The 72,089-nt window shown below is 37.5% G+C and overlaps 1 long non-coding RNA gene across 1 annotated transcript; it reads right to left on the bottom strand.

Moving 5' to 3' along the window:
• Positions 1 to 22,152: 22,152 nt before the first annotated feature.
• LOC150063170 (uncharacterized) lies at positions 22,153 to 51,616 on the bottom strand. Its single transcript, XR_016535407.1, has 3 exons — positions 51,510 to 51,616; positions 23,699 to 23,842; positions 22,153 to 22,425 (listed from the first exon to the last, which is right to left on the bottom strand). It is a non-coding gene; the product is annotated as an uncharacterized LOC150063170 (long non-coding RNA).
• Positions 51,617 to 72,089: the final 20,473 nt, after the last annotated feature.

The raw sequence follows: 72,089 nt of genomic DNA on the forward strand, positions 1-72,089 counted from the left end.
ACATATATCTATACATATATACATATGTGTATATGTGCATATGTGATTTTTTTTCCAGTCCTAGGACTTGAACTCTGGTCCTGAGCACTGTCCCTGAGTTTTTTCTGCTCAGGTGAGGGCTCAACCATTGAGTCACAGAGACACACCTGCATTTATTTATTTATTTTTTAATGGAGTTTCCTGCCCAGGCTAGCTTTGAAGCACAATCCTCCCATCTCAGCCTCCTAAGTAGCAAGGATTACAGCATGAGCCACCACTGCCACCAGGGTGCAAAAATAATTTTAAAATATATTTTTCCAGTCTATGAATTTTCTTTTTCTTTTACTAACAATATCTCCAGCACCATTTTGTTTTGGTTTTTGGTGAGCTAGGATTTGATATCAGGACCTCATACCTGACGGGCAGATGTCCCACGAGTTGATCTATCCCTTAGCCCTTTGTTTTAGCTACTTTTTGAGATAAGATCTTGCCTTATGCATAGGCCAGCCTGGACTTTGGGCCTTCAATTTGTGCTTCACAGAATAACTGGAATGATATGAATGTTCCACCCACCACACCCAGCCATTAATTGAGATGGACTCTCATAAATTTTTGCCCGGACTAGCCTTTACTTGCTCAGTTAGCTAGAGTTACAGACTGAGCTATTGCATGTAGCAAATACCATGTTTTCTAAATTAAAAACAAAACTTTCTAAACTGATGTAGTTATATGTTAGTTGACTCATAATAATTGTATAACTTTACATTGTACAATATGATTTTTATATATTTATACATTGTTTAATAATAAAAAAATAAATTTGCAAATCCATCATCTCAGGCATTTGTTGTTTATTTGAAACATTCACAGTTCTTTCAAGCTATTTTGAAATAGATATTATCAACATTAGTCACCCTTACCATATAACAGAACACCATAGTGTATCCTTTTGCTCTCTCTTTGTACTCACTACCCAACTGGCCCCCATTGCCATCTGATTCCTTGACTCTGGTCATCCAAATTCTATTATTTTCTTTTTCTGCAAGATCAGCATCTTAGATTCTACATGTAAGTGAGATCATATAGTATTTCTCTCCCTATAGCTTGCTTATTACATCAACTGGCACGTCCTCCAGATTCATCTGTGTTGTCAGAAATGGCTGAATGTGGAAAAATAATGTTATGTCCTTTGCAAAGAAATGGATTCTACCTGTAGAAATGCTAAGTGAAGTGAGTCAGACCCAGAGAGAGAAAGGATTCATGTGTATTCACATCTGTGGATGCAAGATCTAAATCACTGTGTCATAGGCATAAACACACGAACATATCAACTAAGGTATAGCTGGTACTCACAAATTTGCAGAGAAGAGAATTTTTATGTTCTTCTGGCCATTGTTTTTGTGAAGATTATTGATGCAACTCACTTGTCACGGAGTGAGCACTGTGGTGGGTTGGTGGGAGACTGCACCACCTCCTGTCTTCTGGGCATTCTCCTGAAGACAAGCAGAGGCCAAGATATGGACTCACCGCCAAACTGAGAATGGGCTCTTGGAGTACTTGGCAAGTAAGAGCACCAACCCATACCTATGACAAAATGAGAATTAGCAGAACCATTCGTTACTGTCTAACAAAAGCAATTTGTGATGAGGAATTCTCCAGGATATTTCTAAACATGGAAAAGAAATTTGGGGTCATATAGCAAGCACAACATGCTCTTTTTAAAAAGAAAAAGCCAAAAGTATCTCAAGAATGACAAAAAAGGTGATAGTTTGCGGGCCTGGAGTTTGGCCTAGTGGTAGACTGCTTGCCTAGCATTCATGAGGACCCAGGTTCGATTCCTTGGTACCACATACATAGAAATAAAAAAGCCGGAAGTGGTGCTGAGGCTCAAGTGGTAGAGCTCTAGCCTTGAGAAAGTCCAAGGACAGTGCTCAGACCCTGAGCTCAAGCCCAGGACTGGCAAAACAAACAAACAAACAAACAAAAAGGTGATAGTTTGCTTAATTTGCAAGCTCACAAGTAGACTTGTCACATTTCTCATGGGTGAGGGCAAAAGACATAAGAGTCTTGGGTGAGGAAAAAAGACTATTATTACTTGTAGCACAGCAAGCCATATGGGCTTTATCCTTGTGCCACTTTTTCTTATCCTATAATTCATGTGGGGTAATGAGGTTGGACTCAAGTGTGTATTATTTATGGTATAGGCTTATACATGGTATGATATAGACCTAAGTAAACCTATCTTCTTTTTTCTCAAACATGAGCTTATATTGATATAAATATATTTATCCTATTTAATTGCAAAGAAATCCATTTCCCAGCTCCAGAGAAAAATATCGCCATTATCCCCTCTTAACCATTGATTGATTAAAAGGATCCATACAGAATGAAAAGACTAGCAATAGACCATAATGGGACAAAGTGAGAGTGCTTACTACTGATTTTTAGTTTAACAGCCAACTAATATTGTCAAGATTATAATCCATAGGGCATGCACAAACCAAGTATCTCTTGTACAAACTTGTATGAAATGCAACAAGGTATTTCTTATACAGGCGAGAATATAGCTTTTGATGACATAGCAAAAGGGTTTGTGATAGGCACCCAGGCAGGCAACATTTTAGGCTCAGAGGAGATTCTCCACCAAGCTAAGGGAAGGCTAAAGTGGGATACAAATACATCTAAAACACTTAGCCAAATCCTAAACCAGTTTTGCACTAGGTTTGAACCCAGTTCCTTGCAAGGCAGGAACATTTTCTACTTCAATCATATCCCTATTCCTATCCCTTTTTTACTTGTTATTTTTTTTAGATAGGGCTTTATGTTTATTCTCAAAACTATCATCTTACTATATCATTCCAACCAGTAGTCTTCTGAACAGACAGGACCATATAGGTGTAGCATAAAGTTGTGTTGATTCATTGCAATGGAATATTGCTAACTTTTTGTTCAAGCTGGTATCAAACCACAATCCTCCTGGTCTCTTGTCTCCTGAGTGGCTGGATTGTAAGTGTGAACCATCAAGTCTGGCCAATACATACATAGCGAATAAAGAGATTTTAGAACAAAATGCAATTGTGCTTGAAGCCAGTTTTCCCCCATATATATATATATATATATATATTACTTCTTTTCTGTCCTAGAGACACTTTTATTAACAACTATTCAATATATTAAAAATATATTTATGATGAACTATCACAAAGGAACTCATCATGAAATCACAGTCTAATCAAAAGACTTAGATATATGCTCACATCCAGATGCCACATTCCACTTGCTGTGGTCAGTGTTCCTGTGCTCAAATCCAAATGTGAATCCTGTCCTATGTCTTGGTGTCATAGATGAGACTTATCTTTCTTTAAAATTTATTCAGTGGTATTGTACTATATGCACTTTTATATCTGGCTTCTTTATCTCACTTACATTTGCAAATTTATAGTATTATAAATACTAGAGGGATATAGTATTATATCCAACCATAATGCCTAATAGTGTTTCATTAAATACGACTACCATTAAAAAAGTGTGACATCACTGCCAGCAATAGGCACCAGTGGTTCATGTCTGTAATACTAGGTACTCTGGAGACTGAGCTATGAGGATGATGGTTCAAAGCCAGCCTAGGCAGGCTGTGGCTCTAGTAGTAGAGTGTATGGAACAAAAAAAAAGCTTAGGGAACAATGCCCAAACCCTATGTTTATGCCTTAGTACAAGCACATGGAAAAAATATATTATCACACCATATGTTGATACCCCTAGGAAAGGATCAAAATCCAGCATCATTTCTGCTAAATGCATGTTACTTCTGCATCATCAGAAAGTCAAGAGTTCATAGGTATTCAGCCTAACCCAAGCCACATTTGCAAACTATCACTTATCCTCGTTATACTTCAGTGCCTCAGCAAATGTACAACTTGGTGCTTCCTTTACGAAAAGCATCTCATCCCAGTCTTCCAGAGTGTACAGGCAGCATGATCTGTGATGCTATGCACAACTGCAGACATGACCAGTTCCCATTGAGAGCCTGATACGATGCCCTACTTCCATCTCGCCAGCTCGTGATCAGTGGTCAAATCCCATGCTGGAAGGCTTACTGTCATTCCTTATGATATGAACTCAGTTTCTTTGGCTTTTCTCCAAAGCAGAGTGAGCCACGAAAACTTGTGCTTTATTTGCAACGTGTTCCCGAAAGCAGAAATCAGGCATAAGGAGGGATAAGGAAGGAATGAGGAAAGTCAATGGAGAGAAGGAGGTGGATTGATACCTGCTCTAGATTCCAGGTGCACAGCCCCATAGACATGCCAATGTATTTTAACATGAATTTCTTGGACCAGAAAGGAGAAACAGAATACATGTCCCTGTCAACTAGTGTTCAGTGGACCCCCAGGCACCAGTAGCGGGGTGAAGTGAAAAGTTGGATGTTCTGAGCACCCATAACAGAACCAGAGAAGCCCCCGCCAGAAGTGAGGTGACACAGGCATGGTCCAAAGTTAGAATATCAGCTGAGGGCACACAAAGTGGAAATGCAGGTGGAACTGATAAGTCTCCATGTAACAAAAGCACGAAGGTGGATCGGCAAGTTTTTCAATACTATAAGGAAGAACCGCATATTAAAGAGAAAAGGTGGGATCTAATTTACATGTCTTTGCAAGATGTCATGGGGCACTAAAGGTATTAGAAATTACCTGAATTTGCAGTGGATACTGAAAGGAATTCCCAATTGAGCTTCACTCTTTGACTTGTAATTCCCTGCGAGGAAAGTGTTTCTCTGGATCTTTCCTCTCAGCAAGTCTTACAATCTCTGCCCCAAGGCTATGAGTATTACCAGCTTCCAAGGTCCTCCCTATGAAACTAGCAGACAGTTTTGAAATAAATACATCTAAACACCAGGATCATCTGATTGACCCAATTTCTCCTTAGAAAAGTTCCTGGCTTAAAGCTGGTTGAATGATTGGCTTTCTGGTACTATCAAGCAGAGGTTTCTTTACTTAAACTACTTGACCATTTTCCTTCATCAGAGCTATGTTTTTTATTAGCTAGATTAGTTCTGTGGATAGACATGACATGATGACATTTTATCTAATGTTCCCTGCTCAAAGTCACCTCCTCTCTTATCCCAATGCTCTCCTCATTATTTATCTGTACACTTCATTTTTTCTATTTTCCTATATGCATTTAAAGTGCTTCAACCATGCTTTCTTTCACTTCTATCCCCCATCCTCATCCCACAGATATATATATATATATACATATATATTCTGTATCTGTGTTCTTTTATATGTATATTCTTCCACAGATACCTGCTCTTCAAGAAATTCTAGTTTACTTTCTTGTTATGCTTTTTGCTTTTAGTATAAATTAATTATAGCATAAGGTTTCACCATGACAGTTTGCACATACAAAAAGCAATCTTTGAAAACCTAAGACATGAGCTAAAATATGAATTATAAGGGCTACCACACTTTTGAAAGACACTTACTTCCTAACTATGGAAAAAATTCCAACTGAATGTATCATGTAAGGGTTTGGGGTATGGCTCGAGTGGTAATGTGCCTGCCTAGCAAGCTAGAGGCCCCAAGTTTAACACTAAGTATTGAAAATAAAAAAGATGTCAGAGATATAAAATATGAAAGAAATAGATACCAAATGCAGATAGTGACTATTGGGCAGCTCCTAATATAGACACTGTTCTGAAAGAATTTCAACATTATAAACAAGAGTTCTCTCATGTTTTTGTCCCCATTTCCCCTCCCCCACCATCTCCCAATCATCTTGTTCCCACCTTCCCTTCCCTATTTCTTTTTTTTTTAATTTTTCTTTTTAAATTTACTTTATTATCATTTTAGAGGTATAGAGGGGTTATATTTATATTAGTCTTGTAATAAATACATTTCCTTTGAACAGTGATGTCTGTTCCCTCAATCTCTCCTAGTATCTCCCTCCCGTCTTGATCTATGCGTTGTATAGTTCACTTGCATCAATGTTCAATGAGTTTCACTGCTACACTTTTTTTCATGTTCTGTACCCTTCCCTCACCCTCCTGAATATATACATGGTAATATGCTATACATAAAGAAAGCAGAATCATCAGACAACAAAACAAAACAAACCCTAAAATGTAAAAAAGTAAAAGTTTTGTTTCCATATTTTAGGAGTTTGTTTTGGTATGTATTTTATTTTGTATAAATATGAAGAGATGCTTAGGCATTACTTTGAGATTCTCTCCTAAGAGGTTCCTTTTTTGGCATTACTGTATGTGAGTATCTAGAATCTTGATCATAATGAGACAGAAACTTATAAGGACATCTCTACATCCTTGTTCATTGTCACACTATGGAATTTTACACAGCCATTAGAAAGAATAAAATGGAACTAGAACAAATCATGTTAAGTAAGGTAAGCCAAGAACAGTGTGACAAATAGTACATGTTCTCTCTCATATGTGGATGTCAGATATAACTTGTACTGCATTTTTTCAAGCAAACTACTGTATTACATTTTTAGTGACCATGGTTGCCCTTTTTAAATTATAGTAAATATTTCAGAGCTAGTGAAATATAACATGTATAATTCTTCCTTAAATAATCCCTTTGCTTTCAGTAAAGAATATAAAAACTGGTTTGTTTTATTAATATTTCCTTAAGAAAAGTTGATCTAACTTGTGTAGTTTTAATTTAGAAGACTTTTCCAAAAGACATAACTCATTATATATGCATTATATTAATCTTACTTAGGAAGTTAAATGTTTATTTCTCTGGGAATGCTTAGATGGATTAAGCAACATTTTACTTCTAGAGGAAGGAAACTTTTTTGGAGGGGAAAAAAGGCTTTTGATGGAGAGCCAATCCATTTTAGGAAACATAGTCTTCGTTAGTCCCATTCCTTAGTCATGCTGCTTACAAGCTGGATAGCGAGGAAAAACAAACACATTCACTTTTTCTTCCCCAAACAACCAGAATATCAAACAGTTACCTCTCTTGGTGAGCCTTTCATATTAATCTAGTTTTCAGAATACCATTGCAAGCATAAGACTCCCCCCACATAAATTTTATTTAACCAAATAGCAAAGGCGAGGAAATTTTCCTCACTAGCCTGTCTGAAGGATATTGAAGTAGCAGTAATAGATGTGATTGTACCAGCACTTTCAGTGTGTAAATCCAAGCTGCAGTAGAGAGACCATCAAAGCTTCCCTTCCCTATTTCAAATAAACACATAAATGTATAAACAATATACGAGGTAACAAGTCAGATAGAGTAACAACTTGAGATTAACCAAAAGGGCCAAAAAAGAGAAGAGAAATAAAATAGTACATTAAGAACAAGGTACAAACCTCTTTTTTCCATATACTAGAGTTCCTTTAATTTAGTTTCATCCTATATGACCTTATGTACATAGGTTTTGCGGTACTGTAGTCCTCTGCTAGGAGAGTCCTAGATATATGCTAATTTTTACAAATGAGGGAAACCATTGAGACCATGTTCCATTGGGTCTGGTTTACTTCACTTAATACATTTTTTTCCAAGTGGTTCCATTTCTTTATGAACGGGATGATGTCCTTCTCTCTGATGGCAGCATAGAATTCCATTGTGTCTAAGTACCACATCTTGTTAATCCAGTCATCTACTGAGGGGCATCTGGGTTGGTTCCATATCTTAGCTATTGTAAATAATGCTGCAGTGAACATTGTTGTGCTAGTCTCTCCCTTATTTCTTGTTTTCTCCCATTTTCTCACTTTGAGTGCTCCCCTCCCCTTCGTCTTCTCAAATAGTCTGCCTTCTTTCATGCCTTTTCCTTTCAAATCTAGATTCTCACTCATATATAGGAGAAAACACAATATTTGCCTTTCTGATGATTTCCCATTGCATGTACTTACTTACACATGACATAATTTTATTCTTTTCCATGAATGAATATAACACTGATTATATATACTACTAGAATTATTTATAATCAGATAAATATTTAAAAATTACTTTTATATAGTCATAGATATTTAACCTATAAGATGTAAATAGAGTAGAATATTAGGCATCTTTTTAAAATTACATTTCACATTCTTCCAGTCTCCCTCCTTTGGTTTTAGAAAGCAGTTAAGTGTCAAAAGCAAGACTTAAAGGATATGTATACAGGTATACATACATATATATTATGATTTCAATTACTTTAAACCTGAAAAGGGAAAACTCTTAAAAATATTCCAAAGGTAAATATTGAATTTCTGGATGAATATGAAATAGGCATTTTCTTTCTGTTTTTATAATTTTATCTTTAATTTTTTTTACTGAGCACACACTAATTTTATAATGAGAAATAATCAGGGGTAACAAAGATGTAACTCACATTAAAAATTAATAGTGAAAAGTTGTGCACCAGGGCTCATACCTGTATTCTGTTCAGGTGGTTGAGATCTGAGGATTGTGGTTCAAAATTAGCCTGGGCACCAAAGTCCTTGGAATTCTAGCTACAATTAACCAGCAAAATATGCCAGACTGGAGGTATAGCTCAAGGGATTGAGTTCCTATGGTGAATGTAAAAGCCCATTAAGAGCTAAAGACCCCAGGTTTAAGTCCAAGTATTGGAATAATACAAGTATTAGAAAAGAATTTTTGTAACATTAGATACACCATCATGGTTGATTTGTAGATAGTTAAATATTTTATGATTTGTTGTATACTTCAAGGAGAAAAACTATCAGGAATAGCATAAGGTAAGTTTAAACTAGCATAAAGTAAGTGTTAACACAAATCAGCTTTTTATCATGATTTATAAGGCCCTTCAAATGTTCAGCTTTTACAGGGTCAAAAACACAAGTGTGAATTACCATGAGATCATACTTTTAATCTCTTCCTTTTAGTCTTTCGAGAGAAGACCCTTATTACTATCTATTCACATTACACATCATTTTCATTCGTTTCTTCACACCTCACTTAAACTTTTTTATTCTGTTTCAGAGCAGTCACTGATACATGGAAATGTAAGTAAACGTGTGCATTTAAACTTCAAAGCTGGGATTTGAACAGGAGTTCGAATCAGCTCAACTCTCTGCTTCAGGTTCCTCTCAGCAGAAAGTGCTGGAAATAACCAGGGGATATAGTAATTATGTGTTGGTTTAATATAATTTGTTTAGTCACTCAAGGGTGACTAACGGGCCTTTCCCTCCCTTTTTGTATTGATCCACAGCAAGCTCCGCTTTCTCCCTCATGGGTATTCGGGCACTAACTTGTTAGTGTCACTTTCCTGTTCTTTCATAGAGAGTTTTCATCCTGTGGGTTCCCTGGCAGCCACCTCCCATCACTATGGTGTCCCCGATTCAGTTTTGACACGACATCATTAGCAGCTGCACCACAGTCCTTGTTCGGGCTCAATAAGAGCATGAACAGATTTGGCAAGGAGAGAGAATGAGAAGGGAGCTGACAGCGGGCACCACAGAGGCACTGGCTCTCTTCTGAGCTCCATACAGCGCTCCCTGTCCCACGCCAGCGGGGGAGGGGCACTTGCAAATCTGACAAAGCTGCAGCTACACACCCAGCAATGAATGCCTGGAACTTGGCTTTGAACCCTGTTTCTCGTTTAACTGAGAGATAGAAGGAAACAAAACCACCCATTGGCACACAGTGGTGACTCTGCATCCTTTGAAAACATTTCAGAAAGATTCGTGAGGGCTCTTTACAGTGCATAAGAGGGGAGGGGACTCTAAACTAAATCGAATCTGATTGTATTTTCTCTGACCCTCTTTAATAAAGCATGGGTTGCATCATTTTAATATTGTACATAGTTTAAAAAGTTATGTTAACTATGCTGTTAAAATGTCCAAGTTCTAAAATTATATTTATACTTCCATATGCCACTAAGAAGATATACTAAAATATACAAATACACATCAACAGGATCACCAGAATTGTATGGGTTTTAGGGGGTATTTTATTCCTTTCTCACATTAGTATGATTTTTTTTAATTGTTGGGGTAATGTATAGAGGGCTTACAGTTACATTTGCCAGGTAGTAGGTGCATTACTTCTGACACATTAATACCCCATCTCGTGTTTTTGTCCCCATTTCCCTCCACCCAACCCCTCCCAATCATCTTGTTTCCCCCCTTCCCAAATCATATATTATGTGGTAGAAGGTGACAGTAAAAGAATATTTTGTAGCATTATTACAAGTGGAATGCAATCTTCAAAAGACAGAGGATTGTAATATTTTTGCCAAGTAAAAAATCTTGCTTAACTATTATAAAGCATAAAGTTATATTTCAAAAAGAAAAGTGCATTTTCTTGCATTTTTAAACAATAAAAGTATCAACAGTTGTCTTTGAAAATATCCTAAACAGCTCTCAGGCAGGAGCGGAAAGGCCCCTTGACAGAAGTCTCATTAAATCTTCTCCCACTCAGCCCATGAAACAACACACATGAATCCACAATAAAATACACATTTATTCATGATAAAATTTCCATTCATTTTCCTTTCTCCTATACCAAACTCCTCTATTCACCTAAGTTATACAGTTACTAAGTCTTTCAGCTGTAAACATATTTAATTGCAAAGGAAGAAAAGCCACATACCCATATAGCAGCTAACATCTACTCAGCATTGTTCAATATGTTCCTACAGCTATATCAAGAAGTAGACTCTATTATCATCCCTATATAGATAAGGACATGGAGAACAGAAAACAAAGATGTCTATGTAATAGAATGAAGACAAGAAGAATAAACAACAAAAGTGTTTTTATTTTTTTATATTTTTATTAAAGCAATTGATCAACAAGGTGAGTTACCAAATTGAGCCACAGACAAGATACATAAAAAGTATACATAAAAACTATTTTAACAACTCAGAAAATTATAACTAGCTCACAGTCATAAGTCATGAGAGAAACCTTAGACCCTGATGACTTAAGCACATAAAAATGTATGAAGAACTTTGGAAACATTATTAACAAACTTGGTTTTTGTAGAATTCTGGCAAACTATTCTGAAAAGAAAACCTTAATACATTTCCAGTGATCCTTTTGTATCTATTCCGTCTCAGTTTTTGCCCCAGTAATTCTTTTAATTTCACCCTGGTAATAAGTTATTTATATATAATATTTTACATTTTCTATAAAATTATGTCCCTAAGCATCTAGTTTATGAAATAAGAAAAACACCAAAGAAAATCTGAGGATAGAGTTCAAAAGAAAAATAATCAACAAATAATATTCATTTTTTCTATTTGATCTTCAACCTTTTATACTAAAAAAACTAGTTACTATCTTCAGTTTATTAGTTTTCTTTACCTACTTTTTTTTTTGCCAGTCCTGGGCCTTGAACTCAGGGCCTGAATGCTGTCCTTGGGCTTTCTCAAAGCTAGAGCTCTACTACTTGAGTCACAGCTCCATTTCTGTTTATATATATGGTACCAAGGAATCAAACTCGGGTTTTCATGCATGCTAGGCAAGCACTCTACCACTAGGCCAAACTCCAGACCTATCTACTCTTGTATGTGTATGGTTACACTGGGATTTGAATGAAGACCTCACACTTGGCTTTTTCACTCAAGGCTGCATCCTACTCTGGAAGCACAGCTCCACTTGCACCTTTGTATGATTAATTGGAATTTTTCTGCGCAGAAAAGCTCTAAACTGTTATCCTGACATCTCCGTTTCCTAAAGAGCTAGGATTACAACACAAGCCACCAGTACCTGCCTCTCTATCTTCTTGAAATACCTTGACCCATTGCTCCCAAGCCATTACAGTTTCTTATGTTCTTCCTTTTTTCACTCAAGTGCCCACAATAAAAGGGTAGTTTACACAACAGAAATTGGTTTGCTTGTAGCTCTAGAGGCTGAAGAGTCCATGTTGAAGGTTCTAGATGATATATAGGTGAGCGCCCTCTCCCTCCCTTGCAGATGGCTGTCTTTATGATATGTCCATACCTAGGCTTTCTTTGGTGTGTGCCATTACAAACAGTGCTTTCTCCCCCCCCACACCCCAAACCCTTCCTTTCCTTCATCTTATAAAGCCACCAATCAGTTCAGGTTTCTTACAGTTGGTGACTATTAACTAACCCCTGAAGAGCCTTGTCTTCCAGTTACAGTCATATTAGGGGTTGAGGTTTCAATACATCAATTGGAGAGCTCAAGACTTGAGGACATTGCATCTCATGCATTGCTGCTGCTTTTGTTGGTTCCTCTTCATGTTACTGAACTCTAAATAGCATCTAAGCCATTTTTTAATCTAATTTGCTTAATCTTTTAACCTATTTGTCTTTGACCTTACTTTGTTTCCTTGGACCTTCTATTCAATGTGTGGCTTGCAGAAGCAGTATGTCTATGCACCCATATTCTCACTACCAATATCTCACATTGATCCCCAAACCTGATCCATCCCAACATCATTCCTATTACAGAGAACACTAACAAAGTCACCACCATTCCAAACACTCGGGAGCCACACATGCCTCCTGTTTTTTTATACTTTACATCCAAACCTTCAGCCCCTCACATCTTTTGAATTTTTTCAAAGTATGGCTCCAAATGTTCCTGTTTTTCCACTTTAGCTCCTTTTGATCTCTTTTTGGCATAGACACTCATAGTATATCTTTTTATGACCTAAGTCATGCAAATTTGTTATAAACAAACAGCAGGGAAAAATTGTGTAAATGTTGTAGGTTAAATGAGGTTAAGGATACACAGCAATTTAAAGCAATAGATAATCTGAGATTGAATTATGTCCTGGGGGGAAAGATGCTATAAAAATGACTAAGTCAATGGATGTTGTAATTTGTACAGGAGGTTAAGATATTTTATCAATGTTAATTTACTTACATAAATAATTCTCCAGTAGTTGTATTAGCAAATATCTCTTTTCTTAGGAGATATATGCTGAAGATTGGGAAGTAAAATGTCATATATATACAGTTTTATGTTCAAATATTTTCGGAAAACATACATAGATCCGTGATTTTTTTCAGTCATCACTAATTGTTAGCTTTTTGTTGCCATAATAAATATGTCAATGTATTACTTTACAATGATTATTACTATTATGTATACATAATAATATTCTAAAGACTTAACATTTTATTTTGGATTGCAGTTGTGGAGATATCAATCCATGATCAAAGGGCCCCATTAACTAGGGCCAGTGGCAAGGCAGCTCTTATGTAGGAAGTTCATGAAGGTAAAAATCTGCTCAGCTCACACATATCTAGACAGCAAAAGAAAGGAAAATGAAGGGATTGGAAACCACCATCCTCTTCAGGGACCCAAGCCCAAGGACCTGAACACCTCCCATTAGGTCCCACCTATCAGAAATCTCCCCACCTCTCCCTAGCAGTCACACAAACCTGCTGAGAATACTTGTGGACCAAACTATAAAAGAATATGATTGTTAGGCATATGTTTGTTTCCAAATGTGATGACAATAAAATGGCATGTCCTATTTTTATTTCCAATTCCCTTACACACTAGAGATATCGAGTAGTCTAGTCCCTGTTTAGCTTCATATGCTCTTTATTAAGTTTAAGCAGACATTTTTCTTTATTTTAAGGAAATACATGTACATTCAGATGTGAGTGGATTCCATAGGTAAGAGAGTAAGTGTATGCGTGCAAAGAATACAGGCGCTCAGATTGACAGTAAGCGAAATTGGCTCAAGCATATGTAAGTGTTTTTATACTAGTCTTTTCTTTTTTCTATTGGATAAGTGAGAAACTCAACAAACATGAAAAGTCAGGAATGCCAGTCTTCTGCACACAGCCTTCAGCGACTCTCATCTCAGAGAAGCCAACATCCCTTCAGTGGTGCCTAGTGTAGACTCTTCCCTCCCGTGCTTCATCTGGAACTTCTCCTCCCTTTTCATCCAGGACACCGTCTACCATTTACACACAACCTGTCACCTTGGGCATCTTGTTATTTAGTGGCATGATCTTTGTATTGACATGGGCTTTCTATTCAAGCATTTTGCACTTATTATTCTTTTTACCTAGAATATATTTCCCTCAGATATCTGTGTATCAGGCTTTTCTACCTCCCTTTAAGTATTCACTGCTAACTCCCTCTCATGGCACTTACTCTGCTTAAAATGGCAATGCACTCAGCATTCACTGTCTTCTATGCTTTCTTCATTGCTCAGGATCTTCATCTTCAAATATACTAAACAATTTCCTTACTTGTTTTAGTACTATCCTCTAATGCAAGCTGAACAGGGCATGAATTGTGTGACTTACTCATTCTATCCCTGGAGCGTAGGGCAATCATTCAATGTAGTTGCTCAACCAATATATAAATATCATAGTTCTTTGGAAGCATTTAAAGCCATAAACAATGGTTTTCTTCAGCATTGTTTCTAGGATATTTACTTTGAGATAGATGGATAGATAGATAGATAGATAGATAGGTAGATAGATAGATAATGCTAGATATAGATATCTATGCACATATATACACTTTATTTACTTTCGTTGCCCTGCCTAACTTTATTTGTAATAATACTTCATAACTATTTGTTCTTTCTCATGAGCAATCTGGGTTATTTCTAATATTCTCTTGTTCCACTATCAGCACAAACATTCATATGTAGACAAACACACATATATCACACATACAAATGTATATCTTCACATTCCTCAGTGATATGCATTATAAATTTAATGAGTGGTTGTTTGGATTTTGTTATGGTGGTAAGGGTGTGACAGAGCTGAGACAATGTAAAGCTTTAATTGTGGCATTTTTTTCCTCAAACTTAATCTCATAATGTTGGTTACTTCCCTTTCCCATTGAGTTGTCTCTTTCAGGATAGGGTTTTTATATTCCTGGCAGATAGGTTATAAACATACCACAGATATCAGGATGGGTTTTCCCTTTGGCACCAGTCCTCTCCATGGACTGCTCATGAGTGAAAGGCTCCATCTAATAAAAGACTTATTCAAGAGACTTTCTAGATTACTGTAGAAACACAAGTCTTTGCACTTGAGTCCATACCCCAAGTTGCTAACATTCAGTGATCCTGTGATCCCTGCAGCCTGGTTTTACATTGTTGGGCTTCACAAATTGTCTTTAAAGTTGCATTTGTAGCTGCCTCTTTCTGTATTCAAAATGAGTTGTCCCCGTACATCTGAATTCTTTTGAGTTAATTTGGCATTTAGGGATGAAACAACAAAATTCTATGAGTGGTATCTAAAACATTCTAATTGGTTTTAAAAGAGAGGAAATCATAAAACATAGAACATAAAATGCAGAGTGATGGTTCCCTTGGCTGGTGTGTGGAAATGTCCCAGATCAGGGATGTGAAAAGTAAGACAGGGCCACATTCTAGTTTTAAAGTTAAATATTTAGCTTCTAGGATTTCCTGCTATTCTGCTTCCTTATATTTTGTGTGAATTTTTGTGTATATCAACCCATATATTGAGATAGATATTAGACATATATGAAACTAAATAACTTGTTTTACTTTGTGATTAAACATTAATCCTTCCTATTAGAAGGAAAAATGATTCAGCTCCTGTTTCATTTTTTTCTGAATTGATTTGTTGTTTTTTTTTTTGGTATGGCTTTTTCACCTCATGTTGTTGGTAATTACAGATTCAATATCTGTTATTTTATTAAGTGATCTTAAGCTGTAAAGACTATTTAATTCAGTTATTCAATTGATAGCTTGGGAAGTAATCAATAGCTCAGCAATATCTGTAAGCTAAATGAGAAAATTTTTAAACTTTGCTCTTCAGATGTCCTCTGTAAATATAACTTATTAATCATGTGAAAGTTTAGTATCAATATTTTTTACTATATCTTTTTCACATATCATAATACATCCTCGACCACTAGTTTCTTTTATTGTAATATATAAAGGAGTTACAGTTACATTCACCAGACAGTAGGTCCATTACTTCTCACATATTGATAATCCTTCTCATGTTTTTGTCCCCATTTCCCTTCCCCCACCCCTCCCAATCAACTTGTTTTCCTCCCTTCCTTTTCCTATTTCAAATAATCAAATAAACATATATACAATATACCAAGCAACAAAGTCAGATACAGTAACAATATGAGATTAACCAAAGGGCAACCAAAGAAGAAGAGATATAACATAGTACATTAAGAACAACAATTACACGAGGATGTCCATAACCTGGATATCCTTTCATTTAGCCTCATCCTATATTACCTTATGTGTCTAGGTTTTGTGCTATTGTAATCCTCTGCTAGGGAAGTCCTAGACACATACAAGTTATTACAAATGAGGGAAACCGTTGAGCCACATGAGCAAAAAAGCTCAGGGATAGCACCCAGGTGAAGACAAAGAAGAAGGAGGAGGAGGAGGAGGGGGGGGGAGGAGGAGGAGGAGGAGATGAATGAAGAGGAGGAGGAGGAAAGGAGGGAAAGAAGAAAGGAAGGAAGGAAGGGAGGGAGGGAGGCAGGGAGGAAGGGAGGGAAAAGAGAAAGAAAGGAAAAAAACAAAGAAAGAAAGAAAGTTGTTAGTCTTCCATATTGGTTAAAATGCATCAAGTGGCTTAGGCTGTGAGATCTGTGAACTTTGAGATTTGCAAGAGACATAATGAAGACACCAGAACACACCTAAATCCCAGAAATAGCCCTGGATCTCTGAGAATGATATGGAACTTCACCCTGGAGAAGTGAACTTAATTAGATTCTTCCCAGGAGAAGCTGAACAGAGATGTGGTGTCGGGAATCTTCAGTAACCTATCTGCTTTAGGAAGAATATAAAACAGCCAGAACACAGATGGAATCAAGGAGTAGAGAAACTGGGGTAAAATCATGTTTTTACCTTGCCTGTGTTCTATTTTAGATTATTGGCAGACAGATAGTGAGTCTCATACAAATGTCCTGTGTGCCCTATAAAATTACTCTAGCACATTTACTGTGACTTTCAATTCCACCACTAAGGAAGTATCCTCTCATTTATCTTTTGTTTACTAACTGGCCATTAGTTACTTGCCTGTACCACTGAATATTTTACTTAGAAAATTGTTTTGGTTTTTTTTTTTTGCCAGTCCTGGGCTTGAATTCAGGGCCTGAGCACTGTCCTTGGGCTTTCTCAAGGCTAGAGCTCTACCACTTGAGCCACAGCATCACTTCCAACTTTTTTCTATGTGTGTGGTACTGAGGAATCAAACCCAGGTCTTCATGCATGCTAGGCAAGCACTCTATCAGTAGGCCAAACTCCCGGCCCCAGAAAATTGTTTTTAATATTAGCAAGCTTTTTTGACTCCATTTCCTATGAAAACTGTTTGATGTTATAAATTGGTTCACTACAGCTGAAAACTTTCCTGAATATTACTAGAATTTGTTTTTGAGTTCTATCTTTCCTCCATCATGGCTGTTTTCTAATCTTTTCTTTTTTTTTCTTTGTGTGTGCGTGCATGTGTGTGTGTGTGTGTGTGTGTGTGTGTGTGTGTGTGTGCGCATGTGCATGCACCAGTGCTCGGCCTTGAACTCAAGGACTAAGCATTGCCCCATGAGCTTCAGACTTGAGATATCTGATAGTTAATTGGAAATGAGTCTCATTGACTTTCCTGTCCAGGCTGGCTTCAAACCATGATCTTTACATCTCAGCCTTCTGAGTAGCTAGAACTTTATAGTGAGCCACTGGAGCCTGGATCCTCAGCGATGCTTGGACCTCTTCTTGATTCTGTCTCTCTTCTCTCTTGCCATTTGGATTTCTCATGAAATAAGTATACAAGATATTTTATTACATATGTACATATGTTTATATACAGTATATATGTACATATATATGCACATAAGGGCAGAGCCAAATAGTTATAGATGGCTTATAAGCAAAACCAATATTTTGTTCTTCATTTTCACATTGATAACTATTATACTTATATTTTGGTCTTTCTATTATTGCCAGTTTCAGAGATTGTTATTAACATTCCATTATGGAGAGTGTGACATAACTCTTTGAGGCAAGTACCCTAAAATGTATCCACATTTCTTGTACTCTACTTATCCAACTTAGTGATATCACAGTTTTGGTTAAATCAAATTCAGTATTATTCATGCTGCTACTTCTGTCTAATGACTAGCAACAGTTAGTTAATATTTATCAATGAATCACTTTTCCTTTACTATTCACTTTTTGTTGTCCCTGTACTTAGTGTGTTTTTCGGAGCTTTTCTCTATTTCAAAACTCCCCCCCTCCACCCATGTCTAGACTCGATTTTATAATGTTCTACCATCTTTTGACCTTTCAGACAACTACCTATTGGGTTTATCAATTTATTGATCCACCTTTTAAAAAATAACATAAATATGGCACTTATTTTATATCAGACATTACTCTAGACAGATACATTTTTGTGTATATCAACCCATATATTGAGATAGATATTAGACATATATGAAACTAAATAACTTGTTTTACTTTGTGATTAAACATTAATCCTTCCTATTAGAAGGAAAAATGATTCAGCTCCTGTTTCATTTTTTTCTGAATTGATTTGTTGTTTTTTTTTTTGGTATGGCTTTTTCACCTCATGTTGTTGGTAATTACAGATTCAATATCTGTTATTTTATTAAGTGATCTTAAGCTGTAAAGACTATTTAATTCAGTTATTCAATTGATAGCTTGGGAAGTAATCAATAGCTCAGCAATATCTGTAAGCTAAATGAGAAAATTTTTAAACTTTGCTCTTCAGATGTCCTCTGTAAATATAACTTATTAATCATGTGAAAGTTTAGTATCAATATTTTTTACTATATCTTTTTCACATATCATAATACATCCTCGACCACTAGTTTCTTTTATTGTAATATATAAAGGAGTTACAGTTACATTCACCAGACAGTAGGTCCATTACTTCTCACATATTGATAATCCTTCTCATGTTTTTGTCCCCATTTCCCTTCCCCCACCCCTCCCAATCAACTTGTTTTCCTCCCTTCCTTTTCCTATTTCAAATAATCAAATAAACATATATACAATATACCAAGCAACAAAGTCAGATACAGTAACAATATGAGATTAACCAAAGGGCAACCAAAGAAGAAGAGATATAACATAGTACATTAAGAACAACAATTACACGAGGATGTCCATAACCTGGATATCCTTTCATTTAGCCTCATCCTATATTACCTTATGTGTCTAGGTTTTGTGCTATTGTAATCCTCTGCTAGGGAAGTCCTAGACACATACAAGTTATTACAAATGAGGGAAACCGTTGAGCCACATGAGCAAAAAAGCTCAGGGATAGCACCCAGGTGAAGACAAAGAAGAAGGAGGAGGAGGAGGGGGGGGGGAGGAGGAGGAGGAGGAGATGAATGAAGAGGAGGAGGAGGAAAGGAGGGAAAGAAGAAAGGAAGGAAGGAAGGGAGGGAGGGAGGCAGGGAGGAAGGGAGGGAAAAGAGAAAGAAAGGAAAAAAACAAAGAAAGAAAGAAAGTTGTTAGTCTTCCATATTGGTTAAAATGCATCAAGTGGCTTAGGCTGTGAGATCTGTGAACTTTGAGATTTGCAAGAGACATAATGAAGACACCAGAACACACCTAAATCCCAGAAATAGCCCTGGATCTCTGAGAATGATATGGAACTTCACCCTGGAGAAGTGAACTTAATTAGATTCTTCCCAGGAGAAGCTGAACAGAGATGTGGTGTCGGGAATCTTCAGTAACCTATCTGCTTTAGGAAGAATATAAAACAGCCAGAACACAGATGGAATCAAGGAGTAGAGAAACTGGGGTAAAATCATGTTTTTACCTTGCCTGTGTTCTATTTTAGATTATTGGCAGACAGATAGTGAGTCTCATACAAATGTCCTGTGTGCCCTATAAAATTACTCTAGCACATTTACTGTGACTTTCAATTCCACCACTAAGGAAGTATCCTCTCATTTATCTTTTGTTTACTAACTGGCCATTAGTTACTTGCCTGTACCACTGAATATTTTACTTAGAAAATTGTTTTGGTTTTTTTTTTTTGCCAGTCCTGGGCTTGAATTCAGGGCCTGAGCACTGTCCTTGGGCTTTCTCAAGGCTAGAGCTCTACCACTTGAGCCACAGCATCACTTCCAACTTTTTTCTATGTGTGTGGTACTGAGGAATCAAACCCAGGTCTTCATGCATGCTAGGCAAGCACTCTATCAGTAGGCCAAACTCCCGGCCCCAGAAAATTGTTTTTAATATTAGCAAGCTTTTTTGACTCCATTTCCTATGAAAACTGTTTGATGTTATAAATTGGTTCACTACAGCTGAAAACTTTCCTGAATATTACTAGAATTTGTTTTTGAGTTCTATCTTTCCTCCATCATGGCTGTTTTCTAATCTTTTCTTTTTTTTTCTTTGTGTGTGCGTGCATGTGTGTGTGTGTGTGTGTGTGTGTGTGTGTGTGCGCATGTGCATGCACCAGTGCTCGGCCTTGAACTCAAGGACTAAGCATTGCCCCATGAGCTTCAGACTTGAGATATCTGATAGTTAATTGGAAATGAGTCTCATTGACTTTCCTGTCCAGGCTGGCTTCAAACCATGATCTTTACATCTCAGCCTTCTGAGTAGCTAGAACTTTATAGTGAGCCACTGGAGCCTGGATCCTCAGCGATGCTTGGACCTCTTCTTGATTCTGTCTCTCTTCTCTCTTGCCATTTGGATTTCTCATGAAATAAGTATACAAGATATTTTATTACATATGTACATATGTTTATATACAGTATATATGTACATATATATGCACATAAGGGCAGAGCCAAATAGTTATAGATGGCTTATAAGCAAAACCAATATTTTGTTCTTCATTTTCACATTGATAACTATTATACTTATATTTTGGTCTTTCTATTATTGCCAGTTTCAGAGATTGTTATTAACATTCCATTATGGAGAGTGTGACATAACTCTTTGAGGCAAGTACCCTAAAATGTATCCACATTTCTTGTACTCTACTTATCCAACTTAGTGATATCACAGTTTTGGTTAAATCAAATTCAGTATTATTCATGCTGCTACTTCTGTCTAATGACTAGCAACAGTTAGTTAATATTTATCAATGAATCACTTTTCCTTTACTATTCACTTTTTGTTGTCCCTGTACTTAGTGTGTTTTTCGGAGCTTTTCTCTATTTCAAAACTCCCCCCCTCCACCCATGTCTAGACTCGATTTTATAATGTTCTACCATCTTTTGACCTTTCAGACAACTACCTATTGGGTTTATCAATTTATTGATCCACCTTTTAAAAAATAACATAAATATGGCACTTATTTTATATCAGACATTACTCTAGACAGATACATTTTGATTAAAAGCCAGCACTAGCAAGCAGATATATTGCTATCTCTGTATTTTACATACGGTGTAAAATGAAGATTCACAATTAATACATGAAGAACCTCTGAACCCATGTGATCTGATGCCAGAATCTATCTTCTTTCAAAAAAGACTTCTAAACTTCAAACAGTTGTACAAAGGGGCTGCAATTTAATGTGTCCATGTAAGTCTCCAGTAATTTTGGTGAGAATCACCCCCTCCCTCAAACTCCTCCATCCTGTTTATTTCCTCTCTCCAAACTCATAACACACTTCCCACTTTCAGACATACACACACACACACACACACACACACACACACACACACCCATAGAGTTTTTTGGCTGTAACTTTCAGAGTCTATATTCATATACACGTATGTATAAGAATATTATACAATACTTAAAACACACTGTCAGTTCTACCATCTAAAGGAAATCTCTGAATCTGGGCATGTAGAAGCACATCTGTAATCCTAGCCTCCCAGAAAATAAAATACAAACACAACATCCAGAGCCATACATTGACTTCTTTTTCATGCTTAGATCAGGATCTAACTTCCTTTTCTATACACTTAAGTTGTGGAGTTGCTAGCTGATAAATTACATTTTTAAAGGGGTTGTGTACAATCTTGTGTTCTCTGCTTCTCTTACCAAGCACAACTATGTGATTTAAGCAATTTAAATTTGTCAAGTTTTCAACAATTGAGCAAACTATCCATTGTAATTTTTCAGGAAGTTTACTGCACATGATCATTTATATTCTTTAATTAATCGTAACAATCAGGACTAAACAAATTTAACGACCCCAAAATTTGGAATACGCTGTGGAAATGTCTCATCATTTCATAAACAATCATGACAATAGCAGTTTTATTTCAAATTAATTGGTAAAATTGTATCACCAAGTCAATACAAATCACCCCCACCTGCTTCTCCAGGGAAATAAGGCCAGGATAAATCTCAGATCAAATGGTTAAACACCATGATATAAATGTTGTGTCCAGAGATAGTAAAGTAGAAAAGACAGAGTTGTCGTCTCTGAGGAAGTTGCAAAATCATCCCATATTTGAGGTCATCTTGTCCTTGATTGAAAGGATATTTTTCTTTCTGAGCTGAAATTTTGGCTTCCCAGGAGGAAAGTTGAGAATAAAAATCATAAATATGAAGAACAGGACCATTTAATCTCTTCCTTCTACAGCTGCAAAAGAGAAGAGATATCCCACAGACACTGAGTATTGAGTAAACAGCCTAAAATAATTACAAAGCTGGGTTACAATACAGTTCTATCTCTGAATGAAACTTTACAATGGTGAAATTGTCATTGAATAGAATGGACATGAGGAAATGGAGAAAGTCTCAGCAAACTCTAGTGACCTGAGTTATACCAGGCGAAGTAGAATGTTCAGTCCATACTTAATCGGTGGCTGTTGAAGAAGGACATGAATCGAGCTAGCTAATTATAAATAGATTTCTATATCTGATTAGTTGGTTTTACTGAAGGAGGCTGAAGACCTCCTCACCTTCATTAATTGGTAAGGTCGTGTAGAAAGAAATATACATTCAAACCTTCATCTCATACCCATGGATTCAACCAACCTTGTATCACAACATTTCAATAGAAATATACAAATGTTTCCCTTTTCCTCTAAACAAAGCAGTGTATAACAGCTATTTCATAGACTTTTGTTCCATTGTACATTATAGATAATCTGGAGATGACAACATAGAAGGGAAGATATGGTAGGTTATGAAAATCTATACCATTCAGAATACAAAGTAGTATGTCTGTAGATTTTCCTATCTTCAGTTGCTAAGGTCTAACCAGGTCACACCTGGACCTTGGAGTCTGGTGAACAGGAATAAGATTGTTATAGGCCAAAGCTGTGCAGAACTCCTCTCTTTGGGTCTATGTTTCCTCATCAGCAGAGCAGGGTAACCAGAACCTTCCTCACTTGCATGACAAATTCTAGACAGCTACCAGACACTGACTCAAGATGGACTCTGTCTTGGTCTCTTTCCTCCATTTACATTGTACATGTGATCATAAGTAATGGCAAGTCCAAAGAGAGACAAATGAAAATGTAGCATTTGAATAAACAAGCATAAATATCACACCTAATATAGCATTTTCCGTGGAGACTTAATGAAATAACCACCTCCAAGTAAATAATCCTAAAAAATGACGTGAAATCTTTGCCGTTTATGGATTGATGCAATAAATCATGTGAATACACATTAAGTGTATGTAACACATACCAGATTACAACACATATTACAACATATAGAGTGTCATATATGTTTTGTATGTTACATATGTATTATGTTTTATATATCACAATGTCTTTATATATAATATGCTTATATATAATACATCATATAAAATGTTATATATATTTTATATATGCTATATAAATACATAAAGTATGCCTGCAAATATAGTTCTATGTCTCATAAAAAGCAACTTCATTTACCTTAATCCAGCAAACTTCTAATTCCCCAAATTATTTTAATTATTATAAAAGGGAAACTCATTTTGCTGACTTTCAAAGTTTCACAAAAGTAGCTTCATGTAAAACATTCTCAGAAACAACACAGCCTAGTAGTTTGAGCTTATCCTAGATGAAAATAAAATTTTTAGAATTTATAAAAGATATAATACTATCATGATGAATTTCTAAAGCTTACTGAATATTTATTCCTATGCATTCAACATAGGAATATGTTGAATGTTTATTCCTATGTATCCAACAGTTATATTCTTTATTTATGAAGATTCTATTAACAATGATTTTTACATCTTATGTCAAATGTCAAGTTTAACAAATAAGTATTCAAGAATGGGATCTCTATATGCAATCACTGGCACATAAATTGAAGAACAAAATTAAGCTGAGAATTTGTATGTCATAGATACATATCAATCTGTATAATGTAACATTATATCTATAGAGTATATATACCCCATCATAGATTTTTATGTTTATGTAGTTAGATTTCTCTCTCCAAGATCATGTCAATGACCTTGAGTACCCAAATATTGAGTCCTTGCTCTTCCACTGTTGGATCTAATATCCACATTTTAAGGAGACCATGTACCTTTTGTTCCTTTGGTCTTATCTCACTCAACATGATTTTCTCTAGTTTCATCCACTTCCCACAAATGCCATTATTTTATCTTGTCTGTTGGCTATGTAGAAATCCATTGCATATATGTACCACATGTTTTGTTTCCATTCATCTGTAGTGGGGCATCTGGGTTGTTTACATTGCCTGGCTATTGTGAATAGTGCAGAGATGAACATAGCTGAGCAGGTGTCTTTATCATATCCTGGGTTATGATGCTCGAGGTAGATGCCAAGGAGTGGTATGGCTGGGTCATAGGGAAGGTCAATTTTTAGTTTTTTGAGGAACCTCCAACAGCCTTCCAGAGTGGTTGTACTAGTTTACATTCCCACCAGCAGTGCAGTAGGGTTCAACAGATATATTTGATATACACACTGTAAACCTGAATTCTTAGGGCCAGGTTCTTGCATCACAGAAATTATACACTAGTAGAAAAGACATAAAGTTAGCAGCAAACAGTATGACAATAACAATGAGCAGAATCCTTTGAGAGAATGATCAAAGGATACAAGTCCATTTGTTAGAGTTTGTCTCTACAATCCTTTGTTGAAAATATATACTGCATAAAGCTAATCAAAATTCATGTGTTTGGGGGGCCAGGAGTTTGGCCTAGTGGTAGAGTGCTTGCCTAGCATGCACAAAGACCCGGGTTTGATTCCTTGGTACCACATACATAACAAAAAGCCAGAAGCAGTGCTGTGGCTCAAGTGGTAGAGCCCTAGCCTTGAGAAAATCCAGGGACAGTGCTCAGGCCCTGAGCCCAAACCCAGGACTGGCAAAAAAAATAAAATCATGTGTCTGTAAAACAAAAACTTCATGCTATGTTTTTTTTAATTTTTTATTGTCGGGGTAATGTATAGAGGGGTTACAGTTACATTTTCCAGATATGAGGTGCATTACTTTTCACACATTGATACCCCTTCTCATGTTTTTAATGCTATGTTTTATATTTTGGATATGAAATGCCCTAAAGGTCTATTTGTTAGAGGCTTGGTCTCTACCCTGTAATACTAACAGGGAGGTACTAGAACACTTATGATTTAGGATCCCATCAGGAGGTGATTTAGGTTGTGCTCTTGAATGAAATATTGGGTCCCTCATCTTCTCTTTCACATGTCCACCGTGGAGTTATTATCTTTGTCCTGTCACATGCTCCCACGATGATTTATTTACTCACCACAAACCCAAAAGCAATAGGGCCAACTATCATGGACTAAAACATCCTAAGCTTTATGCCAAGATAAGCCTCTTCCCTATGAAGTAAGTCAGGCCCAGAGAGACAGAGGTACATGTTGACTCCTATATGTGGAAATCAGACCTTATTTGTGAATACATATACATATATATATCTGCAAACATAGACAGGGTCACATGTATATAAACATATTACTTAAAGTATCTGCAGACGAGAATTCCAATGGTGTAACTCCTTTGAACAAATAGTGTACAGTCTAACAAAAGGAAAACAAGGACCAGGAGAAGGGAGAAAGGGTGGTCAAAGAGGGGCATAGATGTATAAAGAGAGGAAGCCTGGAGAATGGAGTCATAATATTCCGTGTCCATGTGTGAAAATGGAACTAAAATAATTGAGGGGATGAGCAGGGTTGAAAGAGAGACGTGAACACTGGCTGCTGGCTTTATTTTATCCTTGTGAACCTAACACATTTGTGTTAGGCTACTTCTGCTTCTCATACTACTCAGATCATTGAAACAACACTCACCTTGAGAAGCAGAAACTTTAACAGAAAAAGTTCCAGGGGAAAAGTCAAGGGAATTGTTTTTAAGAAGTCTCATTTAAGTCTTTTTCCTTTCTGTGAAATGTTCAAACTCTCATGACTCTTAGTCTTACCATTAGACTATTTTTTTTTCCAAAACATAAAATTGGAAATAATGAAGATGTTAGAAAAAGCCTTCTTTTTATTAGAAGGCTATGAAAACTGCAGAAAGTTTATTGCAAATCTATTTATCAACATCTTCATAAAATTATCCCCAAACTTATCTCAGTATCTTTATCACCAAATGTATCCCATTGACCCATGTCCCAAGAGACTAATTTTCTGTGTTGAAATTCCTCAATTTATTTCATATCTGAAAAATGAAGTATTGTTTCCTTACTCATTGACATAGGGAAGTAGAGCAAAAGTTGCACATATTGGGAAAGAAAACAATTTACAGGACACAATATTTGCTTTCTACAAACTTAAAATGAGTTCCACATGCAAAAAATAAATAAATAAATAAATAAGAAAGAAAGGAAAAACAAACGAAACCAAAGGTACCTCATGAGAATTAAATTCAGGGAGAACTGTCAGAGAATGACAAACACATAGGATCTTTCACAACTTTGATTAATGGTCATTTCATATTATTTTGTACAAATGGGAATTCATCTTAATGAGTTCAATGTGTAGGATCATTTCTTCGGTATTTTACTTTGCAAAGACATGACCTTCAATTAGGGCAAGGTTTTAATAGAATTATTATTATTATTATTATTATTATTATTATTTTTGCCAGTCCTGGGCTTGGGCTCAGGGCCTGAGCACTGTCCTTGGGTTTTCTCAAGGCTAGAGCTCTACCACTTGAGCCTCAGCACCACTTCTGGCTTTTTTCTATGTATGTGGTACCAAGGAATCGAACCCGTGTCTTCGTGCATGCTAGGCAAGCACTCTACCACTAGGCCAAACTCCCAGCCCAATAGAATTATTTTTAACACTGAATTATTATACTTTCCTTCAAAGAGTTGCTCTTTTGCTTCCATCTACTAGGAAAAGTAGGCTTTTATCAAACTAAAGAAAAGACTTATTTGAAAGAAAATCATGCAGGAAGCAAGTAGACATAAAAACAGATAAGAAATTAAAGAAAATATGTAACAAGTCTCAAGTGAGAAAGAACTACTCTTAAATGATCTCAGTATAAGTTTGAAGGAATTAATTCCCTTATATTATGACATCTTTTTGTGCTATATATTTACTATTTGCAGAACTTTTAGAACATATTACGAACACTCCTACCGCCCACAACTAGCTCATTGTGCATCCCTAGCTCTTCAAGAGACTTTCCCTTCCTTCCACTGTGGCATATAAAAGCTTCTGCAACCTATACAGTGTAAGAGTCACCTTTAGTCAAAGAGAAATGGTACTAAACCTTAGAGTCTTGTTGATGTTGTAGTGGGGGTTAAACTCACGGTTGGGCACTATCACTATCCGTTTTTTTCCCCCCCCCCCGTGGCTTCAGGCTAGTGCTCTACAGCTTTGAGTCACAGTGGAGGCACGATTCAATTGGTAGAGCACTCTCCTTCAGCAAAAAAGTTTAAGGACAGTACCTAGGTCCTGAGTGCAAGCCTCACTACGAGTACTCTCTCTCTCTCTCTCTCTCTCTCTCTCTCTCTCTCTCTCTCTCTCTCTCTCTCTCTCTCTCTCACACACACACACACACACACACACACACACACACAGTCAAGACCAATAAGAGAATTTTTGAAAACAGAGAAAATCATAAACATAAGAATCCCCTTAATGCTACTGATATTTAATTCATATTTTTTCTTTGCTATTGAAATATTACCCAAACTTCATCTCTTAGAGTGTGGTTTGGCAATAACTAACAGAAATGTAAATGTATATTTTTATGCTGGCACTGGTGGCTCACGCCTGTGATCCTAGCTAGTCAAGAGCCTGAGATCTGAGGTCAGCCATCAGAATCCGGCCCAGGCAGAAGAGTCCAAAAGACTCTTTCTTGTCTTCAGCTACCTAGCTAAAATTCAGCAGTTGAGCTGTGGCTCTAAGTGGCAAAGCTATAGCCTTGAGCAAAAATGTTCATGGAGTGTTTGGAATGTAACTAGCTTAGTGGCAAAATGCTTGCCTAGCAAGTACAGCATCCGGGGTTCAATTCTCTAGTACCACCACACACACACACACACACACACACACACACACACACACACACACACACAATAGCTCACATGACAATGTTGCCCAGGCCCTGAGTTCAAGACAATGACTGGCCAAAAATAAAATTATATATATATATACATATATATATGATATATATACATAGAATTCCTTATTATCTGAAGTTGCTAGTTTCCCACGGTCCCTATTTAAATACAATTAAAATTAATTGTGTCACTGGAATTTTATTATGACACTTGAGAAGCCTGACAAGAGATAGTAGTTGGATTTTTTAATGCATCAATTTAAATCAATTAATTGTTTTAGAATCCTAATTAAGGACTAATTTAGTTGTAATTAAACTAAATAAAGGATAGAACCAGAATTACATTTTAGAAACCACTTTGAATTCATCCCAACAACTGAAATTTTCAGATAAAAGCATAGAAACTATAAAACTATGGATTATTTCTCATAAAGTGTAGGACTTTTATTATATAAATTGTGACATACATAGTTTGTCTAAAATATTTTGCATCAATTTTGCCAGTTTCTTGCCTTTATCTAGTGTTGTCTATATCCTTATTTTTAATTTGTTGAGAATTTCTTTCTTATCTACTCACAACTATAAAAAAAGATACATAGTAGAATCTAAAGATAGAGAGATGATAGATAGATAGATAGATAGATAGATAGATAGATAGATAGATAGATAATAGATAGATAGATAGATAGATAGGATATAGAATATAGATATGGCATGTAGACTTATATAGAAAGTAACCAAAAGCTCACCAGGAAATTAAACAAGAGAAAGACATAAAAAGAGAATCGTGAGCATTAGCTTCTTAGGATCAAGTTTCAAAGCTAGCCCAGGCACAAAAGGACCTGAGACTCTTATCTCCAATTAACCTCTAGAAAACAGGAAGTGGGGCATGGCTCAGGGGTAGAGCAGTAACCTTGAGCTCAAAAACAGCATACAGACCGAGTTCAAGCCCCATGACCCACCAAAAAAATAGCTAATCATGACAAGCATAAGGCTAGGTTGAGCATTTATTCTGGCTAGTTGAGATGAGAGTACACTGAAAAACCAAGGCCAAGAAAAGGGTTTTAAAAACTTGAATACTTAGCTTGATTTAAACCCAGAAAGACAGGAAGTCTGAAATTTAATTGTTCTTATCTAATATCTACATATCTAATATTCAAATATCTAAATACATAAATATCTATTATCCAAGTGAATGTGTTTACAGTTGTTTTGTCGCCAAGAGATGATGTGTAGTCAATATCAATATAAGTAATTATATATGGATTCCACCAAGTAGGAAAATCTTAATATTTAAGTATTGCTAATTATTCCAACTCTATTCCAGCTACCAATTTTAAAGGCATGCTTCTCTTTTGTAATGAAAATATACCATTTATAAACCTCATCATAATGTGAGACTTTAGCTTCCCTGGTTAATAACCTGACTTCAGGTTATGAGAACTCCTTATGATGTGCTACTTTCATAGCCATGTGTTAATGAAAGGGAGACAGAGGTGGACTTAGTGCAGAATTACGCACTGTACTATCAGTTGAATGACTTTACAGCACATTATGCTAATGAAGGTTTATAAGTTACTAAACTAGAGCCAAAGGCAAGAGAGAAACTGAGGTAGCATGCCCAGTGGATCTTCATTATCAGGCCAGAGAAACTGAGCAGTCAGTTGAAAAAGAGTTTATCCATCCTAATAGGGATACTAATTAGTAAATAATAAAATTTTAAGAATGAAATTGTTTATAGCATGTTGAAGTACACAGTTAGCAATCACACTGAAATAACACACCAGCAGTTACAATGACAATTAAGACTTGTGCGTTATTTCTGCATGTTAAAACTAAAGAATTTTTAAAGCAAATTATAAAATACAAAGAATTGTTTTTCAACTTGAATTTAGCTTCAGCAAAATAAAACTACTTGTCACCATGAATTCATTGTTTGGAGATTTAGTATTGACGTGGAAACTGTCCAGAGAGGATCTCCAGCTGCCTTTGATTTCTCCTCACCTCTCTGCAGTTTGTCCCTTCTACTCTGAGGAAAAAAATTAGGAATACAAAGAGTGGCTTTCAACTGTCTCCAGTTTAAGGCTTTGATGACAGACAAGCAAGGAAAATTCTAATGGACTAAAAATGTTGTAAGTATAATTTGTCCCAAATTCAATCCATGATGATAAAGAAACTCTGTCTGATGGACTTCTTAGAATATAAAAAAACCCAAATGTAAAGGATATCATAGTTAAATAATAGAACCAGATACATACTGTTGACAGAATAACATCCAAATGAGGTTACCTGAATCCATACCAGAAAGCTACAATTTCTTGCCTTTGCTCTATTTTAGTTAACTGTAAATATAAAATGATAAATTTGAAGTGTTATAACATTTATTATTTCCACCTGTGAACCACAAAAATCTTCTAAATACTTCATAGATGTTTTCTGCATCTTCATGTATTAAACTTTTCTTTTTCATATTATGCATATCTACTTTCAATAATTTAATGTGCATTGCTGTGTTAAAATATAACAATTTTAGGCTATAGCAACTTTAAAGACAACATAAATTCATTTGAAATACATATGTACTATTGGTTAATTGCTATATTTCTTGGTATACAAATTCTTCAAGTATTTTTGAAGGACATATTGGTATTATAGATTAAACTGTACTCCCACAACACCAATATGTTAAAACCCTAAACCTCAAAATATAACCTTATTTGGAAATAGTGGTTAAAGACAAAGTTAGTTATATTAAGCTTACAATGAGCTCCTGGCCCAATACAATCTCTTTCCTTGAAGAAGAGAGACAGGTGCACAGATGCGCAAAATGAAAATGTTATATAACAAGATAGATCTAGTATTGAAAAATTCACTAGAAGGTTTTAGAAAAATCTAGGAATGAGAGTTTCAGAGCAATTACACTATTGCAAGTCTAGTATAGAAAAAAAATCACTAGAAGTTTTTTAAAAAAATTAATGAGTTTATTTGGAGTTTTAGATGAAGCATTATGTTATTAACACCTTAATTTGAAACATATTACTTGCAGATCTGTGAGTCGCTACGTTTCAATGTCCTAAATAACACTTATTAATATTGCTATGTTATGTTATCTATTGGGATGATTTTATGTGTCATTGGCTACTTCAGCTGGGTATAAAGTTTGCTTCAAGGGAGGGAGATTTTGGAGTTTTGATAGCATTGCAACTTGGGAAAAGGGCTTGGTCCCCCAAGCATCTCATCATTTCTTACTCCAAAGTTACTTCATTCTGGAGGCAAGAGTCCTCATTCTAAGTACCACAAAATATACTTTCTTTGAACCTATTCCCTGAACTTCTAACAGAAACCTGACCTGATCTGCAGTTGTATGACAGTACCCCTCTGGATTTCAGACATGTGGGTAACACAGCTTCATCTGATGCAGAAGAATTGTAGATCCTCAGCCTGAAAACGCACCTGCTCCTTGGGTATAAGCCCATGGTGATTGTGATCGCCAAGGACATGGGTTTTTTCCATCTGGTCTTGGCATAAGTTCTGAAGTAATCAGAAATTTTTGGAAAGGCTTTAAAATATAGCTCTGTTTGTGAGGAGACAGCTTTTTAACCTTAAATATTGTAGCTAGTTCGAGGTCATGTTAATATATTCACATAAGTAACATTTCTGTATGTGGCCGTTGGTAATCTTCTTAACACTAAACCCCCAAGCCCAAGTCTTCATATAAAGCTGGAACCCTGACTTAGACTCCACCATCTTGCGAACTTTCCAATGGTATCAGCTGGGAAAGACAGACCGTTGCTACCAACGGTGACAACAAGGTCCAAGAAGTCTCTCAAGAGAGAACAGACTAACACACTGTAGTTTCTTCTGCAGATCATATCTCAAAAATACTGCTAAATAAAACCCCATGCAGCTAGCTATTGGATAGAATTAAACACACCAAAAATTAGATGAAATGCATATATGGTTAGAATACTAGAGTTAAAAATATAGTCACAAGAATATCTTTATAAAAATAAGAAAGGAAGGCAGGTAGAGCGGAAGAAAGAAAGGAAGCAAAAGAAGGAAGGGGTCTTTTAATAATTTTTAACAAGATGAGGATTATTATTAACGTTCTTACTAATATATTCATTGAAGTAAGATCAGGGGAGGAATAAAAATATAAATGTATGATACGAAAGTGATAAGAATGAAATTACTTTATTAATGAACTTATTTTATTAATTGTGAGCTTAACACATTCCTGCTTACTTACAGAAAGAAAACTGGCAAGTAAGCAATGAAGTCAGAGAAAGCATTACACAGGTAATCAACATTAACTTCACAAATGGATACACATTATTTTTGTATATCTTAGAGAAGCAGCATCACAATTGCAGTATTTTAGAAAAAAATCTGTAATTTAAGTCTATCAAAAGAAATATCAGACAAATACAAGCTGAGGCTACTCCATAAAATATTAATCCTGTGTTCTTTCAAAATGTCAATGTCAGCCTGGTACAAGTTGCTCACACTGTAATTCTAGATATTAAGGAGGCTGAGGTCTGACAATTGTGATTCAAAGTCACATAAGGTAGACAAGTCCCTAATACTTGTTCCCAATTAACAGAAAAGTTAGGAGTATATATAGTGTACTATAAGTTTGAGATTTTTAAAACTCAATAACTATAAAAACTGAAATGCTAAAAAATAAAAGTATAGCTGAGTGCCAATGGCTTATGCCTGTAGTCCTTACTACTCTAGAGGCTGAGATCTCAAGATCTTATTCAAAGCCAGTACAAGCAAGAAAATCCACAAGACTCTTACCTCTAATTAACCAAAAAAGCCAGAAGTAGACCTGTGGCCCAAGCAATAGTGCATTAATCTTAAGTAAAAACAAAACAACAATAAAAAAAACTCAGGAACAATCCTAAAGACCTGAGTTCAAACCCCAGTACTAGCATATAATCCATTAACTAATCAATTAGCTATTAATTGATGACAAAAAAACAAGAAAGGAATACATCTAACAAGAAGTACATAAACTTGGGGGAGGTAAAATATAAATGGCTTTAATGACATACAGGGCTTCGAAATGGAATGCTATATCATATATTTATCTAGTATAGGAAGAAATAATTCAAACACAGCATGATCACTCACTAAATTTAGGAGAGATTGGATTTCAGTGAACCTAAGATAATTAGAATTTGCGAAGGTATATTGAAAAAGATTAAGCAGTGGCAACAATCTTCAAATCGAGTTCTCTTTAGTCTTTGACTACGGAGTAAGCTATGTATCCAAAAAGGCTGAATCCATGAAATTAAGCAAAGAAATATACATATACATATATATATATATATATGAAGCTGCCAGGTGGACACCTGTAATCCTCACTATTCAGTGGGCTGAACTCTGAAGATTCCGGTCCAAAACCAGCCTGGGCAGAAAAATCCATGTGACTCTTGCTTCTAATTAATCAGCAAAAATGCTGGAAGTATAAGTCTGGCTAAAATGGTAAATGCCAGCCTTGAGCCAAAAAGGCAAGAGAGTGTGACACTTGGAGTTCAAACCCCAATAACAACATAGAAAGGGCAGGGGGGGAGGGAAGGAAGGAGGGAGGGAGGGAGAGAAAGAAGGGAAGGAGCGAAGGGAGGCAGGCAGGCAGACAGGCAAGCAAAGATCTACTAGGAAACAAAACTGAACAATCAATCCCTGGGAGCTTACACAGAACAGAGAAATATTCAACCTCTGAACAGGCTAAGTGCACAAAGCTCATTAAATACCAAAGGCATTCAAAAGAAAGCCCAGAAATGCCAAGCTTTAATAGTAGTACTAAACTATCTCTAGCATAGAGTTATTCTAAACCTGCCCTAACAGAGCTTTTTCAAAGCTTTAAAAGAATCTAACTGATCCAAAAGAAAGTTAACTGCCTGCCAAAATAAAACCCAGTATTCTTTCAAAAGACAACAAAATCCAGACATCAGCAGTGTGGCATTCATATTGTACAAAGTTTAATTTTAAAACCACTAAACATGAAGAGACAAGAAAGCAGGACTAACAGTCAGCAGGAAAACTACTGAATAAAAGCAGACTTAGAAATCACAGGGATGATAGAACAGATAGATCAAGACATTGAAGCAAATAATATGTCTAACTTTTAAAGGAAAACATGAACATAAAAGTAGTAAATGAAAACAACCAGAGAATCCAGGGAAATTGATTGATCCAAGAATTAGGGGATTGATTATTAAAATCCTACAAGATAATGTATTGAATCAAAGGCTAGGTGTTAGCACTTTCTCAAAGCTAGCACTCTACCACTTGAGCCATGGTGTCACTTTTGGCATTTTCTGTGTAAGTGGTACCAGGGAATTGAACCCATGGGTTTGTGCATGCTAGACAGGCATTCTACCAGTAGGCCACGTTCCTGGCCTGGCCTTTTTTCTGAGTGTGAGACGTTTCAGGAAAAAAAATTAAATTTTTTGTTGGAATAAGAAGAGGTAAGCCAGGCACAGTGGCTCATGCCTGTAATCCTAGCTAGTCAGGAGGCTGAGATCTGAGGATCCTGGTTCAAAGCCAGCCCAGGCACTAAGAAACTAAAAAGTCCATTAGACTCTTATTTTCAGTTAGTCACCAGAAAACCAGAAGTGGCACTATGGCTCAAGGGTAGGGCAGTAGCTTTGAACTGAAGAGCTCAGGGACAATGCCCAGGCCCAGAGTTCAAGTCCCATGACCAACAAAAAAAAAAGAGATAAAATGATAAAATGACTTGGAAACAAATTAGGTCAAACTGGAAAATATAAATATAAATCGTATTGATAATATAAATGTACCATTCATTGGTCTAACTTAAGTCACATGTTGGTCTTTTGTAAGGGTATGGGTGGAAGTCATTATGGCCACTAACTCTACTACAAATACTGATATTTTTACCTTAGGAAGGAATGTGGTTGTTAGGTCATCTGGCCTGTTATACTTACACACTGTATCTAGAAACTTTTCCCTTGAGATTTGATTTTTTTTCATTACTACTTAAAATGCTACCTAGTCACAATTATCATGTGCCTATAATCCTAACTAGTTGGGAAGCTGAGATCTGAGAATAGAGGTTTAAAGTCAGACCAGGCAAGAAAACACCCTCTCTGAGCTCCTTATCTCTAGTTAACCAGCAAAAAGTCAAAAGTAGAGGTATAGCTCAAGTGTTAGAGTGCCAGCCAGCCTTGAGTAAAAGAGCAAATAGTCAGAGGCCCTGAGTTCAATCCCAAGTACCAACACACACACACACAGACACACACACACACACACACACACAGACTAAAATAATTAAATATTAACAAAAGGAATATTCTTAAAGCCTGCTAATTCATTTCTTTTGTGGAGCTTATGAATTTGTCATCTTTATCTTGCAGGTAGTTTTAGAGAAAAGAAAAGGGAGATGTATTCCAAGAGGAAAATATTGTTAACAGGAACGTATAACTCGTACTTTTCATTACGCTCAACCTTGCATGCTGCACCTTGTACATACTTGGGACACATAACTCTGAATCAAGGTGTGGCCATGTATGCTAGGATAAGTCCAGGCAGAGACTTTTTCTAAACCTCTGTCAAATTTATCACTCCAAATCTTGGATATAAGCCAAATTTCTCTGAACAGAAAAGGTGACTTTTTTCCATGTAGTTAAACTCAAACTCATTCTCCCCTTTTCTCAGCCACTAACTATAGAAGACCGAATTGCAAAATACTGTTATATATCATCTCCAGTGGGCAGCTGGGGGCAGGGTGGGAACAGAAGAGACTGCCTGTTGTTTATCTGTCTCCAGGTAATAAATCCCTTCTTTGGAACGAGTCAAAGTGATTTGACAGTTAAAATTAATAAGTATGATGACAGTTATGCAAAAGCACATGAAAGTACATTTTCTATTTTCCTGCTTGATGTTAGACTCATTCTTTATTTTCATCTTTAAAAAATGTGTATATTGGGGCCTGGAGTTTGGCCTAAGTGGTAGAGTGCTTGCGTAGCATGCACGAAGACCTGGGTTCGATTCCTCGGTACCCCACATATATAGCAAAAAGCTGGAAGTGGTGCTGAGGCTCAAGTGGTAGAGCTCTAGCCTTGAGAAAGTCCAAGGACAGTGCTCAAGCCCTGAGCTCAAGCCCAGGACTGGCGAAAAAAAAAATGTGTACATTTTTTGCTAAGTGCTCATAGCTCAAACTCGTAATCCCAGCCATTCAGGAGGCTGAGATCTGAACACTGAGATTCTAAGCCAGCCCAGGCAGGAAAGTCCACAACATGAGGCTCTTATCTCCAATTAACTACCAAAAAAGCCAGAAGTAGAAATGTGGTTCAAGTGGTAGAATGCTTGATTTGAACAACAACAAAAAAAATCTCAGGGACAGCACTCAGGACGAGTTCAAAAAGAATTGCTTTATTTAAAAGTAAATTAATCATGTTTGTTTGTTAGAGTTAGTGCTCTACCACTTGAGCCACATCTTCATTTCCAGATTTTTGGTGGTTAATTGGAAATAAGTCTCATGGACTTTTCCATCACTGCAGACTCCAAACACAGATCCTCAGATCTGAATGGCTAAGATTACAAGCATGTGCCACGGAGAACTCTCCAAGCAAAGTACTCTGTCTTGTCCTGAGCACACATAACAATGAGAGAAAGAGACAAAACCTTGAAATAATCACGGTGATCAGTGATGCTCAGGATTTTGAAGCTGGATTCTTGTAGGGGCAGGTTAATAGTCTTATTGTTTCATGCTACATCTATGTCCTTGCCATAAGGCCTTCCAGAAACATTAAAGGAGAAGTATATGAGGGTAATTTAGATACTAAGAATATGTATGCCACATGAAGATTTCTGGTTCACTGGTCTTGAAGTATTTCTATTATTTGTACCAATTATATTCACAGTTACCACTTACTGAGTTAGATAATGCTTCAAATATCAATACTTTATCAATACAGTCTCCAAAATCACAGTTTCATATAGATTAAGTTCTAATGATATAGAACTCTATCACGGTAGCACTTGTAATTAAATCTGCATTTTTTATAATCAAGACTGACCTTAGTGAGAGATTCAGTGAAAATGCCTGGGTAAGGAAATCTAGAATTTCTCTTCTTAGAAAAAGCAAGAACAGCATAAAAATGGCCAGGGTTAACCTTATATATATATAAAATTGCTTAGTCTGAAGACTACTGAGGAAAGGGGATGATAATTAACAAAGCCTCAAATAACTGTGGTTCACCATCATGTATGAGATGTGAGTTCCTGAAAAGAAAATATGGAGGCTGAAAGAAGCTTTAAAAAATAATAATGGCCTCAAATGTCTCAAACTTGACTATAAAACACATCATATGAACACTGAACAAGGAACTCAGTGAGTTCCAACTAAAATAAGTTTAAAGAAATATGTGCCATACACATATCATAATCAAACTTTCACAAACATAATCCTAGCTACTCAAAAAGCTGAACTCTACAGGTATGGCTCAAGTAGTAGAATTCCTGCCTGGAAATTGCAATTCCTTGAGTTCAAATCCCAATACCACATAAAATATTTTTTAATCTCTAGTAAATATCTTTAATCCTGGGCTGGCAACTGCCGTAAGTCTTGCAATCTCTGGTTCCATTTTAAATAGTTGAAAAGTAAACCTAAATGCTAACTAGGTAAAAGCATCCAAGAAAATTTCTTCTAAAGGAGTGAAAATAATACTGCTACACTTGATATTAAAAAGGTACTTTTGAATTACACATTAATCTTCATGACTTGCTGAATGCCCCTCCCCCCAAATTTGTAAAAATAGCATAACTTCTGTCTCCACTCAAATCTCTCCAAAAGTGAAGAAGGAAGGAAGAAAAGGGCATGCTGATGACCACAGAGTGTGAGAACTAATGCTTGTGGCCAGTGGTAGCTACTTCAGCAGAAATAACTAAGACCCCCTATGGTGGGAACAGGCTTCAGACTGGACAAGCCAGCTTGTGCCACAGAGTCTCACATGCAAGGGTTGAGTCAAAAGGGATTGAGTGAGCGCTCAGATAAAGCTCCACAGACAAACTCTGAGATTTCCAGATTTCCAACCCCAGCATCAAGAGGCTTAGATCTCTCCATCCTGAGCAGCAGACAAGTCATGTACAAACAGGCTCCGCTAGCTATGCAGAATAAATTGAGAAATTTTTCTTCAAACTCCAAGTATTTGCATTAAGGGATTTGTAACAAATATCCATATGTTAATATCACAAGTTAAAAACACGTTTAAATTATCTAACCTAGCCTAGCCTGCCTTAAATATTTGCTTATGGTTGTGGGGGAGGGAGAAATCACCTGACAGAGCCCAATTTATAATAGTAATGTATTGCATAGTTCACGATGTTTACTAAATATAACAGTGAAAGTGAAAACCAGAATGATTAGATGGACATTCTTTTACATGCTCATGAAGACATGATATTGTTAAGTGAATCATCGTATGTCAGAGGTCATCTGTAAAGTTTCTCTTATAAATGAAAATGGGTCCAAACAAAAACAGACATAATAGGCTTTGGACTGTAGACATGAAATAGCGACTTGATTGAGACTCAGCTCCTTAGACCTGCACTTACACACATTACAGCAAAAATGAAGCAAAAGAATGAATGCTTCGTGATGAATATCATTTCAGGAAGGATTTTGTTGGAAACTTTTGAGTTTCTCATTAGGCTGCATTTTATTTAAAGGCTGTGTAATAACTTATTAGTCAATAAATTTCTAGGCTTTTATGACTTTGATGTGTCAAAAAAGAACAAGTAACCAAGTAAAATTAATTATAGAGATCCTTGAATAAGATACCTCATAAAAATGACTTGGCATTTGTTGAAAGGCTACAGAATTAATTGCATTTTGAAGTTGAGATTCAATTATTTCCTTAACATTAACTGTATCTTAGTAAAAAGGAAATGCAACTCTAAAGTATATCTGAACCAAATGGTTAAATTATTCTGAACCTATTAAATCAGTTTATGTTTTTCACAAATGCCTTGCTATTCACCAGTCTAATTGTGTATTCCAATTAACTAATCTAAATTCATTAAACCAGTCAAAAATTCCATAAAGGATAACAAGAGATTGTGTGTGCTTATGTATATGTATGTATGTGTGCAGTGTGTTTCTGGGTGTGTGTGTGTAAACTTATCTTGATATCACATTCCTAAATATGATAAAGACAGAGAGTCACAGGGGATAAAAGTAGAATGAGTTTGTGAGTATTATTTTGGTTTGTGCAATCTGTGGTAATCATATTCATGAAGTGTTTTTCTCCCTTTATTTCAGTCATGTCACCTAATATAGTCTTTTACAAATAATACTTACAGCCATATGTCGATATATTTGGTGTGTATAAGACAAAAGTGTACTTCTGCTTTGAAATCAGCCATACCAAAAGGCCAGTCTAACCTTGTAAGAGCTAACTTAGGGCTAACTTTGAAAAATCAGTTAACAGAAAGTTTGAAGGACGCTGTGTTTGCCACTGAGCACAGAAACAAGAAGCAGCAGGGAAATTTGCAAGTCTTGCCAGTCATGAATTCTGCCATTCTGAGATGCAGAAATAAAAAAAAATTAAAAGGCTAGTCCTGGCCCCTGGGATTTTCTTTTCTCTGGGTCCAACTCTTTGGACTCTAGTCAATCCCAGCAGCTGGCATCCCAGACAAGACTTAGTAGGTCAGGTTAGAATCCTGGCTATTTCCACTCAGCCCTTCATCTGTACCCACCACACACAGGGGCCATTTCAATGAGACCTTAAGAACCAGAGCTCTGCCTATTCTTCATTTTGGGCAAGATTCATCTTTGTTCCTCAAAAGACAATGGTGTGTTCCTTTTCCTCTCGGCTGAACTCTTGGCAACCTACAAAAGCAAGGCATCTGCTCTGGTCTCCATTTCCCACTGAACCCATTCTGCTCCTGTTGCATACATCAACTCTGCAATTACATTTGAAATACATTTGTGGCTTTCGAATGAATGCTATGAGCTTCAGAGCTAGTATGGGTGTCTCCTCTCAGATGAGTGAGTTTGATGAGTGGAGCTAAGGCTTAGAGGCAGAAATAAAGAGACCTGGCAAGACCAAAAGTAGAAACTTAAAGCACTTGTGAATCACACCTGCTAAGTCATTCCTGAGCAATATTCTCCATCCATTTGAGATTATATGAGTGTTTGGTTCTGGAAGAAATATTTGCTAGGTTTCTAACAAACATAGAGATTGTTCAAGGCACAATTTAAGACACCATCTCAGATTTGAACACTTTCAATCTAGTAAAGAAAAGATAGGTTTAGACATGATCTTTTAAACAAAATACACTGCATATCTGTTAAACAGACGTTGATAGATCCTCTAATTATTGACTTTTTTCTCTTATACACACATCTTGTTCATTGCAAATCTTACTATCAGCTCTGCCTTAATGTAGGTCAGAATCAGCTTATCCTGATTTTAACAGCCTTGCTTTGAACTACTAGAATATCCCAAAGCAATGATAAGCAAAATTTTAGACTTAACTGCTATTATACTTCTTTATGGAGCATCCTATCATTATGTTTGTTAAAACATAATTTAAAAATGAGATGTCTTTGCTCAAAATGTTTCAAATGCTTCCACACACTTGAGAAGTGGAACCCAAATCTACTAGTGGCCCACAGGGAAGTGTGAAATAAAGGCTGCTTTTACCCCTCTGAGTTTTTCACAATGAAATCTATCCATTAAGGAAAATTAATTTATCATGACACCATTCATAGAATTAAAATAAAACCACTGAAAGTGAGATGTTGGTATTACATAAGCCCAACAGAATACTTGCATCTTCTGTGTAAAGAATTACAAATAAAAAGAAATCACAGGTAACGGGGTTAAAACTTGTTCATGGCTAATATCACATGTATTAATTGGATTTCTTTTCTTCTTCAAGGCTTTTCACAATGACTTTTCAGGATTTGCTTAAACTTTTACTAGGCATCACTTAGATATTGTTATTTAAATTCCCTTTAATCTTTCTCATAAATGTTCTTGAGGGATTGTTCAACCAGCAATCAGGTGAAAACCTGACACTCTTTGGATTAAATACAGGGGTGGTAGGAGAGGGGCTAGCATTGTGATGTTAAACTCTTCCTTTGTGTTCTTCAGATCCCCAGACACAAAAAATGCAAAAGATTGAGAAGGAGTGCTTAGAAAATCACTTAGATAATCAAATAGAAATTGTGCTTCTACCGACACACTGAAAACTTTAGAAGAAGGAATAGGAGATACACTAGGCCTCCTTGGCATAGGCCGAAACTTTCTTAACAAGGACCAAGAATCACAACAAATCAGAGAAAGGCTGGATAAGTGGGACTGCATTAAACTCCAGAGCTTTTGTATGGCAAAGGACATAGCTAGTAAATTAATTAGGAAGCCTACAAAATGGGCGAAGATTTTCACCAACCATACAAAGGACAAAGGCCTCATATAAAATATAAAATATATAAACAGCTCAGATAAAATATATCAACAGCTCAAAAAATTGAATCACTCCAAAACTAATCTCCAAAGAAACAACTATCCCATCAAAAGATGGGCCAAAAACTTAAAGAGAGTCTTCTCTGAAGAAGAAATAAAAATGACCTATAGACACATGAAGAAATGCTCAACATCTCTGGTCTTAAAAGAAATGCAAATCAAAACAACTCTAAGATTCCACCTCACTCCAGTTAGAATGGCCAGGATCAAGAAAATGTAATAACAACAGATGCTGGAGGGGATGTGGCCAGGATGGATCACTACTACACTGCTGGTGGGAGTGCAAACTCATTCAACCACTATGGAAAGCAGTATGGCAGTTCCTCGAAAGACTAAACATAGAGCTCCCCTATGACCCAGCAATTTTCCCAATCATCCAGAAACAAGGACATACTAAATCCACCAGCACAACGATGTTTATTGCACCACTATTTACCATAGCAAAGATATGGAACCAACCCAGATGTCCCTCAGTTGAGTGGATCAACAAGATGTGGTATTTGTACACAATGGAATTCTATGCTACTGTCAGAAAGAATGACATCGCCCCATTTGTAAGGAAATGGAAAGACTTAGAAAAAATTATATTAAGTGAAGTAAGCCAGACTCTAAGGAACATAGGCTCAATGGTTTACCTCATTTATCATAATCAATAGAAACCTTGGGCTCTCCTAGCAGAGATTTGCAATAGAGCAAAACCTAGATACATAAGGCCATATATGATGACGCTAAATGAAAGGACCTCTGGGATATAGAAACAAAAGCCATATAATGAGTGATTGTTGTCCTTAATGTACTATGTTCTCTCTCATCTCTTTTGCTGTCCCTTGATTATCTCATATTGTTACAGTATCTCACTTTGTTATCTGATATATTGGATATATTTGTATTTGGTTATTTGAAATTGAATAGGGAAGGGGGTAAAACAAGATGAGGGGTGGGGTGGGGGGAAGGGAAATGGGGACCAAGACATGTGAAAGGGTATCAATGTATGTGAAGTAATGCACCTTCTATCTGGCAAATATAATGTAACCCTTCTGTTAATTAAAATAAAAAATATATGGAAAAAAAAAAGAAATTGTGCTTTGAGGTCCAGTTCCTTTAAATGTGATGGTGTCACACTGACACCATGTTTAATGAAGTTCGCACTGACACAATAGTCTACTAGTTTGTGTCTCTTGAATATTCCATAAACATGAGCTACTAGCCTTTGCCTGCCTCCAAAACCTCTGCTTCACTCCCAACCCATGGAGTTCTTGGCCTCAGATTTGTTGGTTGCTCATGTTTGGAGTGTAGATGATAAAAATGGGTCTCTCCATGCCTGGGAACATTATCCACTAGCTACAATCATAGTAAGAGATTTTTCTCACTATTTCTCCATGTGTGTCTTATCCATCTTCATAAATTTCAATGTCGATTGTAGAAGACATGTCCTGATCTAATATTGTTTGAATCCTTGAATCTTTGCCCTACAACACTTTTTCCCAGACTACAAATTAGAGTCCTATTTCAACCATGGAAACATTGAAGCCAAAGTCTCAGTGCTTTCCTCTCCAATGAAAAGGCTCTCTGCTCCTTTATTAGGATATGAACGTTTAATGCAAGTTGATCTTCAAGGAGTTGAATTCCTGGACCTTTCTCTTGGAGTAGAATAGTCACTGGATTAGTTCCCTCCTGCTGGAACTCACACTTGCATTACCTTACCTTTCTGCTCCTATAGTTCTGCAGGTGCTATTTGAGCACCAAAAGGCATGTTCCAACACTCATTTCTTTTTGCTTGCCTGGAATGAGAAACTAAAGAGATTGCTATTACTAACCCCTGATGGTGAAAGTTATCTTGAAATTGCCATTTCAACTGTTTTACTTTGGTAATAATGAGATATGGTCTCACTCCTGCTTGAGCCTCCTGGGAATTGGAATTACAAAAGTACAATTTTGCCTGCTCCAACTAAGTGTACAATTCAGGCTTCAACAACTTTCATTATCTAGTTTCAAAACTTTTTAATGACACCAAAAAAAAACTCCGTCCCATTAATCTATCATTAATTTTACACAATGAAAGTTTTTTTCTGCATCATTAATTCAGATAGTTCCAGCAACCAGCTAGTACATCTTTTCAAAAGCGCATGCGTGTGTGTGTATGTGTGTGTGTGTGTGTGTGTGTGTGTGTGTGTGTGTGTGTGTGTGTCTTTGAGATGGTGTCTCTAAAACCTTGTGCCCAAGCTAGTGTTGGAATCACAGGTTCATACCACCTAGGACTTTGTATTTAAATTTAATGATAGGTTTCTTCTCTTGAGAAGAGAGGAATGACAATTTATTCTAAACATGCTCAGATGACCTAATTTGTATATAGCTAACTTCCTTGGCCCTTAAAAGAACCTTATATGGACTAGAATCATGGTCATCACTACTGCCTCTATTTCATGAATAGATTCCATGTCACATAACTAAATTTCACATATATAAGATACAAAGATGTGTCCAGCAAAAAATGTCTCAAGCAGTTTAACAATATCACTAAAATAAATACACACACACACACACACACACACACACACACACACACGGTTATGTGTGGATTTTAAATGTCTCCCAAATACTGGAGAGATGGTGCCTAGTAAAAGGAAGCTAGGCCATTGGGTGTATACCCAGTGAACACTTCTTCCACAAACTACCAAGAGCAATAGGGACAAGGGACTATTAAGTAGCCTGTGAAACCATTAGCCTCAAAGAAACCTTCCTCCCTATAAATTGATTATCTCATGTTTTTCATTGCAGCAACAGAAAGCTTTCTAATGCATTTTTTTCAGTGATATCTTTCCTCCCTGTGGCCATGTAAGCTACATCTAACATGAGGGGAATAAACACAGCAGGCTCACACTTATAAGTAAAGAATATGGACTTCAGTTCATAGCCTATGCATGTTGGAACACCTGCTTTTGACTTTTGAAAGTTATATTTGTTTGCATTTCATCATGCTTAGGTATGATGGTGAGAACTGGAATTAACCAACCTTGGTTGAAATGAAAGCCAAGCCAAAGAATTTAACTAAGTGTCAGAATTTATGATGACTTGTACTAATACAGTTATCAAGCTTCCTTCTGCTGCTCCCTTCTAAAAGGCAAATAAACATAGAGATGTCATTGGCATAAAATAACATCAAATGTAGATTGCTCTGCTCCATATCTGCCAGAGAGAGAGAGAGAGAGAGAGAGAGAGAGAGAGAGAGAGAGAGAGAGAGAGAGAGAGAGAGAGAGAGAGAGGCTAACATATGACTGGAAGAGAAAGCATACAATTTTTTAGTTTAATTCAAACTGTCAAATTTACAGATTACCAATGCTACTTCTTTAAATCCAATTTGAGTGCCAGGTTTGGAAATTGAATGAATAAAATACTCTACATTCTACAGCCTTCCCCTTCCAAAGCTAAGATACCCAGTTCCACATAAGAACCTGGATTTCCAAATGACATTCAAATATTGCCACAGTAAAAAGGAATTTCATTGTCCCTTATCTATCATTTTGATTTTTGCCTTTTCTCTTCCAGGGAGAGAGAAAGACAGAGACTTGATATTCAGCAGCTAAAGTGGAAAGCTCATAGAAAAATTCAAGTTCGTGAGACATTTATACATTATATTGTTTGGGATTACTCTAATTCCAGTACATTGTATTTTTGAGTGTTGCAACAGCCCAGAGAATTGCACACCTGAGCATGTCCTTGGAATGTACAAATAGATGCCAACTATTCCAACTATGCCTCCATAGTTCACACATGTACTGTGGCAAACAAGGTCCCAAACAACCTCTGATCTCACAGTTTAAGTATGTTCATTTTCGGGTCTCGATCCTCCATTCCACGTCATGAGATGAATATTTAAATAAGGAATATGCAGACTGAAAGTGGAGGGGAAAAATTAGTGATCTAGGAGAAACTATGGTATAAAGCATTGAATTTCTTTTCGAGGATGTGGGTAGAGCATCCTTGAATCTGCTCAGCGATTCCCAGAAGTATAGATCCATTCACAAATGTAACACTGCCTGGCCTCCATAGTGAAGGAATTTGATTACAAATGGAAGAGAAAAGAATATAGCAACTATTGATACCTAGTGAGCATGAACAGCTTCTCCAAGTCAGGTTCATTTAAACTCTCTAAAGCAGAATGCATAACACAAGAAGAATCTAACAGAATCTTATACTGGAAAAGAACTGGAAACCATATGAAGAGCAACAGCCAAACCTAATTCCATAGGAACTGCAGTGAAAAGTAAGATGTATGTACCTGGAAGATCACCCCCACAGCGTATCACACCTGGAGATGGAGAGAGGAAGGCAGCCCTGAGCTTCTACAAACACAGCCCAGTCCAATTCCCTGGGCAATGTGGCTCATTCCCCATTATGAGGGGAAACAGCATCCCCTGTGGGTTCATTACAGACACAGAAGGGCTGGACCTCCAGGTGGAAGTTTGGAGATGAGTTTGAGACATAAACAGGTATTTACAATTTCTTTTAATACCACCAATACCCAGCATAAGTAATTTAAATACTTAGGTTGAATAACATTTAATAACATTAAAATTATGTTTGCAAAATTGTTGATTTAAATCAATGCCGATACCTCCAAATGTTAAACTATTTCCATTACTCTTTCAGATAAAAAGAAGATAACTGAAAGGATGGAGGGGGCGGTTAGGAGAAAAAATGGTAGAAGTAATTACATTGAACAAGATGTATTGTACTCATAAACTGACATGCTGAACTGAAAGCCTTTTGTACACTTATTTAAAGAAAGAAGAAGAAGTAGGAGGACGACGAAGAGGAGGAGGAGGAGGAGGAGAGACCCAGGCGCAGAGGCTCACACCTGTAATCCTAGCTACTCATGAGGCTAAGATCTGAGGATCAAGGTTCAAAGCCAGTCCAGGCACAAAAGGACCTCAGACTCTTATCTCCAATTAGCCTCTAGAAAATGGGAAGTGGGGCTTGGGTCAAGGATAGGGTGGGAGCCTTGAACAGAAGAGCTCAGGGACAGCGCCCAGGCAGAGTTCAAGCCCCTTGATGCACAAAAAAAGAAAGAAAGAAAGAAAGAAAGAAAGAAAGAAAGAAAGAAAGAAAGGAAGGAAGGAAGGAAGGAAGGAAGGAAGGAAGGAAGGAAGGAAGGAAGGAAAGAAAGAAAGAAAGAAAGGAAAAGAAAGTCAATGAAAGAGAAAACAAAAGACAGGAAGAGAAAATAATTTCAAAATGATAATAATTTTGACATGAAACTGAGTATGTAATTTGTTTTGTGCCATTATTTTTATGCTGCATACTCTGTTATTTAAATTCTTCATTCTAGAATTTATTTCAAAATTTTTATTGTACAATGTTGAGATTGATGCCAGTGTTTTGCTACTACAAACTAAAATGTAATGATCAATATTTTTGCCTTCAGATAGAATCCTTAGTTTGGAATTCCAGAAGCAGAATTCTAATCAAAGGTACTTTTGCTTGTCAGGATGTGTGTGTACTGTTTTTCTTATGATAGGTACTGCTAAATACACTTCAAGAGCATTACATTATACTTGTATCATGGATGTAATGAATAATCTTCAATTATAATACAAGTATTTTGCACCCCATTAAGCATAAAAGGCATTAAATTGTTTTAATATAGTTTTATTATAGTATTAATATGTAATCATATATTAATATTTTATTCATAAGAAATAGTATTGATCATTACTTTGTAGATGGAGTAAATAACCTATAAGATAAAATGTCTCTCCTTATGCTTGTAGATACTTCTTAGTTTGAATAACAAATACCTTTCCCATTTAAACTGAAACTGTTTCCCAAGTTATTTTTACTTGCAGTTCATATTTTTCCTGCAGTATGAGTGATTTGTTATAACCTTGTGTGGAGTCTTCTAGCCATCCATGCTCTCCCTCCTGATTAGTCTTAAATCTAGTGATCCCATGATGTCACTGAAATGAAAACTTATAAAAAGCTGAACTTGGGGGATGATCAGCAGAAGATGGCGGCAGTTCAGGGTAAGTTTTTCTGAGCTCTCGCCAAGACACCAGTTTTAGCATCATAGCAGAAAGTTTATAACGAAAGATCCATTCTAAGTAAGCTTTTGCAACACAGAGATCCCAGTCAGAGAGGAAAAAGTCAGGCAGCCAGCTCAAGAAGAAAGTTTGAACCTGTATGCCAAAAACGAGAGGAGCAAAGAAACAATCACGAAAGCAACTCCTTTCGTAATAGCCTCAAAGAAAATAAAGTACCTAGGAATTAACTTAACTAAGAATGTAAAGGACCTTTACCATGAAAACATTAAAATCCAGAAAAAGGAAATTGAAGCAGAACTGAAGAAATGGAAAAACCTTCCGTGCTCCTGGAAGAATTAACACTGTGAAAATGGCAATCTTGCCAAGGGTTATCTACAAATTCAGTGCAATTCCCATCAATATCCCAATGTCATTCTTTAAGGAAATGGAAGAAACAATCCAAAATTTCATATGGAATAATAAAAGACTCCGTATGGCAAAAACAATTCTTATCAGAAAGAACAACGCAGTAGGAATTTCAATACCAAACTTTAGACTCTATTACAGAGCTATAGAAACCAAAACAGATTGGTACTGGCACAAGAACAAGCCTAAGGACCAATGGACTAGAATGGAAGACCCAGAAATCAACCCACAAACCTATGGCCACCTAATCTTTGATAAGGGAGTGGAAAAAAATTGAATGAAAGAAAGCCTCTTCAACAAGTGGTGCTGGCAAAACTGATTAAGCACCTGAAAAAACTAAAGTTGGATCCTTCTATGTCACCCTATACCAGGATTAACTCCAAATAGATCAAAGACCTGGAGATAAAAGCAAATACACTGACAACTTTTTTTTACCAGGACCTGAACATGGCTTTAGTTTTTTTTATTCCATATGTTTTTATTGTAATTAATAGAAAGGTTACATTATATTCACCAGATATATTCACAGATTTCTCATGTCTTGATCCCCATTATCCTTCCCCCACCACCACCACTCATCTTATTTTCCCCCCTTCCCTATCAGATTTCAAATAACCAAATACACACACATATATATATATATGGATATATGGATATATATATATATATATCAGATAACAAGGTGAAATACTGTAACAATATGAGATAACCAAGGGGCAGCAAAATAGATGAGAGATAACATAGTACATTAAGGACAACAATCACTCACTATATGGTTTTTGTTTCTATATCCTGGAGGTCCTTTCATTTAGTGTCATCCCATATGGCCTTATTTATCTAGGATTTGTTCTATTGTAAATCTCTGCTAGGAAAGCCCAAGGTTTCTACTGATTATGACAAATGAGGGAAACCATTGAGCCTATGTTCCCTTGATTCCTTAAGAGTTGTTTTGATTTGCATTTCTTTTATGGCTAGAGATGATCTGACAACTTTTTTACAAGTAGAAATAGGAGACACACTAGGTCTCCTTGGCACAGATAGAAAATTTCTTAATAAAGACCCAGAAACACAACAAATCAAAGACAGTTTGGAATAGTGGGATGGCATTAAACTGCAGAGCTTCTGTATGGCAAAGGACATAACTAGCATGCTAAATAAAAAACCCACAGAGTGGGAGAAGATCTTCACTAAGAATACAACAGACAAAGGCCTTATATCTAAAATATATCAAGAGCTAATCTCCAAAGAAACAACCATACCATTAAAAGATGGGCCAAAGACTTAAAGAGAGTCTTCTCTGAAGAAGAAATAAAAATGACCTATAGACACATGAAGAAATGCTCAACATCTCTGGCCATAAAAGAAATGCAAATCAAAACAACTCTAAGATTCCACCTCACTCCAGTTAGAATGGCCATGATCAGGAAAACGAATAACAACAGATGCTGGAGGGGATGTGACCAGGAGGGATCACTACTACACTGTTGGTGGGAGTGTAAACTCGTTCAACCTCTATGGAAAGCAGTATGGCGATTTCTCAAAAGACTAAACATAGAGCTCCCCTATGACCCAGCAATTCCTCTACTTGGCATTTACCCAATCTTCCAGAAACAAGGACATACTAAATCCACTAGCACAGCGATGTTCATTGCAGCGCCATTTACCATAGCAAAGATGTGTAACCAATCCAGATGTCCCTCAGTAGATGAGTGGATCAACAAGATGCAGTATTTATACACAATGGAATTCTATGCTGCCATCAGAAAGAATGACATCGCCCCATTTGTTAGGAAATGGAAAGAGTTAGAAAAAAATCATATTAAGTGAAGTAAGCCAGACTCAAAGGAACAGAGGCTCAATGGTTTCCTTCATTTGTAATAATTAGTACACATCTTGGACTCTCCTAGCAGAGGATGACAATAACTCAAATCCTACATAAATAAGGCCATATAGGATGAGGCTAAATGAAAGGATATGGAAACAAGAGCTATATAATGTGTGTTTGTTGGTCTTAATGTACTGTTATTTCTCATCTCTTTTGTTGTCCCTTGGTTATTCTCATATTGTCACAGTATCTTACTTTGTATCTAGTATATTGTGTATTCATTTATTTATTTGAAATAGGAAAGGGAAGGAGGGGAAATGATGAGGGGAGGGAGTGGAGGGAGAGAGATGGGGACAGAAACATGAGAAGGGGTATCAATGTGTATGAAGTAATGCACCTTCTATCTGGTGAATATAACTGTAACCCATCTATTAATTACAATAAGAAAATATATGAAAAAAGGAAGTATGGGCTTGGAAAGGATCGCATCAAGATAGTATCATGATGGCATCATCTTTGGCCAAATAAATTGGTGATTGATCAGAGGATCTTTGGATTGCTAAAGACTTTTAAGGCCTAGATTCATGATGCAAGAAAGCACAGAATGTTTCTAAGAAATGAACCAGGAGTCTTGTCATAGATGGCATGCAGGAAAGGCTGTGATGATCTCAGAACTCCATGAAGAAGATGAACCGGCCCTGGGTAAGGGCACTGGCTGGTGAGTATTTCACACACTCCTGGGTGGCCCGCAGCAGTGTGAACTTCTTACACACTTTCATTTCACCAACAACTGTGTTTCTGAATCCTCTGAGATCAGCAGACAGAGTATGTAAAATAGGTGCTGCCCTAAACACAGTGTAGGTGAGCAGGACAGACAAAACTCATGGAGAGGAGGCCTGGCCCTGTGATGTCCCTGAACTCGAGTCCCTGAGGACTGGAAGAGAGACTATATCAAGAATATTGTGAACCTCAGGGACTCCTTGTCAGAATACAAGCATCAGCAAATCTGGTTAAAATGAGAGAGCTACTTCTTCATGGAGTGACCACAGAAAGACATTGGATGTGGGAAGATGTTGTGTTTCTTGGTGTCACTTCCTAGAGGACAACTGAAGGCCTGGGGGAAACACTGGAGGCCACAATTGTGTGAGGGAAGCCAGGAAAGGTGCATGTAAGATTGTGCACCTGGGAGCCAGGAGAGTAGTCTAAGAGTAGACTGGCTGCCTAGCATGCACGAAGCTCTGGGTTGGATTCCTCAGTACCACCTAAACAAAAAAAGCCAGAAATGTTTCTGTGGCTTATGTGGTAGATCACTGGACTGGAGAAAGCCCAAGGACAGTGCTCAGGACCCGAATTCAAGCCCCAGGATCAGCAAACAAAAATTCTTTAAGAAAAATAGATGAAAAAGAAACTGCACCTATCCAACTACAGCAAGTCCCATACTCACCCCAAACTAAACCAGACAGAGTTAGACGGGGTTTGGACTGAAGGAGCCTACTCCACTCTTTCTGCCTGGATCTCCATATTCTGGCCACACCACCTATTAGTTCCTGTTTCTGGCTGACCAATGGGATACGATACTTGGAACCACGCCCACATTCCCTGTTGCCTAGCAATACTGGTATTCTCTCTACCTGCAGCTGATGAAGGTAGAGGGGTGGATGAATGGTGAGCCAGAGAGTCCAGACGATTTGGCGATATACTAGGTTACACGCATATTTGTTAGTGATTGGGAAAGTTCAGGAGATTTCAAAGAGCCTGGGAATGTGGCCAGTCCATCTTTCCTGTCCCAGAGCTGGCACGTCTGAATGAACAAGACCAAGAAAGAAACAACTTCAGGAATGTCCGCAGAAGAACTGTCCTCATGGACCTGAAAAATTCAAGATAAACAAGAAAAATAAAAGGGGAAGCAAGCCCAAGACCAACACCACTGGGATCTGTAATTCACGTGAGGGTGCAGTCAAAGACCACGCTGACCCTGAGCCTCGCCTGCCTTCGGGCACAATCGGAGCAGCCAGGGTCAAGTGTGTCACAGGTCCCAAGAATACCAAGGAGAGGCACTAACAATGCCTGCTGCTGGCCCTGGACTGGAGCAAATTAAAACACCAACAGCTCTTCAGTGAAATCCACCAACTGAAGCAGGTAGAGAAAGACCTGCAGGAACAATAGCATGCAGAAAATGAGAGGATGGTCCAGATGCAAGAAACATTGAAAGTAGAGCTAGAAGACCACAAGGTAGCCATACAGATGTTGCTTTCAGAAAAAGGCCACTTACAATCTGCCCTGGCCCACACAGAACAGGTAACGAACGAAAAACAAGTGGAGCATGAAGATCTGACCAGCCGCCTGCAGGCTTCTCAGCAACACAGCTTAGACCTAGAGATGGCCTTGTCTGCACTCACTACCACGCAGAAGGAGACTGAACAGAAGACCAGACAGCTCATCCAAGGCTTGGATAATGTGAAGCTGCAGCTCGAGGAAAAGAGCAGAAGATGTGACAACCTGGAGGAACTGAATGCATCATTGCAGGAGAAGTTGGATATGCTCTGGACCCAGAAGTCCAACATGAAGTTGAGAATTGAAAAGTTCCAACAAGCACTAGGGGAGGGGGCAGTGCTGAAAAGGAAAGTAGAGAATATGAAGTCTGGTGACTGCATTGAAGTTGGAGAGGGATATGTGCGTGGAGGACTTAAGGGTGGAAAGGTCCACGTGGATGGAGAAGGTCTGGTAGCTCTCACAGGAGATGAACTGACTCACAGAGCAATGGGAGGAAGAGTTGTGGCAGATGGTAGACCTAGAGAATAACTTGGCAGAAATGAAGAAGAAGATGGCAGAGGCTCAGGCCCCTGCAGGACCATCTCAGGCTGAGCAGCAACATCAGGCCCAGGCCTGCCAGATGCAGGAGGACTTCAAACCTGGAGCAACAACTTCAAATCCAGGTTCAGGAAAACCAGAGCCTCGTCTCCAGAAACTGGAGCAGCAGGAATGGATGCTGATACTGAAGAAGAAGGTGGAGGAATGGGATCAACATGCCCAGGCTCAGCCCAACATCCTTGAGACCCAGAGATACACAGACCTGCAAATGAGAGAACTGAAAGAGCAGCTGGAGCAGCTGCAGGATACTTTCCACAGGCTGAGCACTGAGAAGGACCAGCTCACCAGCCTCCTGACCTCAGAGCAGCGGGAAAAGAAACATCTCCAGGAGAAGCTGGAGCAGCGAGAGGAAGAGTTAGAAGAGTGGAGAGAGGTGGCCGAGAGAAGTTGCCAAGCAGCCAAGAGTCTACAGGAGCTCAATGCCCAGTACCTGGCTCAGCTGCAGGAGCTCAGAGCCACCTGTGAAGAGAACATGGTCTCCACTCAGCAGCTGAGTGCAGAGAAGGAGGAGCTACAGCAGCACCTGCTGTGGCACACCCAGCTGCTGGAGCAGCAGGAGCAGGACCTGACGGTGACCCAAAAGTTACAGGACACTCTCAAATGCCTGGAAGCAACTAAACAAGAGAAGGAGCAACTCCAGGCCCAGCTGAGCTTCCTAGCTTTTCCCAGAGAAGATAAAGAAAGGGACGAGAAAGAAGAAAGGGCTGAGGAGGCAACTCCAGCAGACATGACCATCCTAGAGGCTGTGGACAGCCCACAAGTCATGAAGGCCTTTTACCTGACAGCATAATCAGGTGCTGAGGTAACAAAAGTGAAACTCAGCCAGCAGCTACAGGAGCAGCAGTCTCGCTACAGGTGCCTGGCCAACCTGGCGGCCCAGTGCCAGACCAAGCTGGAGCACCAGGCCCTGTTCCCAGAGAGCAGGAACCATGGTCCCTCAGGGGACAGCAAGCAGAACACGCGGGTGTCTAAGAGGAAGACGAAAATCTGCTTCCTGCAGGCCCTGCCTGACCAGAGTCCAGAGGAGGACCTCCAGCACCGGTGTGCCCAGCTGTCCAAATACATCAGCGCCCTCGACGACTCCATAGTGGTATGCAATGAACGGATGAAAGTCCTGGACCAGCTCTATAAGGAGAAAGATGAGTGTGTTAAGCAGCTGTCCCAGGAGAAGATGCGGAAGATAAAGGAGCTGCAGGAACTTCTGGTCCTCCTCGGGGGTGAAGGCACAGAATACAAGGGCCAGATGCCTGCAGACCCCAAAACCACCGATGCTGAGGCCACTTCACATCTGCCAGGCCCCTCCAACATTGAAAAGAGCGAGGAACAGAAAATATTTGCAGATGCCCAGCTCAAAGACAGTGTGCAGCCTGCCCAGGTAGAGGCCCGGGTGTCTTGCCCCCTAAAGGCCTTCACCACAGAGCCCATTGTGATGCCCATGCCTGATACCCAGCCCTGTGAAGAGCTTTTGGGCCTGGGCAACGAGAGTTCCCGATTTTCTCCTTTCTTCTCCAGACTGAGGAAAATGATGTGCTGGCGATAATGACTCTAAGGATTTTTCAGCCACCATGGCAGTCTCTCACGCCTTGACCTAACAAGTGATGACTGGACTTCAACCTCAGGCCAGATAGGACAGAGACTGCTGGGAAGTGGCCCTAACTCATCTAAACAGGCACTGGTTTCCAGGGAACGGGAGCTCTTGATATACTTTTCACAAACAATAAACTTTTTGTAAATTTAATTTTATTGTAAAGCTGCTGAATAGAGGGGTTACGGTAAGATAATGAGTACATAGCTTGTTGAATACTGCTTTTCCCTACTCTCCCCCTTAATATTAGTAAGATTATTAGCCATTAGATGTTCAACATGTGAATGGCTTATGATGTGATATTTTCATATGTGACATGTACCCCATCAGTCGGACAACCTTTCTATCCCTCCCCCTTATCCCCATTCCTTGCCTTCTTATTTCAACAGGCTTCAAAAATGTATTTTCACATATACATATAAAGTGCTTTGACTATATTCACCCTTCTGTGTTCCACTGAGACTTACTCCTAACAGGAAATTCTTACATTTTAATAAAGAACAATATGTGTATATATATATGCATATATATTCAAGTAAAGCTTATTTAAATCATTTTGTCTCTGTTTCTAAGGAGCTTGATTCTTTTGCTTTTTGATCTATTACCAATAGATAAAACATCAAGCAATCTTTTACACAAAAAGGGTCACTTAAAGAATGACTTGCAAAATAACTCTCCAATACCATCTTGTGTGCAATTTGCTTAGATCTCCAAGTCTGACTTAACTGTTCCCCCTTCTTCAAACAACAAAATGTTTATGTTTGCCAGTCCTAGGCCTGTACTCAGGGACTGGGCACTGTCATTGGGCTTTCTCTCAATGTTAGAGCTCTACCACTTGAGCCATAGCACCATTTCTGGCTTTTTCTCTATGTATGTGGTACCGAGGAATCAAACCCAGGTCCTCACACATGTTAAGCAAGCACTCTACCACTAGGCTAAACTCCCGGCCCATAAAACAAATTTTTACAAATGAAAAAAATAAAAATAAAAAGCTAAACACCTGCCAGGTATAGTGGCTCACACCTGTGATCCTTAGGAAACTGATGTCTGAGGATTTCAGTTCACTGCCAGCTTGAGCACTAAATTCTGTGAGACTCTTATTTACATTTATTTTTCTTAATTTTTTTTTGTCAGTTGTGAAGCTTGAACTCTGGGCCTGAGTGCTGTCCCTGAGCTCTTCAGCTCAAGGCTACCACCTACCACTGGAGCCACAGCTTCACTTCCAGTTTTCTAGTGGTTAATAGAGATAAGAGTCTCACAGACTTTAGTGCCCGAGCTGGCTTTAAACCACGATCCTCAGATCTCAGCCTCCTAAATAGCTAGTATTACAGATGTGAGCCACCACACCCAGCTTCTTTTTTTAAAATAATTTTTATTGTGATTAATAGAAGGGTTACATTATATTCACCAGATAGAAGGTGCATACCCTTTCTCATGACATGGTCCATTTCCCTCCCTCCCTCCCCCCACTTATCTTGATTTCCCCCCTTCCCTATCCAATTTCAAATAACCAATTAATCACATATAAAATATATCAGATAACAAGGTGAAAAATTGTAACAATATGAGATAACCAAGGGATGGTAAAAGAGATGAGCGATAACATAGTACATTAAGCACAACAGTCATTCATTATATGGCTTTTGTTTCTATATCCTGGAGGTCCTTACATTTAGTGTCATACTATTTGGCCTAATGTCTCTAGATTTTGTTCTATTGTAAATCTCTGCTAATAGAGCCCAAGGTTGCTACTGATTATGACCAATGAGGGAGACTATTGGGCCTATGTTCCTTTGAGTCTGGCTTACTTAATGATTTTTTCTAAGTCTTTCCATTTCCTTACAAATGGAGCAATGTCGTTCTTTCTGACAGCAACATAGAATTCCATTCACACCTGGCTTCTTATTTACATTTAACCACCAAATAACGTGGAAGTAGAGCTAAGGCTCAAGTAGTAGAGTGCCAGGCTTGAGCAATAATGTTTAGGGACAGTACCCAGCCCTGGAAAAAAAGAAAAGAAAAGAAAAGAAAAAGAGAGAGAGAAAAAAAACAAGACCAGGGTTGAAAGATATACCACATAAATAAAAGACTTCAAATAAATTATAGAAATAAATTTTGAGAAGTTTATTCAATCAGGACAATGTTCCTCTAGCCATCAGAATTTGCAATCCATCTGAATAGCTAAATCTTCAATAGCTATTCAATGGATTAAAAAATATCCAGAATATAAAGGCTCAAACAATTAAAAGGCAAGAGAAAAATAATCAGTTAATAAGTATACAGATGAATTGAACAATCTTCAGAAAGAGAAATATAAATGTAAGTACGTATAAGAATTTTTAGCATCATTGCCTTAAAGGAAATGAGTATCAAACCTAAATCTAAACTAAGATTCCGTCTCATCCCATTTGGAATAACAATCATGAAGAAAATAACCAAAAAGTATAGACTTCTCATACCTATTGGAAACAATGTCTGCCCTCTTTATAGAGATCATATCCTAAAGAACTACATTCTAGCAAAATTATGATTTTTCTTGTGAATTCTTATATCTCTTTTCAGTGGCGATTTCTAGGTTTAACAAAATGTTACATACAATGGAAGCTAGAATCCCACTGTGCTGGGATCCCACTGTACTGGAATCTCAGTCTGACTGGACAGGATACTAAGGAACTTTCAGATGAATTCATACTTTCTGTAGTTAAAACCAAGCTTTAAATCTGTGTTTAAACTAGAATGGGATGCCAGGGGATCATACCTGTAACCCTAACTAGTTAAGAGGTTGAGATCTGAGGATCACAGTTTGAAGCCAGTCCAGACAGGAAACTTCATGAGACTCTAATCTCGAATTAACCACCAAAAAGCTGCAATTGGAGCTGTACCCCAAGTGATAGAATATTAGCCTTGTACAAAAATGCTCAGAGATAGCACCCAGGCCCTGAGCTTAAACCCTTGGACACCCCTACCCCGCCCACACACAGACATAGACACAGAATTGCATTGAAGAAGCTAGAGGAAGTACTCAGGTCTTTTTTTAACTGAATATGTGATTCTGTCTAAATGTCAGGGACCAATCTCTAGATGGATTCTAAGAGGCAATTAAGAAATATCAATACTTGGGCACCTTCTGAAAAGAAAAATGAAAAAAAAAATGTGGTTGTGTCCTCCATTTGATAACCTCTGGTGCTCTTAAGACAGGATGCTTAGTGACATCAGATGATTTCAGGAGGTATTACCTAAGTTTCTCCATGAAGCTATTCATCATAGAAGAGACAACTTGGTTAGTTCCTTAAGTCAACACTCATGTTGATTTACTCACTAATGGGCAAACTTCAAAAACATAGCTGAGGTCATTGTAAGGTCACTCATCCTCTGTCAACATCATCTCGGAAAAATTGAAGATAGGAGTGGCTAGAGTCCTTGGAATACCTTCAGATGGATTTTATTCAGCTGCCACTCTCCATGGGATGTGAATACGTTTTCATTATTGAATGTTTATTTTCAGGGTGGATTGAGACATGTCTCTGCTGAAAAGTTACAGCCCAGTTAGACTGTATAAAAACTATTCTGGGTGGTTTTTTTTATTTCTAACCATGAGCCTTTCGACTTTAAGAGCAATAATTGACAAACATTTTATGGAAGCCATTATTTTAGAGTCTCTAAAGTGCCACTGTTATTTAAATAAATAAATAAATAAATGACACTCTCCTTTTTTTTTACATTGTTGAATTTTTATTTAGACACTGTCCTTATATCCACATTGTTTTCCAAAACCAAAAAGACCAAGAGCAAACCTAAATGAAAATAGTCAAAACTTTAAGAAACCATAAAGGTCTAATCAAAGATAATGCCCTTTTCAATTATGAGCATCAGTCCACTCTGTGGAGGACACTGATTCTCTAGAAGGCACTCATTTGCATGCTCAGCATTAGACTCAGCCCTGCTGCATGCAGATGTGGCAAAGTATCATGGAGGACTCCAGCACTATCTTGGTCCTATCCGCAACAGATATTTACAGAACATCTCCCATTTTCATGTTCTTCAGCTGTTCGATGTTACCTATAAGAGAAAGACTGCTGTTAATCTTATTGAAAGGGATTCTGTCAACAAGCACAGCAGGGAAGCTGTCGAGTTGATCCTTAATCCAATTTTGCAAATAAGGAAAAAATTCAGACTCATGTATAAGTAGCACAGTACATCCAACTAACTCTTAACTGAAGACTGCCAGAAATCTAGCGGAAGAAACCTATCCGTAATAGCAAGCAACCAACCTACTGTTCTACACCATATTCTGGACCTTCAGAACAAGTAAAATATGGTGGATAGTAAAATGCTAATGTCTTTTATAATCTGCCTACCTATTCTTTCTGTGTTTCATTAACCTTCTATTGCCATTCACCAATAATGACTCATTTACTGTTTTCATCTTCCTTTATTGTATCACAATCTACTCATCATATTACCTTTCTTAGGTTATCCCCAGGATTTACCACACTGACCTCTGGAAGTGCCATCTTTTACTAAAATAAAAACCACTGGGAAATCCCATCCAACAAGACCATAGGCTAAAGGTGTTTCCGCAGTACTTTCACAGACAATTGACCCTACGTGGACAATTGACTTTACATGGGACAACTTCCAACTTTGCTAGTGTCTCCCTCTCCTGAAAAGCCAACTAATTACTACACTATCCTTCAGACACTAGTGAGTTCTGAATTTGAATTTGACAAGTTTTGTAGGACAGTGGGCCCCATGCTACCTGAAAATGACTACTACAGATCCGTGTGTGTGTGTGTGTGTATGTGTGTGTGTGTGTATGCATGTGTGTGTATGTGTATACATGTGTGTGTTTATGTGTGTTTGTGTGTGTGTGTGTGATGAAAGGCTTTGATGCCAATGTTATGCCATGTCAAATTCCTTTGAATCTAAAAATGTATTCCTACTTTCTGTGTGGTTTGTACATCTAGTCCTCTTTGGCACATATTACTAACTTGTACACAGAGGATCTGGTGTATTTTGAGACATGTCATTATACAGAGGCCCTAATTCTACAAATCATTAACATTGGAAATTTGGACTCAGAAGTGAGCTCCTAAATATATGCAGTGATAATTATTTTAGGCATACAAACTGGAGGAATTTCTGACAGTTTGTTATGTAATCAATTAGAGCAGTGTCCATATCAGTGGGAAACATACAAATAGAAAAGACTGAAATAAACCTAGCACTTGCTTGGACAGAATTAATAATGACACCATTTCTTGCCTAGATAGAATAGAGACCAGTTTTAGTTTCTTCTCATCAGTAGTGATAGACATGGTCATTGTTCTAGATTTCTGTAGGGTTTTTTTTTGTTGAATAGTCATGATGATATCTGTACCTGATAATATGGTTGCTCTTGGGTCAAAAAAGCAAACTAGATGGTGATACATCATCTTAAGACAAAATTCACTAAGATTAATCTCATGCCCTATGGAATTCATTCTCTTGGCCCAAGTTGGGCAATCAGAGTTCCTGATTTTGAAACACCTTATAATAGCTCTTTTTTCTCTCTCTCTTTCTTCTTCTTTCCTTTCTCTTTCTTTCTTCCTTCTTGCTTTCTTTTGGGTGTGTGTACCTATCCTGGGGCTTGTACTCAGGGTCCACGCACTGACCCTGGACTCTTGTGCCCAAGGCTAGCTCTCTACCACTTGAGTCGGAACTCAATCTCCAGCTTTTGTGATTAATTAGAGATAAGAGTCTAACGGGCTCTTCTGACTAGCCTGGCTTCAAATCGTGATCCTTAGATCATAGACTCCTGACTAGATAGAACAGATAGAATTACTGGTGTGAGCCACCAATGTCCAGTGTAGCTCTTAGTTTTATCACAATAGTTATGATGATAATAGGTTGAACTTCTTCCAGAGACTTACAGTTGTACAACCATTCACTCACTCATCAGATGGTTCACATGAAGGTACAATGGCAAAAGGTCCCAAAGATGCTCATAGTTGATGACAACTATAAGTGAGAAAATCTCAGAGAATCAACAATCTGGTTTTCTAGTGTTCCTTGAATTATTCTACCTCTCACAAAGAAAAGATTAACCAAAAGTAGAGTCTAAGAAACTGAATAGACAAGCAACAATGGCCAGTCCTTGATTAGAAATAGAACTCTTAACCACAAAGTACCATGATTTGCCTGGAAAACCAACCCATTGTGTGCAATTATCAACTCAGGAAACCAGTCTGCTGTAATCAGACTTGTGTAATAATCCAGGAAAGCAGCAATAGAGAATTGTATCAATCAACCCTAAAGGATCAAGACGTGACTAATACCTGACAGCTTCTTTAATTTTGACTTCACTTCTAACTCAAGACCAGTAGGAGGAAGTCAGTATAGACCTCTGATAACATGTTCTTGTAGTCATTTACCTACATCTTTCCTGTGTCATGACCCTCTGATCAGGGCAAAATTCAGTCATGTGCTTTTTCCCAATATACAGGCTCCTCATTCCCCTGACAGACATTGAGTCTGTCAAAATGCAAATGGTAGTGGCTGATTCTCTTGCTGAAACAAACTCCAAATGAATAGCTTTTATTTATTCTCATTTAGTCAGTCTTCATTTATTTTCACAGTAGGAGTTGTTTTTTCTTGGACCATATTTCTCTGTACAAGACATCTCACAATATGTCAGCTTGCTTCCCTCAGAGCAAGAGACTACAATCCAAGATAGAGCTGTGGCTCAATTGGTAGTATGATAGGTCTTGAGCAAAGAAAATTAGCTCAGGGATAGTTCCCAGGCCCAGAGTTCAAGTCCCAGGACCAGCTTTTCTGTCCCCACCATAGAAAAAAGGAAAAGAAGCAACAGAAAGGGCACACATACTTTTAGTCATGTGAGAATAGACTGGCAGAAATATATTTACCATTTGGGATTTCACACATGCTGTCTCTTATTAGGGTTATATGGAAAAGTTCTATTTCCTTGTGCCTTTTTATAATTAAACAAGAGACCCCCCAAAAAGAAAGAAAATAATATATATTTAAGACCACCTGGCGGAAAGCAAGATGATTGGGAGTGGGGGGGGCAAAACATGAGAAGTGGTATCAATGTGTGAGAAGTAATGCACCTACTATCTGACAAATGTAACTGTAACCCCTCTATACATTATCCTGACAATAAAAAGAAAACAATTTAATAAAAAAAAACTGGCCTAAAAAAAAGAACCCCCGATGTCATAATTAACTGTTTTCTTATTGATGAGATTTTTGGTAACTTATTTTTTAATATAATTTTGCTTTTTTATTATGGCCATGTGCTATTTTAATTCCTAAACAAGCAATAATTGAAAGAAAAAAACTAACTCACTGCCAGTAAAAAGCAGTCTTTGACCTTGAAGAAGTCATTTGCCAGTAGATGACAAGCAAGTAAACACAGATTTAAGAGTAAGGTCAAAGTATCCAGAAGCTAAGAGAAGGAAGAAGCTAATATCATCTGAGAAGACTGCCAGAGATGATGAAGCATTTGTAAGACTGTTTTTCTAGACCATTCATTTCTTGCTAATTTTACAAGTTCTGGCTGGAAAAAGTCACATAACAGTGGAAGCTGTTGCCAGCCAGATATTCAACTATAAATCCGACTTTGCTTAGTTTGGATAATTTATTGACATGGTTTTGTAAAAGGGATAAAACCATGGGAGAGAAAATGTTGACTTGAAGGTCAAATTGTTGATTATTTACATTAACACAGAATGATTTTAGTAAGTAGCACCTTACGTAAGACACTTTTCAGAAACCCATTTGTGCCATTTAGAGTGGCATTGTTTGTATCTTTATACATATATCATACATATATTGTTGTACATATTACTTTTTACATCTTAGTATATATTACTAAAGTCTAAATTTCTACAGGTTTCTGATAATATACATTTACACCCTTATATATAAAATCTAAAAGAGCTTGCAGATATTTAATTTTTATAAGGAATTGGAAATACTCCTAATCCTAAAGGAGTGGGCATTAATTTTTTGTTTATTTTCATACATGTGGGGCTTGAACTCAGGGCCTGGGTGTTGTCCCTGAGCTTTTTAAATCAAATTTAGTGTTTTACCATTGAGTTATAGTTCTACTACCAGCTTTTGATAGTTAATTGGAGATAAACAGTCTCATTAACTTTCCTATCCAGGCTGGCTTTGAACTGTGACCTTCATATCTAAGAATCCGGAGTAGCTAAGATTTGTCTTTTTATCTTGATTTCTAAATATATAATAGTTGCACATATATAACATTTTAATGTTAGACTTCTTTCCCAACCTCCCCCCCTCACAAACTCTAGTACTAGCAAGAGTTCATCATCTAAATCTTCCATTAAATCTATGTCTAATATTTGGACAGTTGACTGTACATGTCATCATTGATTTACAAGGTTTAATTATGTAATAACTTAATTGCCCATCATAAAATCATTGAGCTGGACATTCATCAGTCCCATCTTAAGTCCAATCCTAGCTCCTCTGGCATATGGTCACTCCGCTCTGGCATAAGCACCACCAGTTTCAGGAAACTGGTTCTGTAAAATCTAAACAAATATGTTAGTAGAACTGATCTATCTTCTTAGGCAAACATGGGTTTTGAATACTCATCTCTATGAGTGTTGGAGAAGATCTTTGAGAATGAAAAGGGCCTACCACCATTTACAATCCTCCTGCATCATTTGTCACAGAACACAAAGAAATGGAGGGAGGGTCCAGGAGGATAATGTTGCCATTCACAATGTCAGCAACCAACAGCAAAGAGTCCTTGAGGGTTTGGCTGTTCTAAAGACTACCCACAAATTGTGGGTCTTCTCTTTACAGAATTACCCACTGTCAGCTGATGACATGTCTGTCTTTGTGTTGCCAGTCTAATGAAACTGGGAGATTTAAGAATTGGCCAGCCTCTCCAGAATAGCTGGTTGGATACCAAATCCTAGAGCGGCATGTAAATTTTGAGGGAGAAACAGGAATCATAAATCAATATATTTAAGTTGGATGCTGATGGCTTACACCTGCGATCCTAGCTACTTGGGAGACTGAGATCTGATGATCACAGTTCAAAGCCATCCAGGGCAAGAAAGTCCATGAAACTCTTTTTTTTTAATTAACATTGAGTTTTACATCATATTTCAAATGTCATGTTTAACAAACAAGTATTCAAGAAGGAATTTTCTATATACAATCACTGGCACATAGATTTTAAAAAATAATTAAAACTAAACCACTCAGAAAAAGCTGAAAATGGCATGTGGCTCAAGTGATATTGCACTAACCTTGAGGAAAAGAAGCTCAGGGACAGCACCTAGATACTGAGTTCAAGCCACAGGACAGGAAATAAGGAAGTAAATAAATAAATAAATGTCAAAATAGTCTGTCGACATTACCATTTCGATGGCATTAATTTGGCCAGCTCCATTATTTTTCAATTGTCATTGACTTACCAGTGGTTTATTAGCATGGTTTATATAACCATGGTTTATAAGCTGCTCACTTCCAATGCCTGTGTTTGTTTCCCAGTTCACAAGAGTCTGGGACAACACATTTTACATGTGAGTACCTAATGTTTTATAACAATGAAAATGGCATCTGAACCACTTTCACACGTTAATAATCCACAAGCAATATAAAAATGCAAAAAGGCCCATATACCATAAAAGAAGAAATGCCAGCTCTGGTATCCTGCTGGGATGGTGTTTGTGGAGGGTTTTACTCAGAGTATGTGTCACATGGTTGGGTAACTGCCTATTGAAACCTCATGAGCTGTTTTCTCTGTGTGTGTGTGTGTGTGTGTGTGTGTGTGTGTGTGTGTGTGTGTGTGTAGTGTGTGTAAGGGCCTCGGTCTTGGTTTGAAAACTTGAGTATTTTTATATTGCAGTTTTATGGTGTTAAAAAAACAAATAGAGCAAAGTGGGAAGAAAACAGAAACCAGATCATCCTGGTTGCTGTAAACCACATTTTTGTACAAATATTATTGCAGTCATGTGCTGTGTTCATTAAAGAGCAAGGTGTTAATCTCATCATCTGAAGTTACTGCTGATTCCTAGTAGATATTCAATTACAACTTGTCTTGGAGGGGTGTGAAATGAGAAATTAAGCCAACATGCTGAGATTCTCCTAGTGTTGAGAGAATGACTCAATCCCTCTAACTTCTACTTTGTCAATAGGAAATAAACGTATCTCTCCTGAGTAAATTAATCCTCTACTTGTGAGAAACACACTATTTAGGTTATTGCTAAGACTCCAAACAAAAAGCAATCATTCACCAAGTGTTTAATAACCTGTAGATTGAATTTAAAGTCAACTTCTAATCCCGCTTCTACTCCCTTACTATGAGAAAAGGTAGCCCCACCCTGCAATACTACCAGCCACTGCAAGCTTCCTCCAGGATTCGCCTAGTGCCTGCCAACCCTCCATGTTGCCAGAATATCATTGCTAGAGTTTATTCTTGTCTTTCTTGCAGTAGCATTTTCCCATAGAATATACATGAATTCCTTAGCAAAGGGTCCATAATGCACATCACCCTTGTTTTCTGTCAAGGTCTACTCCCAGCAAATCCTTATTTCTAAAAACTTATCCTCAAGCAATAATAGCAATCTTACAGGTCACCCCACATCTTTTACCTGTGTGTTTTCTAATCTTATCTTTTTCTCTCCAAGCACATTCCAAAAGAGACGACCAGTATCTCCTCCCTGAAGACAGAATTGTGGAGACAGAATTAAACCTCTCTTGGTTTATCCAAACACATCTCTGCTATCACCTAAGCATTCTAACTGTTTATGCTTTGTTCTGTTTTTAATTTGGATCATCCAAAATTGCCTGTTCCTCAAACAGTCATCCAATTTGAAATTTTCTGTGGAAGTCCCTATCACGTAGCAGTATCTGACATGAAAGTGATATTCTGTCACCAATGAGAGAGTGAACAGATAAATGTACAAATCACAACTTGAGGGAGAACATGGTATGAAAGTTCCTATCATAAGGGTTTTTATGAATAAGCCAAGAGATGACCTTCAGAAGAACAACTCTCTGGCATCAAGGATGTAACAAGGGACATAAGGGACAGGAATCCCTGAAGAAATACTGAATTCTATCAATTTCCAAATAAAAAAAAGTGACTCAAATTTCTTCTCAGAGCATTTGGCATAAGAGACCTTTTGGGGGATCCTTGCTCCTGGGAGCCAATGGGAAGCATAAATGTCAGAATAAATGACACTAGTGACTGAGCAGCTACAACTGCAAGGGCTGGGTTCTGAGAGCCCCCCAGGGCGGAAGCTGCTGGCAGGCAGCCTGGTTGCCAGCTCACACCAAGGAGCTCCCATCAAGAAGACTCACATCTAATGGACTCCAGCTGGGCTACCATCACTACTCAGAAAACAAAGGCCTTCTCCTTCCAGAAAGACATCACCTCTCCTATCCCTGTGGGGACATAAAGATTGTTTTCAATGGGTTCCTCCTTGTGGAGAAAGGAAGACATTTTCCCACCAGACAGCCAGAGAGCCAGAAGATGTTTGGGTGGGGCTCTAGGAAGCAATGGAAACCATGAAATGAAATCTAATCTTCAACTTTTGGCAGAAGCAAAGGCTGGAAGAGAGGTTAAGAGCTAAAAATAGAGTCATCAAAACTGGCTCTACTGGAATGTAGAAGTGTCAAGTAAGAACTAATGTAAATGACTCAAAGTGAGGAATGACAAACCAAAATGAAGATTCGATGAGCCTTTCACTGCTAGGGGGAAAAAAATCCTTTCCCCTTCTCCCAATTTCTTCTCCTTAAAATATGAAATGCCAACTGCCAAAGTTCCAACAAATCACTTCAACTGCTGAGGTTCTAAGTAAAGAGAACTTTTCTTTCAAAAGGCTATTTTCAGCCTTTAATAAACACTCAAATAAAATTGATTTATTCTCACCCCTTTTTATCAGAGTGGTCTCTGAAATTCAAAACTTCTGGCTAAATTAAAATATTTCTGAGAAGACCACAATAAAATAGCCAGGTAATCATCTTACTATTTTGAAAAAGAAAAAGTCATCTAAGGTTGAAGCAAAGTCTTTGAAAATCAATAGTGCTAGATCTATTAAGTAAAAAATGGTTAATACTTACTAATGAAAAACAACAATAAAACAGAATAAAAGAGAGAGAAGGAAGGAGGGAAGGAAGGAAGAAGAATGAAGGGAGGGAAGGAGGAAGGAAGGGATGGAGGGAGGCAGGGAGGCAGGCAGGCAGGCAGGCAGGCAGTCCAGGCTCTGGTTGCTAAAAGCTATGATCCAAGCTAGTCAGGAGGCTGAGATCTGAGGATCCCAGTTTGAAGCCAAGTAGGATAGTTATATATTGAAATTCTTATCTCCAGTTAACTAGCAAAAAGTGAAATGTGTAGACATGGCTCAAGTAGTACAACAGCCTGAGCCAAAAAAGCTAAGCAAGAAAGTAAGATCTAGAACTGGCAAAAGAAGGAAGGGAGGAAAGAGAGAAGGAAAAGAAATATGGAAGATGGGATATATATATCCTATAGCATACTGATATATTATATAGATCGATATGTATCTATGGCATACAAACTCCCAGCTTAATTTTGTTCTTACATTTATGTGCCCATGATTGCATATAGAGATTGCATTCTTGAATACTTGTTTGTTAAATTTCACAGTTGAAATATGATGAAAAGAATCGGTATTAATAAAAAAGGAAGGAAGGAAAAAAGAGAAAAGAAAGGTAGGGTAGGTCATATTATGATTATAAATGAAATACTGTAATTTCAGTGTCAGACTTGACAGTGGTAATAACAATGACAACCATCTAAGAAATGTTTTCATTAACAACTATCTCTACCTCACCCTATACAAGAAGTAGCATTATTTCTTACTATATCTATTGTAGAACATCCAATTCTTAAGACTTCTATAAATTCACTGTAGATTTCACCTAGCCCTAGAAATTCCTTATTTATCTACACAAGCTACATTTTCAAAGCTGAAGAAATCCATTTTAATATATATTATAGAATACATATATATGTCTTGTTGTGATGATATAGAGAGGGGTTTCTGTTACATAAGTCAGGTAAGGAGTGCATTTCTTTTTTTTAACAATGTCACCCCTTCTCTCATTCTTTCTCAGGTTTTTCCTCCTATCCCCACCCACAAGTTGTATAGTTCATTTTCAATGTAGTATCTTGTGAATATCACTGCTGCATTTATTTGTTCACCCTTGCCCTCCTCAAAACAGATAAACCTACAAATAAGACAGAATGTACAGGCCGGGAGTTTGGCCTAGTGGTTAAAGTGCTTGCCTGGCATGCACGAAGACCCGGGTTCGATTCCTCGGTACCACATACATAGCAAAAAGCCGGAAGTGGTGCTGAGGCTCAAGTGGTAGAGCTCTAGCCTTGAGAAAATCCAAGGACAGGACTCAGGCCCTGAGCTCAAGCCCAGGACTGGCAAAAAAAAAAAAAAAAAAAAAAGACAGAATGTACAGGGAAAAAAAAAACAGCAACAAAGGAAAAAAAAACTGTTTCCATTTCTGAGAGTTCATTACATGATAAACCATACAGGTCCTTAGACATTCATACAGTGAGACCGAAGGAGGATATTCTTAGGAGAGGATCACAAAGGCTCAAACCTATGGGCATATCATTGTATAAAATAATGTTTATAGAAAAGAAATCCATTTTTAAAATGTTATTTTTCTTAAGTGAGGGAATCATTGGGTGCTGAGGGCTTAAGCCTGTAATCCTAATAACTCACGGGGTTGATTCTCAAAGGACTCTCTAGCCTAGTCAGGAATGTTTGTGAGACATCTTATATTCAGTTAAGCACCAAAAGAGCTGACAAAAGCTGTAGCTCAAATGGTAAAGTGCTAGCCTTGAACAATAATGCTCAGGGGCAAGTCCTAGGCACTGAGATCAAGCCCCAAGACTGACAAAAACAAACAAACAAAAGAATGAATAAATAAATAGAGGGATAAAGATCAAAGTAGATTAGGTGATTTGTTTAAGATAACACAGTGAGGAAGTCTTAGGTTTAGTCACTCCTGCTAGGTCTGTTGATTGCTCTGTGAGATTTTCCTAAAGGCTCACAGCCATCCTTCAGTTGTGAGTTATTTTTTTTGTAAGGGGGGGGGGTTCTGTAGCTCTCTGAAGACTGAGTAGTTTTTTGGAAAGCTGTGACAGAAATGTAATACACATTATGTAAACAATCTAGTTTTATCTGTCTTAAATTCATGCACAGTTCCCATCAGATACATGCAAACTCTTCCTCTAGCAACCTTGAGCACTCTTTAAGGCTGAAGTCTGTTTTCTAAGGGCAAACATATTCTTGTAACTAACCTACATAGTTTCATAGTGGCATTTGTATAAAATTCTTCAATCTTTGCCATACAGAAGCTCTGCAGTTTAATGCAGTCCCACTTATCCAGCCTTTCTCTGATTTGTTGTGTTTCTTGGTCCTTATTAAGAAAGTTTCGACCTGTGCCACGAAAGCCTAATGTATCTCTTATTCCTTCTTGTAAAGTTTTCAGTGTGTCAGCTTTTACCTCGAGGTCTTTGATCCATTTGGAGTTAATTCTAGTACAGGATGACAAAGAAGGATCCAACTTTAGTTTTCTACGGGTGCTTAACCAGTTCTACCAGCACTACTTGTTGAAGAGGCTGTCTTTCTTCCATTCTATTTTTTTGGCTCTCTTGTCAAAGATTAAGTGGCCATAGGTCTGTGGTTTAATATCTAGGTCCTCAGTTCTGTTCCATTGGTCTCCAGGCCTGTTCTTGTGCCAGTACCAAGCTGTTTTGATTATTATAGCTCTGTAATAGAGTCTAAACTTTGGATTGAAATTCTTCCTGCATTGTTCTTTCGGCTAAAAAGTGTTTTTACTATAAGGGGTCTTTTATTATTCCATGTGAAATTTTGGATTGCCTCTTCTATTTCTTTAAAGAATGACATTGGGGTATTGATGGGTATTACATTGAATTTGTAAGGAGCCCGTGGCAAGATTGTCATTTTCACAATGTGGACATAGCTAGTAAATTAATTAGGAAGCCTACAGAATGGGAGAAGATCTTCACTAACCATACAACGGACAAAGGCCTCATATCTAAAATATATCAACAGCTCAAAAAATTGAATCACTCCAAAACTAATCTCCAAAGAAACAACCATCCCATTAAAAGATGGGCCAAAGACTTAAAGAGAGTCTTCTCTGAACAAGAAACAAAAATGGCCTATAGACACATGAAGAAATGCTCAACATCTCTGACCATAAAAGAAATGCAAATCAAAACAACCCTAAGATTCCACCTCACTCCAGTTAGAATGGCCAGGATCAGGAAAACTAAAAACAACAGATGCTGGAGGGGATGTGACCAGGAGGGATCACTACTACACTGCTGGTGGGAGTGCAAACTCATTCAATCACTATGGAAAGCAGTATGGCAGTTCCTCAAAAGACTAAACATAGAGCTCCCCTATGACCCAGCAATTCCACTATTTGGCATTTACCCAACCATCCAGAAACTAGGGCATACTAAATCCACCAGCACAACAATGTTCATTGCAGCACTATTTACCATAGCAAAGATATGGAACCAACCCAGATGTCTCTCAGTTGATAAGTGGATCAACAAGATGTGGTATTTGTACACAATGGAATTCTATGCTGCTGTCAGAAAGAATGACATCTCCCCATTTGTAAGGAAATGGAAAGACTTAGAAAAAATCATGTTAAGTGAAGTAAGCCAGACTCAAAGGAACATAGGCACAATGGTTTTCCTCATTTGCCATAATCAGTAGAAACCTTGGACTCTCCTAGCAGAGATTTGCAATAGAGCAAAACCTAGATACATAGGGCCGTACAGTACGACCCTAAATGGAAAGACCTCTAGGACATAAAAACAAAAGCCGTATAATGAGTGATTGTTGTCCTTAATGTACTATGTTATCACTCATCTCTTTTGCTGTCCCTTGGTTATCTCATATTGTTACAGTATTTCACTTTGTTATCTGATATATTGGATATATGCGTATTTGGTTATTTTAAATTGGATGGAAAGGGGGGAAAAAAAGATGAGGGTGTGGGTGGGGGAAAGGAATGGAGACCAAGACATGAGAAAGGGTATCAATGTATGTGAAGTAATGTACCTTCCATTTGGTGAATGTAATGTAACCCTTCTATTTATTACAATAAAAAATATATGGACAATGGTTTCCCTCATTTGTCATAATCAGTAGAAACCTTGGGCTCTCCTAGCAGAGATCTGCAATAGAGCAAAATCTTGATACATAAGGCCATATAGTATGAAGCTAATTGAAAGGACCTCCAGGATATTGAAACAAAAGCCATATAACGAATGATTGGTGTCCTTAATCTACTATGTTATCTCTCATCTCCTTTGCTGTCCCTTGGATATCTCATATTGTTACAGTATCTCACTTTGTTATCTGATACATTGGATTCATTTGTATTTGGTTATTTGAAATTTGATAGGGAAGGGGGGAAAACCAAGAGAAGGTAGGGGGGGGATGAGGGGAAGGGTAAAGGGTACCAAGACATGTGAAAGGGTATCAATGTAAGTGAATTAATGCACCTTCTATCTGGCAAATATCATGTAACCCTTTTATTAATTACAATAAAAATGATTATATTAAAAAAATATATGGAAAAAATTCTTCAATTTTTCACTCCCCCCCAACCCCGCACCTTCAAGTTTTCCTTTTCTGCCCTATCCTTCTGCTAGTGTCTGCTTACAAAACAGCTTTACATTTGTCATTCATGGTTTTCTAGGTCTAGATTCTGTGCATGAGAGAGAGCATTCAGTATTTATCTTCCTTAGTATGACTTATTTTATTTAAATGACTTCCAGTTTCATCTATTCTGAAAATGGCATAGTTTCATTCTTTGTTATAGCCAAATAATACTCTATTGCACACATATACTACATTTCTTTTATCTATGCATCGGTACCTGTTTCCACAGTTTGCCTGTTATGAGTACTGCTGCTATAAACATGGTGTACAGGTATCTCTATTGTATGCTTACATTTCTTTGGCTGTATGTCCAGGAGTGGTATTACAGGATCATTTGGGAGTTCTCTTCTTTATTTTAGGGTCCTCTCCATACTGATTTCCATAGTGGCTGCATGAATTGAGATTCCTACCAACCACACAGAAGAGTGCCTCATGCTGCCCCCTCCCACAAGTATCATCGCCAGGATTTGTTGTTCTTTATAATGTTTGCCATTCATGCTTGGTGTCAATGGTGTTCGAGCTTGCATTTCTTTCAGTACTTATAGATTATTTGTACTTCAAGAAGAACATCCAGAGAACAAAATGAAATTGATTTTTATTTTCCTCTGTCTCCCCAGAAACCAATCAGAAGTAGAAGATACATCCATAAAGATAAAAAAAAGAATATTTTGAAATTAGGTCTGGTGATAGACACCCATAATCCTGGGAGAGCAGAGGCATGAGGATCTCAAGACCAAGGGAAGTTTAGGCAAAGTCAGTGAGATGCTATCTCAAAAACGAAAGGTGTACAAGCATGGCTCAAGTGCTTGTTGAGCATGTGCAAATC

Source organism: Megascapheus bottae, chromosome 5 (genome assembly GCF_031878675.1).
Source record: "Megascapheus bottae isolate mThoBot1 chromosome 5, mThoBot2.hap1, whole genome shotgun sequence".
In the NCBI taxonomy this organism is placed as follows: Eukaryota; Metazoa; Chordata; class Mammalia; order Rodentia; family Geomyidae; genus Megascapheus; species Megascapheus bottae.